This window comes from Euphorbia lathyris, chromosome 7 (assembly GCF_963576675.1).
Source record: "Euphorbia lathyris chromosome 7, ddEupLath1.1, whole genome shotgun sequence".
NCBI lineage: Eukaryota > Viridiplantae > Streptophyta > Magnoliopsida > Malpighiales > Euphorbiaceae > Euphorbia > Euphorbia lathyris.
Window position 1 is genome coordinate 85,524,101 of NC_088916.1, and position 72,089 is coordinate 85,596,189.

Here is a 72,089-nt window from a genome sequence, read left to right on the forward strand (position 1 = left end):
TGAGTCAGAAGATGTCTTTGCGTGGAAAGATGAGATTCTTCCAGGGATTAGTCCAGATGTGATCACTCACAAACTCAACATTGACAAGGACGCGGTCCCGGTGGCACAAAAACGAAGAAACCATGGCCCTGAGAGGCAAAAGGTAATAGAAGAGGAGATCACCAAGCTCAAACGGGCGGACGCCATCGAGGAGGTGCTTTATACACAGTGGCTGGTGAATGTAGTCCTCGTCAAAAAGGCAGGCGGATCATACCACATGTGTATTGACTTCACAGATCTCAACAAATCTTGTCCCAAAGACAACTACCCCCTACCGTGTATTGATATCCTAGTAGATGGAACCGCAGGACATGCCATGTACTCCTTCACTGATGTGAAGTCGAGTTATCACCAGATCCCGATGGAGCCTTCGGATAGAATCAAAACTTCGTTCGTGACACACTAAGCCACCTATTGCTTCAAAGTCATGCCCTTTGGGCTTAAGAACGCGGGTGCAACCTATCAACGGATGATGAACAAAATATTCGAAGGAAGCAAAGGTGATAACTTTTCTGTCTATGTGGACGATATGATCATCAAAAGTACCACTGTAGAGAAGCATGCATATGATATAAAGGAGGTACTGGGCGTACTCCGACATCACAACATTAAATTGAATCTGGAGAAATGTACCTTTGGAGCGACATATGGAAAATTCTTAGGATTCATGATCAGCCAGAAGGGAGTGAGCCCAAACCCCGACAAGATCAATGCAGTCTTGGAAATGAAAGCGCTGCAGAATATTAGGGAAGTGCAACGTCTTAACGGGCGTATCGTAGCCTTGGGTAGGTTTATCTCATGTTCAGCTCGACGATGCCAACCCTTTTATGAAGTGATCAAAAAACATAAGGTGTTTGAATGGAACGAGGATTGCGAGAAAGCCTTCCAGGGGATCAAACAGTTTCTCACGGAACCACCCCTAATGAGTCGACCCTTGAAAGGTGAGAATCTCTACATGTATGTCTCAGTTACAGATAAAGCCGTTTGCACGGTCATGATAAGGGAAGAAGATGGCCAGCAATATCCTATCTATTACGTGAGCAAAGTATTAAAGGATGCTGAAACCCGATATTCCAAGCTGGATAAAATGGCACTGGCCGTCGTCACCACCTCCATACGCCTCAGGCCTTACTTTAAAGCTCATACTATCATAGTTCGTACAAGCATACCAATGAGGAAAGTGTTGCAAAAGCCAGAAACTTCGGGAAGATTGATGGAATGGGAAATCCACCTAGGAGAGTTCGATGTTCGTTATGAAAGCCGATCAGCCCTGAAAAGTCAAGTCTTGGCAGACTTTGTGAACGAATTCACTGAAGAGGGAATGAATCTCCCCAAATCTAAAGTTGAGGAATGGACGATGTACACAGATGGGGATTCTTCGGCAGAAGGTGCAGGTATTGGCATCGTGATCAAAGGTCCCCAATATATAAAGCTACACTACGCAGCAAAATTGGATTTCCTCGCAACCAACAATGCAGCGGAGTATGAGGCCTTAATATTGGGACTACGCCTGCTAAAGGAAATCACTCCCGAGCGGATCGTAATCTACAGCGATTCCAAATTAATGGTCAACCAGGTGATCAAAAATTTCGAGGTAAAAGATGACATTCTTGCCAAATATGTTGACGAGGTTAAGAAACTGCTAAATCACCTCGAAGCCAAAGACACCAAGTGGGAATTGATCCATGTGCCTCGAGGATCCAACATAGAGGCTGATCACCTAGCCAAAATGGCTTCAAGCAAGGAGCATTGGGTGGATCTGCAATGCCCGTTTGAGGTCAAGACAGCGCCGGCATTCGCCTCGGAGATGGTATCCTTACTCATGTCTGTGGAGAGTGACTGGAGATCACCAATCCGCCAGTATCTGATAGATGGAACATTGCCTTTAGACAAGGAAGAAGCTCGACGGATCGTAAGAAAGGCGGCTTATTTCTCCGTGATGAATGATTGCCTATACAAAAAGTCTTTTAGCCACCACTGGCTCAAATGCATCGTGCTGGAAGAGGGACAACAGATCCTCAAAGAGTTGCATGAAGGCACATGTGGAGCCCATGAGGCATCTGCCTCCATTTTGAAGAAATCTAGGTTAGCAGGATTTTATTGGCCAACAGCGGAACTTGATGCTCAAAAGTTAGTAGAGTCTTGCCATAATTGTCAGATTCATGCAAATGAATCACACACAGCTAAACACCTTCAAAGGCCCATCACCGAAGGTCGACCCTTTGCAGTCTGGGGAATTGACATCGTTGGACCATTTCCTCCTACCTGAAGACAGAGGAAGTATGTGGTAGTGGCTGTGGATCATTTCACCAAATGGGTAGAGGCTGAGGCTGTCTCCTCTATCAATGCTGAACGAATGGTGGAGTTCGTCAAGGATAACATAGTAGGAAGGTATGGAGTTCCCCACACGATTATCACTGACAATGGAACGCAATTCAACTATGAAGAGTTCAAAACTTTCTGTGAAAAATTGGGCATTCAGAACAGATTCGCCTCAGTTTATTATCCTCAATCTAATGGTATGACCGAAGTTACAAATCGGACGATCGTTAAAGGAATAAAGAAAAGATTGGGGAACATGACAAGAAGTGGGCGGATCAGTTAATGAGCGTCCTATGGGCGTATCGCACTACTCCCAGAACAGCCAAGGGCGAGACGCCATTCGCCCTTTCTCACGGTGTGGAAGCTGTAATCCCAGTTGAAATACAGGTCCCAAGTGACAGAGTTGCATTCTATTGCAAGGATGAAAACAGCCAAAGATTGAAAGAAAGTCTTGATCAAGTGGAGGAAAAGCGAGAAAAGGCATATGTACGCATGGCAGCTTACAAGCAGCGGATCGTAGCTTATCATGATAAAAATGCCAAGCTTGTAAACTTGAATGTGGGAGACCTCGTGCTCCGCAAAGCGGACAAAATCCAATCTAAGGAAGGGAAAGGAAACCTGGGATTCACCCGGACATGTCCGTACAAAATAATCAACAAGATTGGATTCGCCACATTTAAAATTCAAGACATGGAGGGAAATACGCTGCCGCATACATGGAATCTCCAAAACCTCCTCAAATATTTCGCCAGAAAATAGAATGTAATCAAGGACTTCAGTACTCTTTTTCCTTTAGTAGGCTTTTTTCCCATGAGGTTTTTCTTATTAAAGGTTTTAATGAGGCTCACATATAAGACCCGCTTGCTGTAATAAAGCGTATCGCCATTCAATAAAAGGCAATTGTTCTCTTGTCAATATTCTTTTTTAAGTATTTTCTTGTAGCAATATAAATATTCCAGCCTAAAAAAGAAAGGGGGGCACCCAACGCTTCCCCACACAAGAAAGTAATGCTATCACGACATAGCTACTTTTTCTCCTCGAAGATAGGAGAACAATCTCATGGGCGGATCAACCCTTAAATGATCACCATTAGAGATAGAGTTAAAACATTTCTCAAACGCGAGATCTTTACACTCTCTTACATCCTTCCCAAAGAAGGGTTCATAAGTCCTAAGGGCGGATCGATTCACCTCAAAGATAGGAAGCAAATCGATCCCCTAAGGCAGCTTAACTTCCTCTAAAGGAATAAACAGCTTCAAACCTTCACAAAGGTTCACACCATGGGGTATGGCTGGCCACCTACTTCAAATCAATCCTAAAGCCTATAAATTTACTTGCACAAAGCATAAAGTAAACATAAATAGTTATAGCAAGGATTAAAAATTGTACTTAGTTTTACAAAACTAAACATTTACAGGAGCATCCTCCTTAGCATCTTTTACATTAGATGCGCCCTCCAATAGGGCTTCCTTCTCTACAGAAATAATTTCTCCTTGAGGAATAGTACCATCGGTTATCAGCTCCGCATTCTGGTCACCCGCCTTCGGAGGCACTTTATCGAGGTCCTCTGGCTCAAGATCGGCAAGGGGTTTGCTTTCTTCGGCGGATCCATTCATCACCTTGCGAATGTGATCACGGATGTAGTCCTTGACTTCCGGGATTTTGCGATACTTAAGGACCACATCCACGTCAGGAACCACGAACTCCGGATCTGTAAAATCAATCTCGGGATGCGCCAGTTGAACATACACCATGATCCATTCGCCGTAGTAGTAAGCTCGCTCCCCTGCCAAGATCTCTGTGTCCTCTAAAGCAGCTTCATGTTCTTTAGCGTCCGCATCCATTTGTTTCTTCAATTTAAGGATCTCAGCATCCTTTAGGGCAATAGCGGACGCAGCGTTCGCATTAGCAACGGCGATCTCCTTCTCCATTCTTTCTATGGTTGCCTTATCCGCCACCCCTTGAAGGAGATCCTCTTCTATGGCACGCATACGGGTGTATACCATTAAGGGCAAAGGCCGATTCAAGCGAAAGAACAACAACAAAACTCTCCCCAAAGGAGATCACTCTTTCATCCAAAAATGCAAAAGGATAGAAGGAACTTACCGTGAGAAGCTCTGTTTTTCCCATCTGAACATGGGCTGATCCCGGGATCTGGTTTTGACTCTTCCGCACCTCACCTAATTGACCAAGAACTTCGTCCAGGTCATTGATGAAGGATTCATTCCTCAAAGATCCCTCGTCACCATATTTGGCGGACCAGTAACCGCCTAGATCAGGCTTCACCATCTGCACAAGGATTGGAAGGTCAAAACTTAGATTCACAATATAGAGAAAAGAAACATTAAAGCAGCTTACCTGTTCTTTCTCCACAGTGGGCATCGCGGCTCTCATGGCATCCACCATAAACTTTCGTCCGCCGGAAGTTGTAGGCTTCTTCTTCTTCTACAGAGGAAGATCAGCCATTGTATCAGCGGGACGCTTTTCTGCACCCTTCTGGGGATCCGCTGCCTGTCCCTTTTTTCGAGCCTCATCCTCCTTCAGTTTATTGCGTATCTCTATAAGAGCATGACTGGCCTTAGACAAACCCCTGGCAAAAGAACCATAAAATAATCAAGGTTCAAGGAAAAACAAAGTTACCTTCATCGAGTTCTGTAAACTTCACATAAGTGATTTGGTCCCCTTCCTGGCGGATCAAGGGAATATCATTCGTCATGAAGTCCAAGGCATCGGCGTATGTCCAAGCCTCCGCCTTGACACTTTTCATGATATTCGCCACTTCCTCATCACTGTCTGTCAATATACGCATGTCTCCAGCCATATGCAAGGGTCTAGCACTCCAAACCGACGGAAAGCCTAGAGACTCGTCCTCCCTTATCTTTACATAGAAGAATTTTTCATCCCAAAGATGGACATTGGACATCTTGCCGCTAAACGGCGAATAGGTTCCAAACTTAGCAAAGGTGTAAAAGGACTCAGCTTTTCGTTTCGTCGGTTTGTGAAGAGTTCGAAAGACTCGGGGGTTACAAACTACCCTTAAATTTGAAGCTAAATAACAATCCAGAGCTACATCTAACCAGCCATTTGGATGCAGCTGGCTGACAGTGATGTCAAAGTAAGCTAAGATGTTCGCCATCATCTTAGGAAGAGGAAGCCGAAACCCTCTTTCTACGTGACAACTGTATACAGATAAATACCCCGTTGGCAGACAGGCGGGTCTCTGATGAGCTTCCGCCAATTTAGTCTCGTAATCTTTTATCCAAGGAAAGCGATCCGCCAGATTTGCTAGATCCGCGGTGCTCATACGGGAGGAAGTGGATTCCGCACGAGGCGCCTTTTTCCTAGATGGGGCTGAAGAAGAAGATGCGCTCATACGGGAAAAAGTCGCCTAGAATCTACTGCCGGAGAAAAACAAGTAACGGCGACGGGAAAGTTCTCAATCCTATCTGAACGAGTTCGATTGCTATTACGCGCCGAGTTACGCAACTCAGCTAAGTCGCAACTGACAGTACCTTCGGAAGAATCAAAATTTTCCGAAGAAGAAGAAGTCCAGCTAACTACGGTTTCGGAAGAAGTGGTCAAATTAAAAAGTTCAAATGTAGACTCGGAGGATGAAGAAGAACTCCTAAACATTCAGAAAAATAGAATGAAAAGCTTCACTTACATGGGAGTTAAGGCTTTGAGGATTCTGAGCTCCGAGAGACTGTGGGCAAAAAACTCGAAGGAAAATGGAAGAGGAATGCAAGTGGAGTGCAAAGAGAAAGAGAGGAAGGAAGAAGACGTTTTCTCTTTCCTCGAGCGGCGCGCCTACGACACGTGTCACCCATCGATTGGCATCGAACAGAGTGACCATCAATGAAAGTCATCATGACGGCGCGCGAAGAAGCTCAAAAGCCCTAAAGGACTTTAAAGGAACTTTAGGGGGGCTTCTGATAACATTGGGATATTATCCAAAGGATCAAAGGAAATATTCGCCTAGGACGGCCACGTATTGATCACCTGATACCGGAATGTTATGGCGTATCAAGCAAAGGAGATCCGACAGGCGGATCACCAAGACTTCGCCACAAGAGATCCGTAGTCAAACTTATGTGGCGAACCGCTATAACCTCTCAATCCGCCAGCGGAACAGCTGAGCCGATCCCGCAATAAAGGCCATTAATGAGCTATTAATAAGCTAACGGGCATACTTAAAGGAAACCAGTAACCGCCATTAATGAAGCATTAATGGAGACTTTCTAGTTACTAAAGGTTACAACTTCATTACTATATATAGCTTGCATCTCAAGCTATCAAGGTACACGTTCACACAATCCTAGAAACCCTACTTTGTCAATTCAGTTTGCTCTTTCATACTTTATACTAACTTTGGCATCGGAGCTTCCCCCCGTCGAACCCAACAACGCCCCCACAGCGATGCCCCCACAGGGACGGAAGCTAATCGGAAATTCTCCACAAGTCATCAAAAGGCAAGTGTGATCCTATTTCTTTTTTTTAAGAAAGAGAGTATGATGCGGACATCTTTTCAACAAATTTCAAGTCTAGGTTAGGGAAGTAGCAAGGTAACAAATTTCTTCAGGTATGTGGGGAAAGTGATTCAGAAGAGGAGGAAGACACACTTAAAGTTCCAGTATATCTTTTTCTTTTAAGTGTATCTACCTGGGCGGATCTCCTTTGAAGGATCTCTTCGATGGATGTCTTCGATGGATCTCTTCGGCGGATCTCCTTTGAAGGATCTCTTCGATGGATCTCTTCGACGGATCTCCTTTGAAGGATCTCTTCGATGGATCTCTTCGACGGATCTCCTTTGATGGATCTCTCCGACGGATCTCCTTTGACGGATCTCTTTTGATGGATCTCTTCGGCGGATCTCCTTTGATGGATCTCTTCGGCGGATCTCCTTTGAAGGATCTCTTCGACGGATCTCCTTTGATGGATCTCTTCGGTGGATCTCCTTTGAAGGATCTCTTCGACGAATCTCTACGATGGATCTCTTCGACGGATCTCTTTTGATGGATCTCTCCGATGGATCTCCTTTGATGGATCTCTTCGGCGGATCTTCTTTAAAGGATCTCTTCGATGGATCTCTTCGACGGATCTCTTCGATGTGTCTCCTCGACGGATCTCCTTTGAAGGATCTCTTCGATGGATCTCTCCGATGGATCTCTTCGATGGATCTCCTTTGATGGATCTCTCCGATGGATCTCCTTCGACGGATCTCCTTGACGAATCTATTCGATGGACCTACTTCGATGGATCTACTTCGAGGTATCTCCTTCACGTATCTACTTGGATGGATCTACTTCTGAGTATCTATCCGATGTATCTCCTCATGTGTATCCTTTGGGGTTACTTGCTCACCAAGGAGACTTGGGATTACTTACCCGTTAAGGAGAATTGGAGATTACTTGCTCACCAAGGGGGGACAAGTCTGACACCAGCATGTCCACTATATTTACTGTTTTGCCATTAATAATTGTTGTTTGTCATTAGCTCTTATTTACTAGTTTGCCACTTGTTTTCCATTATCCCACCTTACCCCTTTAAGGTTTATCTATTTAGTTATAAGTGACCACCCTTTATTGTAATTTCATCTTTAGGTCTTGGATGATATAAATTCATCCTTTCCATTGTAAGAAGGACAACTTTTATCAATCAAATTATATCTTCTCTTTGAGAGTGTTTTTAGGGTTCATCCCTCTTAACAATGGGGATTTCTAATTCCTTCATGTTTAGCTTGTAAATCTGGGGGTTTCACGGCTCCTTCAAGTTCAGCTTGAGAATATCTTTGGTAGTTTACGATTGAAAACTATCGCCCGTTACCCGATCTGCATCAATTCAACTATCAACCTTACACATTTCAGCCCACATTTAGTTTATGCTCACAAGTTTTCACACAAGTCCTCGATTCACATCAATTAATTGAAGATAATGTTTCACGATAACTTGTGATATTTATTTGTAGTCTTTTACTTCATTAGTTTTTGTCTTTATTTGTTAGTTGCATAGATACCAATGCAACTAACAATGTATTTATTTTGTTTTTTTATTATTATTTCACTTGCAGGATGGCATACGGGTTATTATGCTTTATTTACTTATTTTCTTTTTTTTCATAATTAATTTATATGAATATAGACTTACACAATAATTTGATCACTCCTCCTTGATGTGTTGTTTATAAACACCAAGTTTGGTTCGTAGAAACTCAAACTTATTTTTCAGTAGTGCTTTCGTGAAAATATCTGCGATTTGATTTTCACTACTACAATGAATGAGATTAATTTCACCTTCGATTTTAGCTTCACAAACAAAATGAAACTTGATTAACATACAGTACTCATCATTTATAATGTGATATTTTTCTTTATGAACATACTAAAGGACAAGATTAGTCCATTGATGTGAAAAGTTCAACTTAAACATTATTTTCTCTAAAAAAAAACTCATTCCACTCTGCTTTTGACATGTCCATCTTTAAACAAGCAATACCAATTTTTCCATTAGTTTTTAACTGCATGTTCATTTTTAAAGAAGCAATGAAAGATAAAATCACCACAACATTATCAAATATTTAAAAAATAAATGGTAGAACCACTTTTAACATGCATTCTCTATGGTTTAGTAAAATACAAAAAAAAAAACAAAAACAAAAAAAACAAAAAAATCAGTTTTGCAATTTGTTTGATTCTGTGTTCATAAGAGCATTTCCACCCCACAACTTGTAACTCCTAAGCGTAACCAAAATGTCTAGTAGTAACTTTGAAAGTTGAAATTTAATTTCAGAGGATGACAATTGAAAAAAGAAACAGATTATATGATATAACAAAAACAATAAAGATGATACTGGTTCTAAATAGAATTAAAATTAGCAAATAAACTTCACCAAATCATTCAAGGCATTATAAGAAGAACCACCATCTCTTATCTCCAATTCTGCTTTGAGTTTGAACTCCATAGCCCTCTGCCTCATTTCCTTCCCTTGTTCATCCACCATCAACCTCTTCACAGCATTCTCTATCTCTCCTCTCTCCATTTCAGTTTCTAATTGCAAACCAACTCTCCAAACTTCACTTACAAATCTTGCAGTCACCTTCTGATCACCAAACCCAGGTCTACACAACAATGGAACCCCTTCACATATACTCTCCAATATAGAATTCCATCCACAATGGCTCCAAAACCCTCCTACTGCTTCATGTCCCAAAACTTCCCTTTGAGGCACCCATTTCACAATACAACCTCTCTCTCCAACACTTTCAACAAACCCTTCAGGCAATGCTTCTATCCATTCTGAACCATGGACGGAACCCGGCCGAATCACCCACAAGAATGGTTGCCTGCTGTTCGCTAAACCCCAAGCCATTTCAGCTATATCCTTCTCTGAATTTGTTACAATGCTTCCTGTGCTTATATAGATTACAGAATTGATGGTTTACTTGTCCAACCATGTTATGCAGCTTTTATCTTCTTCTAGAAAGCAACATGGTGTTGATAGAGAGATAGGGACACGTTTATGGAGAGGGACTATTGCAAAGATCGGAACTTGGCTTTGTTGTTGGAATTGTGTCAATGATGAGTCTTCTAGGCATGTCATTGTGTTGCAGATTATAGCCTTGGAACTTCCTATATTCATTGCAATAGATAATAGCTTGAACAAACTTTGTATGGACCCAAAATTTGAAATTGGAAGATCCTTTAATCTGAGTATAGGATGCTCTGGTGCTGGTTCATGTGACACTGGATCTGTGATATGCAAGTAAATATTAATTGTGTATAACTGGGGATTCTCTAGTTTCTAGCTTCATTAAACTGACTCCACTTAATGCAGCATTAGGGAAAAACTGTAAGAAAATTTGAACAACCATTCTTAGAAAGCATACCTATATATTTATTGGATCTACAATTGCCTCTTCAAATAACAAGTATAGATATAGAAGCTAATTTCATTTAACAAGACAAATTTTGTCCAAAAGTTAGTATGACACCACACCCAAATTTAGATGCCATTTATCAAATTTAGGTGTCACTTATTAGGAGATTTTATAGAGGGGACCTGGTCACGAGGATCCTTAGTTGGCCGACTTATCTTATTATGAGACCTATAAATGATATATTCTCGTTAGTTGTTAATTCTAAGTAAAATGTTATTTGAAACTGTAGTACATAACTTATATAGTATAATTTATCGGTTGGATGACCTGACCAAATCTCGGTTACAAAATCCGCTCAGTATAAGGTTGATGTTTCTTATCACTTAGAATTAAACTCTATCAAACATTATCAGGTCTATTAAATTAAACTCAACTACTTATAAGTTACACCTATAGATCTTTTATTCATCAAATTAACATCTTCGATTAAGTGATAAATCTTCCTATTTCAGTGTGTTTTCTATCTGAAATGCTAATAGTCTATCCACCCATCCACATCTAAACTCCATGTGTATATGCATTTGATCAAAGTAGTGAATTTCACTAGCTTATAATTATCAAATTGTTAAAAAGTATATGTTATTTCATCTAGATTCTTCCTTTAGAGATTATTTGACAAACCTGGTAAGGGGAGACGACCTTCAACCCTGAGTCGAAAAGCAGGACTGCTGCGAACAAGGAACGTGATAGCATTAGTAGTGCCGAATAAGATGCTTGGAATTTTTAGATTATAAGCAGCAGCTTCAGCAAAGTATGAGATTTCATTTCGTAAATTATACAAACAATTTCATCCTGTTGAATTAGCTTGCTTAAGCAATCTTGGAAAGGAGCTTCCCAATTTTCATTGAGAAGCAAAACAATTCCAGTTTTGTCTGGAGAACACATATCTTCATCTGACAACTTATCTTCTATTGGTAGAAAATCAAATTGAGGATGGTCTGAAGAATTTGGGGAATTGAATTTGATACTTTGGGCAATAGTGATTGAAAAGCCCTTTGATTCAAGGGTTGAAGCAAGCTGAATCATTGGGTTTAAATGCCCTTGAAATGGACTGGGAACCATAACAAGGTGACCATATTTCTGTTTTTCTTTTTCATCTTTCATTTCTCCTTGTTTAGGATACCAAAGGATGGAAATTATGACCTAATGGCATCTCTTTGGGTTGGACTACATATGTATAAATTGATAAATTCTACACAACCGCCACTTGTACATATTAGGATGACACGTAAAGAAATAGTTTATTAATTAAGTTTATTAAAAAAAGGTTAATTACATATAGATGCCATGTGATTTCACTAATTTACAGACAGGTACCTCTGATATTCAGAATCCCACCTGAGGCATCTGACGAAGGCACAGGAAGCCGTTTGACTCCAACGGTTATTTCGAAATTCGAAATCACCGATGCCTCAAGTGTCACTATAAATAGGCCTCTCAATTGCTTCATTCGATGCAGATCTTCAATCAAGTCGAAACGCTGACCAAATTCATACTTGAAATTCTGTGAGAAAAGCAAAGCAAACCTTACACCAATTCTAATCTTTGTGTAAAAGTCTAGAGTGATTTCATTCATCTAAAGTGTCTTAGCAATTGTTGTTTAGGACAAACACTTATCATTTCTAGAAGAATAGAAAGGAGAAGCTGAGCACTCGGTTATAGTACTCAGCGGTAGTTATAGGAGTGAGTAAAGGAATAGAGGAAGGTACTCTTGTATACTCAGCTTCTGTTGTGAAGGGTTTCGTGCTCTACCTTTAAATAGCTCAGTAGAGGATTCAAAAATCTCGGAACGAGTTCCGGGGACTGGACGTACGCGGAGAGGCCGAACCAGGATATGTCTGCTGAGTAACATATTTCTAACCTTTAAACTCCTTTATATATTGCTTGCTATAAAACTTACTAAGTAACGAATAGACACTGAGTTGATTGCACTAAGAAGCTGAGTTCAGGAATAGACTTAAGTGCTATCTCCTGACTCAAGGAAAGAAGCAGACTTAGTCACCAGTTGACTAAGCTTGTGTCTTAAATCTACTTAGCGCCGCTGTGTAAACCTTTTCTAAAAGAAAAGAAGTCAGCCTTAACGGACAAAATTTTAAATAGTTCCTATCCCCCCCTTGGAACTAACCTTGTCACGTTATACGGGACCAACACGTGGTATTAGAGCCTAAAAGCTCACTGAGCAAGATATAACTATCTTGAGCTGATCCCCACAATGGCTGAGAACAACACTCGTTTCCTCCCAGGAAATCAGACAACTCAGATTCTTCTTGAGGGACTGTCCATTACTCGGCCTCCTCTGTTCTTCGGGTCTAACTACACCTTTTGGAAGAACAGAATGAAAAATTTCATTCAGGCAACAAATATGAGTGCATGGCTTTCTATAGTCCAAGGCCCATTTGTTCCTGTTGAAACTATTGACGGCCAAACGGTTGTTAAAGCTGAGACTAAGTGGACAGAGGATGACCTCAAGAAGCTACAAAATCATGCTTCAGCTATAAACATGCTTCACTGTGCGTTAGGTGCTACAAAGTACAACAAGATTTCAGGTTGTGAGTCAGCACAGGAGATCTGGAAGAAACTAGAGGTCACCTACGAAGGAACCAACAAAGTTAAGGAGTCCAAGGTGAACCAGCACATGAGGTTGTTGGTCCCTTGTTTAGTTGCAAGTATAGTTCCAAGGGGGGGGTTAGGAACTATTTAAACTTTTTTGCAATTTAGGCAGACTTCTTTTTCTAAAAAAAAAGGTTTGAACAGCGGCGCTGAGTAAACAGTAAGGTACTGGCTTAGTCAACAGGTGACTAGGTCAGTTTCTTAGCTTGAGTCAGGAGATAGCACTTAGAGTCTATTCCTGAGCTCAGACGTTCAACGCGCACAACTCAACTTGACCTCTTTACTTGGTCAGTTTTGATTATTTAAAGCAAGCAATATAAATAAGGAGTTAAGGTAAGAAATACTTCACTCAGCAGATTTATCCAGGTTCGGCTTCTTCTAAGCCTACGTCCTGTCCCCGGAACACGTTCCGAGATTTCAAATACTCTACTGAGCTCTTTAAAGGTAGAGCCTCAAACCTTTTACAATATCAGCAATTGAGTATGACAAGAGTACCTTCCTCTATACTTCTACTCAATCCTAATCTCTCCGCTGAGTACTTAAAACCGAGTACTCAGCCTCTCCTTTCTATCTCTAGAAATGATAAGTGTTTTGTCTTAATACAAAGATGTGCTAAGACACTTTAGACGATTTACAATCACTCTAGACTTTTACACAGATATGAGAAATGTAGTGTAAGAATTTTTGCTTTGCTTCTTGCTTGCAGAACTTGTAGAGATTTGGTCAGCGTAATGGCTTGATCAAGTTCTGTGTGTTGTGAAGCTTGTGATGGCACTATTTATAGAGATGTCTGGGCGTCGGTCATTTCGAATTTCGAAATAACCGTTGGAGGGAAACGGCTATGTGTCGTTGTCATCCTGACTTGCTCAGAGCTATCGGCCAATCACAATCGTGTATCTTCTATCCTCGGTCAGCTCAGCAGATGGTCTCTCCTTTTATGGTAAAGTCAACTGGACAGTATACTGTGTCGTCTGAACTTTGCCAAAAGAGGAAACACTTTGTCTGGAAGTTTTCCTTTGCCAGCTGCTGTCTTGTACACTTTGTCGAGACGACTCAGCAGCTTCATTGTGAAGTTGTTCCCGAAGGTCTTCTAGATCCTTCCGTTTGCTGAGTTGCGTTTTTGTTCAAAAACGGCAACATCTTGACATACGCGGGCCGAGTGTACTGAGTTGTTTGACTTGGGCTTTGGCTTCCGTATTGGGCTTGGGCCTTTCGATTCTTATGTCTTATAGTATTTTAACTCAACATTGAACAAACACATTAGTAGAATTAAATCAAAGCATTTAAACTTAGTGTGTTTAGAATATGTATATATATTATACTTAACCAATTTTGTCAAATCAAAATTATGTGGAAAGGTGTTTCAACAAACTCCCCCATTTTGATGTTGGCAAAACTATTCAGCAAGGAACTCAGTATGAGCTCCCCCATGATAGTTGACCTAATATACTTTAGCAAACTCCCCCGTAAGGGTTGAGCTACTGACTTAGTTTTACTTAAAACATTTAAGGATTTAAATGAGTAAGTCTAAGGTCAGTTTTTAGGTATAGGTCAGCTATATCACATAGTCTATTTACTCAGTGTTAAGAGGAAGTTTTAGACATATAGAGCGCGCTGAGTAATTTGTTGTTCAATGAGTTCTTATCAGAATGTTTCATAAGTATATAGGTTAATGTCAAACATGCTATCAGCATATTATTTAGTCAATAAATATTATATAAATGAAGATACATAATAACTCAGTACTTAATAGCATATATCATAACTCAGTATTGGAATAAGAAAAATAAGTATGATATATATTGAAAGAAGTCAGCAAGTACATAGTAAAAGAAATAAACTAGACAAATAGATTACACTGATATGGCCTAAGTTATGCTAGCCTATCTATTTCTTCTTCTTGCCCTGTGACTGACTTCGCTTGTACTGACGTCCCTCATGCTGAGCTCTAGCAGCTTGCGCTTTCTCCCCCGTTTTGTCAACTTCAGGGAGCTTGAACGCATCAGTTAAGACAGCACGAGAAAGTTCTTGGGAAAGCTCTTTTATTTTGTCAGCACTTTCATTTACGCCATCAAAGATGGAAACTCCATCAGCTGATACTTCGACTGGTATACGAAGATCAGCAGCACTGAGCATATTTACACTGAAAGCTTGAGCTTTTGCTTGCCAGATGAGAGCTTCAGAGAGGCCAGCAAAGACTTGGTGGAAAGTTTTCAAGAGAGCTGAGTCATAATGATGACGCTGGATATTATTATGACGGATGTGATTGAAGGATTGCTGTGCGAGAGACAGCAACTCATTCTGCTTCAAAGCGTCAGTATCCATCTCTTGCTTGTTGAGGTTAAGTAGCCTGATGGCCTCACCGATTTGCTCGACTGAGCACTGACTATAGGACACCATTTGCTCATTTGTCTTAAGTTGCTCAGTATGAAGCTGAGCAAAAAGCATCTTAAGTTCTGAGGAAGTGGCGTAGTCAGTGTTCACAGCAGACAACTTCTGAACTTGCTGATGGAGAGAGTTCAAATGTTGAATTGTTGACAGCTGTATCTCTGCCAACTTGGCAAGTGAATCCTGCTTAGCTTGCTGGGCTTGGAATGATAAGACGACATTCAGCAGATCCTTGAGTCCTTTGACTTCGTTGAGAAGTAGAGTGACCTGGGAGAGCTGAGTTGTCTCAGGAATTGAAGATCCAGCAGCAGGCGAAGCGGAATGTTGAAGATCGTGGATGAGTACTTGCACTGAGTCAATGAGCTTTTTGCCAGACTCAGTGGCATCCCGATGTACATCAGTATGACCAAAAGAAAGTGGAGTGAAAGGAGTACCCTGGTCAGTGACTGGATGAGTTGGCTCAATCTGCACTTGAGTTGAAGGAATTGTTGATTGATTAGCAAAGAGGTTGTTGATGGAAGACATAACCCAAACACTGTCTGTGCTGACAGCAGAAAGATGGGGAGTCAGCACCATGCTTGAGGAGACAGCATGGACAATGGTTGGTTCAACATGACTTGTTAAAGTGGTTGAAGTGGTATGGTCGGCATGTTCCTGTTGAGAAGAAACAGAGGCTTGTTTTTCCAACGGCGTTGTAGTAGAGGAAGTTGATGGTCGTTTGAAAAACTTTAGTTGAACAGTAGAAGGGTCCTTTGTTGTCTTAGAGAGGACAAGTTCAGGAATAGATGGTGATTGCATAGGAAGTTCACTGACCATCACTTCACTGGACTTAACCAGCTTTCGCCTTCTACGTGGTGGAGTGGTATGATGAGCAGGTTCTTCTGAGTGAGTAGGAGTAGGTTCCTTTTCCTCAGTATGGGTCTGGTCAGCTTGATCAACTTGCTCAACTTGCTCAACTCCAGCAGCTAACTCAGTGTCAGTTTGCACATTTCCACCAGCTAACCCAGTGTTAGCATCCTCAGCTTCAATTTCGCTGGCAGTTTCTTCTGAATCCTCAGCGTCATCCTGACCGCTGGTTTCTTCTTCTTCCTCTTCCTCCTCAGAACTATCTCCGTCAAGTTCTTCCTCAACTTGGGAGATGAAGTGGTCATCTAACTGGACCTCAGTTTCCGTAGCATCAGTACCTTGGCATTGAGTGAAATGAGAATCATCCGGTACAATGAAGTCGGTCGGTATAACGTCTAGAGGTGCCAGTGTTGAAGTCTTTTGCTTCTTCTGAGGTAGTTCAGCAGCTTCCTCAGTTCCAGGCTCATCTTGCCTGGTTCTCTTTTCAGCTGACTTTCCAGCTGACCTCTGCCTCTTTGCAGGAGACTCAACATTTGGTGACTCAGTAGATTTTCTCTTGCGAGAAGCTGGAGCCTTAGTTCTTCTCCTTTTCTTAGGCTCATCAACAGTTTCCTCAGTTTGGCCAGCTTGGCCAGCAGCAGCAGCAGCAGCTTTTCCTTTCTTCAAGGGTTGCCCAAATTTTAGTGCCCTCAGCGAGGCAGCTGTGATCTCAGTTCCTTTGAAGGATTCCTCGCCTTCGAGATCATTATGGTCAAGAAGAATTCGAGTTATGAGTGACCCAAGCCTCAGCGTACCCGTGCTGCGTAGGAACCCAGCAAGTAAGAAGACCGGCATGTTGATGGGGGTGTACGTCAGCATGTGCCATATGAAGCACTGTTCAAAGTTTGTTGCTGATGTAGTGCAGTTGATCTTTGGGTAAATAAAATAGCTCAGCAGGTAGTGAGCCATCTTCTGGTGCTGTCCCATTGAAGATGCTGAGATCTCTCCTGAGTGACCTTCAGGTTTGCAGAAGGTATGGACGTAGTTGGTTTTGTCCTAATCTCCTGACTTCCTCAGCCTTACTCCCTCAGTTTTGAGCTAGAGGAGATTTCCTATGTACAGAGGGTTGATGAAGATGGTTTTTCATCTTACTTCAGTGCTTAGGTAGTCGGCGGAGTCACTGGCAAACTTGAGGTTGTGGTAAAACTCCCTTACCAGGTCAAGATATGTCTCATCTCTGACCGAGAACAGCCCAGTCCATTCGTTCTTGGAGATCCATTCGGCAAATGGTTGTTCATGTTGTACGAAATGCTTAGAGACCCATCTGGAGGGCTCAACCTTCCATTCGCGGACATTTTCGAAGACCTTAGAGTAGGTCCTGATCTTAACAGCTTTCCCTTTTCCAGAAGTTTGGCCAGTTTTACCCTTGCTCGGTGTAGAGGGGTTTTGTGAAGGTTCATCGGAGCTGGACTTTTGGTGGCCGGCACCAGAGACGTTGAAAGATAACTTAGTAATTCTTCGAAGATGGAGGAATTAGAGGAATTTGAGAGAAAAGAAGTTCTAAGTGATTTCTTTGCCTTAAGAATTGATTAAGCGTAAAGAGTAAAAGATGGGGAAATACCCATAATTTATAGACGAAATGAACGGTGTGGATCTTAATCGAATCCATGTGTCAGTTTTGCCTTGGGATCATGTACCGACAACGATCCTGGCATTTATGACACATTACGGCGAATACGTCATCCTAGGCTATACGCGTGCTTTGCATTTATGCTAACAGATTAATCACTCAGTATTTAGAATGTCAAGCGTTTGATATTCTGAGTGGTCAGTGCAGTATTTAAGGATGATTTTAAGTTCAAGTTCTAAACTAAGTTTCTCAGCATGCAAGTTTACTCAGTATTGTATATTCAGTCAGTTTCGATGAGTTACTCAGCAAACAATAAATCATTCAGCATGTAATTCACTCAGCATTCATATTCATTTAGCACAGGAATTTACTGAAGAGGATTAAACATACCAATTGCTTCTCTCAGTATGCTGAACTTCTCACGGGCCAGTGGCTTCGTGAAGATATCCGCAAGCTGTTCGTCCGTTGGGACAAAGGTCAGCTTGATCTCACCCTTGAGTACATGGTCTCTAATGAAGTGATGTCTGATGCTGACATGCTTCATTCTGCTGTGTTGAATTGGGTTCTTGGAAAGATCAATTGCACTTTTGTTGTCACATTTGACTTCAATTGTCTTCGTTTGAACACCATAATCTTCAAGTTGTTGCTTGATCCATAGGACTTGAGCAACACAATGACCAGCAGCGATGTACTCAGCTTCAGTGGTGGACAAGGCTGCTGACGCCTGCTTTTTTGCTGAACCAGGATACAAGACAGCTTCCTAAGAAGTGGCATCCTCCAGAGGTGCTTTTTCGTTCCAGCTTATCTCATCCATAGTCAGCGTCAGTGTATCCGATGAGTGTAAAATCATGAGTATTTGGATACCACAAACCTGCGTTCACTGAGCTTTGCAAATATCTAAGGATTCTTTTTACAGCAATGTAATGAGATTCCTTAGGGTTAGATTGATATCTAGCACAGTAGCATACTGAAAACTGAATGTCTGGTCTGCTGGCTGTTAAGTAAAGTAGAGAGCCTATCATACCTCGATATAACTTGCTGTCTACTGACTTACCATTCTCATCAGCGCAGAGGACAGTGTCAGTGCCCATAGGAGTGGATATTGGCTTGCAATTTTCCAAGTCATATTTCTTTAAGATCTCCTTGGCATATTTGGGTTGACTGATGAAGATGCCATTCTTTCCTTGTTTAATTTGAAGACCAAGGAAGAAGTTGAGTTCTCCCATCATAGACATTTCAAACTCAGTCTGCATTTGTTTGCTAAACTCCTTGCACATTGATTCGTTAGTTGCACCAAATATTATATCATCAACATAAATTTGGGCCAGCAGGGTATCTTTACCCTTTTTCTTAATGAATAAGGTTGTATCAGCTTTACCCCTGACGTAATTTCTAGTCAGCAGAAAACTGGTCAGCCTCTCATACCAAGCACGTGGTGCTTGCTTGAGGCCGTACAGAGCCTTTTTGAGTTTGTAAACATGGTTTGGGAACTTAGGGTCCTCAAAACCTGGAGGTTGATTTACATAAACCTCCTCGTTTATAACTCCATTAAGAAATGCACTTTTGACATCCATTTGGAATAATTTAAAATTCATGTAAGATGCATATGCACATAATATTCTAATTGCCTCTAGCCTTGCCACTGGGGCAAAGGTCTCACCGTAGTCTATACCTTCTTGCTGACTGTAGCCCTGAGCTACAAGCCTTGCTTTGTTCCTGACTACGTTTCCTTATTCGTCCATCTTGTTCCTGAAGACCCATCTTGCTCCGATGGTCTTTTGACTCTTTAGATGAGGCACTAACTCCCATACATCATTTCTTTGAAATTGATCGAGCTTCTTTTGCATTGCGTTCATCCAGAATTCATCGTACTCAGCTTCAGCGAAATTCTTCGGTTCTTGTACTGAGATGAAAGCAACATTGCTGAGGTACTTCCTGAGTTGATTCCTCGTTATCAGGGTATTCCTAGCAGAATCAAGGATTGCACTTTCGGAGTGCCCTCTTGGAATCCTTATTTCTTTGGGTAGATTTATGTCTTGTGTTGTTCCTGTTTCAACAATCTCTGCAGAAGTAGATGGGTCAGTAAAAGTAATCTTAGGTTCACTTTTACTCTTGGTCAGCCTTTTCGTGAATGACTCAGTAGCTGGTTCTGGGTCAGCGATGGTTACTGAGTTTGGATCATCTTCGGTCAGCGGCTGGTATCTACCTGCAGGGTCAGTTTCATCGAACTCTACATGTATTGACTCTTCTAACACTTGAGTTCGCTTATTAAAAACTCTGTATGCTTTGCTGTTTGTTGAGTAGCCCAGAAAGATAGCCTCATCAGCTTTTGAATCAAACTTTGCTAAGTTATCTTTGGTATTTAAAATAAAACATCTACAGCCAAAGGCACGAAAGTATCCAATATTGGGCTTTCGTCCTTTCCAAAGTTCATAGGGGGTTTTCTTGAGTATAGGTCTAACTAGAGCCCTATTAAGAATGTAGCATGCTGTGTTAACAGCCTCTCCCCAAAAATACTTTGGAAGCCTATGCTCATCCAGCATTGTCCTGGCTATTTCAACTAGAGTTCTGTTCTTCCTTTCCACAACCCCATTTTGCTGAGGTGTTCTAGGAGCAGAAAAATTATGGTCAATGCCACTGGCCTCACAGAATTCAACAAACTTTTGGTTTTTGAACTCTCCACCGTTATCACTACGGATATGAGCTAATTTTAGGTCTTTTTCATTTTCAATTTTTCTAACCAAATTTGAAAATGTCTCAAAAGTCTCATCCTTGCTGGTCAGCAAGATGACCCACGTATACCGAGAGAAGTCATCTACAATGACCAAGGAAAATCTTCTTCCACCCAGACTTAGCGGCTGGACTGGACCAAAGAGATCCAAGTGTAGCAACTCTAATGGACGTTTAGTTGAGACAATGTTTTTACTGTGAAAAGATTGTTTGGTTTGTTTTCCAGCTTGGCAAGCGTGGCATAATTGATCTTTTTGAAATTGAAGTTCGGGCAGTCCCTCAACCAATTGCTTTCTTGCTAGTTTGGCCAGGAGGTCCATGCTTACATGACCAAGTCTCCTGTGCCATAGCCAGGAATTTTCTTCCTTTGTTACTAAGCACACAGTTTTTGAAAACTTTTTCTCTAAGTCTAGCATAAAGACATTATCTATCCGAGGGGCAGTTAAAATTAACTCATTTGTTTTACCCTCGTATATTTTACATCCAGTAGCATCAAATATAACTTTTCTCCCATTGTCACATAGCTGAGCTACGCTGAGTAAGTTATATTTGAGTCCGCTGACTAGGGAGACAGATTCAATAGTAGGATTACCTCCGATGGTTCCTGAGCCTACTATCTTACCCTTCTTGTTGTCTCCAAAACTTACGCTCCCTCCTCGTTTACGTTCAAACGTGATGAACTGAGTTTCATCACCCGTCATATGCCCTGAGCATGCGCTGTCAATATACCACATCTTTGACTTCTCGGCACATCTCAGGCTTACCTGCATTGTAACTAGTTACTTTTAGGTACCCAATTCTTTTTGGGTCCTGACTTGTTAGGTGCAACATGTATAGCATCATACTTTATTTTATGGCGGCATACATGGACAGTATGGCCATTCTTTCCACAGAAGTCACAACTGACCTTCTGTTTAGGATTTTTTACTGACTTGTCAGCACCCCAGTGCTAAGCGTGCCAGCACACCTTAGTGGTGTGTCCTAACTTCCCACAAAAGTCACACTGGACTTTTCGCTGGGGATTCCATCTCTGCCGAGTACCTTGGTACTGAGTTCTCAGAGGAATGATATTTTTATTTGGAACCTTTAGTTGGTTCTGGATGGTTGTGACGTCCTTCCTCAGTTTCTTTGAAACTGTCTGGACTTCAGAGACATACTCATGCATGATCTTCATGTTATCATGCAGAGTCGAATTGTCCTGAAGAAGGTATCTGAGGTCACTCAGTTTGATCTCTTCCACTTCGTCACAGCGCCTGCTGAGTGCTCTAACTTTCTTATTACACTTATTGACAAGTGTATAGAGATCACTCAGGGCATTAACCATATCGTTTCTGAGCTGGGGAAGAGAAATTACCTCATTTGATTGTTCCTCATCATCTGATGCGATGGATGGGTCAGCATGCTCAGAGACGCATGGCTCAGCAAGTTCGTCAGCCATGAAGCATATCTTCGCTGACTCGGTGGCCTCAGTTTCTATGGATGAAGACTCATCGCTGTCGCTCCAAGTAGCCACCATTGCTTTCTTCCCACTTTTCTTGTCTTTCCTCAGCGTGGGGCAGTTTGACTTAATGTGGCCAGTTTGATGGCACTCAAAGCATGTAATGGGCTTTGAGCTGTCCTTTCTGTATTTGCTGTCACTTGAGTCAGCCTTATACTTATCAAACTTTCTGTAAGGCTTTTTAGAGTATTTGTCACTCTTCTTGAATAGCTTTTTCATCTTCCTTGTGAACATAGCCATCTCCTCATCATCAGTTGAACTCCCGTCAGTGGAGTCAGCTTTCATGACAAGTGACTTCTGCTTCTTGTCTTCAGATTTTTCCTTCACCTCAAAGTTTTTCATGGATATCTCATGGGTCAGCAATGAAGCGATGAGTTCGTCATATTTGTAGGTGGTTAAATCCTGAGCTTCCTCAACTGCTGTCTTCTTTGCTTGCCAGTCCTTCGGAAGACTCCTGAGTATCTTTTTGACTTGTTCTTCCTTAGTGAAGATTTTCCCAAGTCTCTTGAGCTCATTTATGATGTTGGTGAACCTTGCATTCATGTCTGAAATGCCCTCATCATTGTTCATCTCGAACAGCTCGTACAGTCTCATCTGCTGATTCACCTTGGATTCTTTCACTTTATTTGTTCCCTCGTAGGTGACTTCCAGCTTTTTCCAGATCTCTTGTGCCGACTCGCAACCTGAGATTTTGTTATATTCTGCAGCATCGAGTGCACAGTGAAGCATATTGATAGCCGAAGCATGGTTTTGAAGCTTCTTAAGATCATCCTCTGTCCATTTGGCCTCAGATTTTATAACTATTTGGCCAGCCACAACCTCGACAGGTACAAACGGGCCTTGGACTATAGATAGCCAGGCACTCATGTTTGTAGCCTGAATGAAGTTCTTCATCCTATTCTTCCAGAAGGTATAGTTTGACCCGAAGAATAGGGGAGGCCTAGTAATGGACAGCCCCTCAGGCAGTATTTGAGTTGTTTGGTTTCCAGGGAGAAACCGAGTGCTGTTTTCGCCCATGGTAGGGATCAACTCAAGGTTGTTAGACCTTTTAAAGTGAGCTTTTAAGCTCTGATACCACTTGTTGGTCCCTTGTTTAGTTGCAAGTATAGTTCCAAGGGGGGGTTAGGAACTATTTAAACTTTTTTGCAATTTAGGCACACTTCTTTTTCTAAAAAAAAAGGTTTGAACAGCGGCGCTGAGTAAACAGTAAGGTACTGGCTTAGTCAACAGGTGACTAGGTCAGTTTCTTAGCTTGAGTCAGGAGATAGCACTTAGAGTCTATTCCTGAGCTCAGACGTTCAACGCGCACAACTCAACTTGACCTCTTTACTTGGTCAGTTTTGATTATTTAAAGCAAGCAATATATATAAGGAGTTAAGGTAAGAAATACTTCACTCAGCAGATTTATCCAGGTTCGGCTTCTTCTAAGCCTACGTCTTGTCCCCGGAACACGTTCCGAGATTTCAAATACTCTACTGAGCTCTTTAAAGGTAGAGCCTCAAACCTTTTACAATATCAGCAATTGAGTATGACAAGAGTACCTTCCTCTATACTTCTACTCAATCCTAATCTCTCCGCTGAGTACTTAAAACCGAGTACTCATCCTCTCCTTTCTATCTCTAGAAATGATAAGTGTTTTGTCCTAATACAAAGATGTGCTAAGACACTTTAGACGATTTACAATCACTCTAGACTTTTACACAAATATGAGAAATGTAGTGTAAGAATTTTTGCTTTGCTTCTTGCTTGCAGAACTTGTAGAGATTTGGTCAGCGTAATGGCTTGATCAAGTTCTGTGTGTTGTGAAGCTTGTGATGGCACTATTTATAGAGATGTCTGGGCGTCGGTCATTTCGAATTTCGAAATAACCGTTGGAGGGAAACGGCTATGTGTCGTTGTCATCCTGACTTGCTCAGAGCTATCGGCCAATCACAATCGTGTATCTTCTGTTCTCGGTCAGCTCAGCAGATGGTCTCTCCTTTTATGGTAAAGTCAACTGGACAGTATACTGTGTCGTCTGAACTTTGCCAAAAGAGGAAACACTTTGTCTAGAAGTTTTCCTTTGCCTGCTGCTGTCTTGTACGCTTTGTCGAGACGACTCAGCAGCTTCATTGTGAAGTTGTTCCCGAAGGTCTTCTAGATCCTTCCGTTTGCTGAGTTACGTTTTTGTTCAAAAACGGCAACGTCTTGACATACGCGGGCCGAGTGTACTGAGTTGTTTGACTTGGGCCTTGGCTTCCGTATTGGGCTTGGGCCTTTCGATTCTTATGTCTTATAGTATTTTAACTCAACATTGAACAAACACATTAGTAGAATTAAATCAAAGCATTTAAACTTAGTGTGTTTAGAATATGTATATATATTATACTTAACCAATTTTGTCAAATCAAAATTATGTGGAAAGGTGTTTCAACAGAGGTTGTACGAGCTGTTTGAAATGAATGATGATGAAGGAATCTCTGAAATGAACTCAAGATTCACAAACATAATCAATGAGCTCAAAAGACTTGGCAAGATCTTTACTGAGGAAGAGCAAGTCAAGAAGATACTGAGGAGCCTTCCTAAAAGCCGGCAAGCCAAGAAAACTGCTGTTGAGGAAGCTCAAGACTTGACCACCTACAAGTATGATGAACTCATTGGATCTCTGCTGACCCATGAGATCTCAATGAAGAATTTTGAGGTGAAGGAGAAGTTTGAGGACAAGAAGCAAAAGTCTCTTATCATGAAAGCTGACTCCACTGACGGGAGCTCAATAGACGATGAAGAGATGGCCATGTTCACTAGAAAAATGAAAAGGCTGTTCAGAAAGAATGATAAGTATTCAAAGAAGCCTTACAAGAAGTTTGACAAGTACAAAGCTGAGTCCAGCGACAACAAGTACAAGAAGGACAGCTCAAAGCCAATCACATGCTTTGAATGTCATCAAACTGGCCATATCAAATCAAGCTGTCTTACCTTGAGGAAGGAAAGGAAGAACAGCAAGAAGGCAATGGTGGCAACCTGGAGTGATAGTGATGAGTCATCATCATCAGGAGCTGATGCCACTGAGTCAGTAAAGATCTGCTTCATGGCAGATGAGCTTGTCGAGCCTTGTGTTTCTGAGCATGTTGACCCCTCCGTTGGATCTGACGATGAGGCACACTCAACTGAGGTAATATCACTACCCCTACTCAGAAATGAAATGATAAATCCCTGAGTGACCTCCACACACTTATCAAAAAGTGTAATAAGAAGGTTAGAGCACTCAACAGGCGATGTGACGAGATTGACGAGGTCAAACTGAGTGACCTTCGATATCTTCTCCAAGACAACTCAACTTTGCATAGCAACGTAGAAACTATGCACAAGTTTGTCTCTGAGGCCCAATCAGATTCTAAGAAACTGAGAAAGGATGTCACATCTATTCAGAATCAACTCAAGGTTCTGAATAAAAGAAATATTCCTCTGAACACTCAGTACTGAAGTACTAGTCAGCAGAGATGGAATCCTCAGCAGAATATCCAGTGTGACTTCTGTGGGAAGAAGGGACACACCACAAAGGTGTGCTAGCATGCTCAGCACTGGGGTGCTGACCAGTCAGTGAGATATCCCAAACGGAAGGTCAGTTGTGACTTCTGTGGGAACAATGGACACACTGTCCAAGTGTGTCATCATAAGATTAAATATGATGCTTTACCTGCTGAGCCTACCAAACAAGGACCTAAAAAGACTTGGGTACCTAAAGATAACTAGTTATATTGCAGGTAAGCCTGAGGTGTGCTAAGAAGTAAAAAATGTGGTACATTGACAGCGCATGCTCGAGGCATATGACGGGTGATGAAACTCAGTTCATCACACTTGTGCATAAACGAGGTGGAAGCGTAAGTTTTGGAGACAACAAAAAGGGTAAGATAGTAGGGTCAGGAACCATTGGTGGTAATCCTACTATTGAGTCAGTCTCCCTAGTCAATGGACTTAAATATAACTTACTCAGCGTAGCTCAGCTATGTGATAACGGGAGAAAAGTTATATTTGATAACACTGGATGTAAAATACTCGAGGGAAAAACAAATGAATTGATTTTAACTGCCCCTCGTATTGATAATGTCTTTATGCTGAATTTGGAAAAGAAATTTTCAAAAAATGTATGCTTAGTGTCAAAGGAAGAAAATTCCTGGCTATGGCACAGGAGACTTGGTCATGTAAGCATGGACCTCCTGGCCAAATTAGCAAGAAAGCAATTAGTTGAGGGACTGCCAGAACTTAAGTTCGAAAAGGATCAATTATGCTATGTTTGTCAGGCTGGAAAACAAACCAAAACATCTTTTCATAGTAAAAACATTGTCTCAACCAAACGTCCACTTGAGTTGCTACACTTGGATCTCTTCGGACCAGTCCAGCCGCTGAGCTTGGGTGGTAGGAGATTTTCCTTGGTCATTGTAGATGACTTTTCTCGGTACACTTGGGTCATCTTGCTGAGTAGCAAGGATGAAACCTTTGAGACATTTTCAACATTAGTAAGAAAACTTGAAAATGATAAAGACCTAAAGTTAGCTCACGTCCGAAGTGATAATGGTGGAGAATTAAAAAACCAACAGTTTGTTGAATTCTGTGAAGCCAGCGACATTGACCATAATTTCTCTGCTCCTAGAATGCCTCAACAGAATGGGGTTGTTGAAAGGAAAAATAGAACTTTTGTTGAAATAGCCAGGACAATGCTGAGTGAGCATAGGCTTCCAAAGTACTTTTGGGGAGAAGCTGTCAACACAGCTTGCTACATACTTAATAGGGCTCTAGTCAGACCCATATTAAAGAAGACTCCCTACGAACTTTGGGAAGGACGAAAGCCAAAATGAGGATCAACCTCGACCTGTCCACTAGTTTGCGGATGGTAGGGCGTGGAGACTCGGTGTGCAACCCCGTATTTATGTAAGAGTTGGTCGAATTGGCGATTGCAAAAATGGGAACCTCCGTCGCTAATGATGGCGATTGCAAAAAGGCAGTAACTTCGTAGCAGGTAAGGGCATCGGCAGCTTGATTTCCTTCTCTGAAAATATGTGAAGTACTGATTTTCATTTCTAAGCATTGGTATAAACACTTCAGCCATTTTTGGCAAATTTCCCAGGGGACTGCATCAGATCTATGTCGAATTGAGTTCACTACATGAGTTGAGTCAGATTCAATCCATAATTTGAGCCAACCTCTTTCTCACGCTAGATCCATTGCAAAAATAACTGCGAGAATTTGAGCTATGTAAGCAGGAGCCGAGGCAATTGGGAAAGCGAAGCAACCACAAGCAAACCCACTCGTGCTTCAAAAAATTCCTCCGGCACCAGTAGCTCCTGATGGGCTCAAGGAAGAACTGTTAGTGTTCACTTTTACCCAATCGAGCGGAGGCGGGATCGAGCGGACGCAGATGATTTTTGGAGCTCGAGATGTAATCAGTTGCACAGTTAGACGTTGAAGAGTCTGGTAGTCATATGTTAAAAGAAAATTTGGTTAAAAGGGTTGGGCAAGGTCAGGCCTAACAGGGCTTGACATATAATTATGAGGAACTTATATCCTAGTCGAGTTTAGTCCGCCCTTATGTTCATATCAGACTGGGCCAAAGTAAGACAACTAAATTCCAAGCCCAACCCACCTAACTAGTATATTTATATATAAGAAATATTATTTTTTATAATTTTTATTGGAAAAAAATAAAAAAAAATTAAAGTATAGTTATAATTAGGGAAAAGTACAAAAATAAAACTTGTGGTTATACCTATTTACAAAATAGTACCTTGAGGTTCATTCCCGTTAGCAAACACATACCAAATTGACTAATGGTGTTAAAAGTCAAAAGAAAAAATGTTCATTTGGTCCTTATATTTATTTATTTTATAAATTAACCCTCCTTATTATCTAATTATCACAAACAAACCCCAAAATAAAAAATAAATGACCGGAGTAAAGGTAGGAGAGGTACAAAATACATGAAGATACAAAATCATATGCAAAAACAGAAAATGATGCTCCTTTGTTCTCATCCCCTTCTATAAATAAATAACATCTTCCATCTCCTCCTTTATCTCAACAAGTTTAAACGCAGAAAAGAAAATGAGTATCAAAATGATCTCAACTTTTCCTCAATGGGATTTTCAAATTCAAAATCCTCTGTTCAATCATCATCTTCTCACTTCAACTTCAATAATACCAATTTCTTCAAAGAAAATTTAATTCCTCCAATCATAAGGCAATCCAAATCCTCTCGAATTAAAGCTTCAACAGCAGCCCTGGAAGCAGAACCAGTATATGTAAATACAAGAGCACTTTGTACGAGTTATTTGGAATTTCAGAGAGCGGAACAATTTCTGAAATTCAAAACGCATGCAAGCAACTAGCAAGGAAATACCATTCGGATGTATGATAGGGACATTTTATCCCTCTCTTTTGGAATAATTTACGGTTTATTTTTGAGCTAAATTATTAGGTTTTGTGTTAGTTTTATGCATATTTCAATAAATCAATAAGAAATAAATAAATTATATACCTCTAGTTAATTTTAGTTGATTTTCGTCATTTAGAAAATCATTTTGTTATAAATAAAGTAAATAAATAAATCAAGTAATCTCAGTGTTCATAGTTGTGCTTTGCAAGATCAATGCACGAGACGGAAAAGAAGATGAAAACAGGTCTAATTTCCGACGTCCACGCGGAGCGTGATATGTTCGTCGCGGAGCATGGAACTTTGAGAAATTATTGATGAACTTCACCAGCTTCATCTTTAGCGACGACCAAATTCGTTTCTGCGACGAAATATTGATTTTCAGCGACAGAATAATGATCTTTAGCGACGATAAATCAGCTTTTTAGACCAAAGAAAAAAAGACACCCAATTCAAAGAAAAATGCAAGAAAAAGGAGACAAGGTGTGCAATGGAGAAAATAGGCAAATAATGAAGCATCATATGCTTCATTATTTCGTGTGGGGTCCATCTTCTGCATCAAATTCAAAGTCTTCTTTCACATTCAAAGTCTTCTTACTTAATGTAACTACAATTATGACCCAAGCTTGATTTGTGTATAAATAGGAGTGATTGGCACTCATTTAGATGGAGATTTTTGTGTAAGAAAACTCTATAAAATTCAGATTTTATATAAAAAAACTCTACCACCTTGAGAGCTTGTACATTTATTCCGCCACTCCGTCGAAGTTCCGTCCATCCTCTTCCACCAAACTCGAGAGTTCCACCTCCAAGACCTACGAGACGACCTTGAGTCTGGTATAACACCCGCGAGTGCTTTTAGCATCTTGCTTTTCACTTGAAATTACAACTTTAAATGTGGTTGCTTTGTGATTAATCAATTCGAAGACGCAAACGTCACCAACTTTCAAATGATTATCTTTGACAAATTTCCTCCAACCATGACATAGCCTAGCTACTTTAATTCCACTTATTTTTATCTCCACATATGCAACCGACCACGTTTTGTCGTCCATAGACTTCAAAGTTATATTTGCACACTCTTTGTTGATATATTTCTTGGCAAAGCTCTAAAAGAATCTGAATGGCTAAAAGAATCTGTAGACAATATTAGATAATAGACCCAAACTCAGATAGGTCAATTTGATTGAATTCACACCATGTGTAACAATTTTGGCATCAGTTTCGAAATCAACATGTTGTTCATTACGTGCGGGCATACAAACTCAACTATCCCGAAGAGCTAGTCCCTCAACAAGTCGTGGTTCTTACTGGTCCCAAAACTCGATTATAGATTACAAATTCAAGCATTACATCAAAAATTATATTATTCTGACTATTAATGCGAAAAAGGAATGATCTGGAGCAACGAAAAAACTGACTTTGTAAATTAGCTTATATATAAAAGGTCTTACTTTATAAAACTCAAAACATTAGAGAAAAAGAAGGAAATGATTGAAAGGTATGTATGAACACTGATGATAACATCCGGAAAAATCTCTAAGGCGTAAACTGTAAAAATCCATTGAGGAAGGGATCAAATAAGGAGATTCTGCTGAAAGAAGTCCGCCAGCAAAGCTAAGACATACGGCCCAATAGCAGGGATCTGCCTCAATAAAGAGATCAGTATGGGTCAAATGAACATAAAGAGGATATTCTAGGGGTGGATCCACCCAAAAGTCTCCAGGTCATTATCAATGAGAAACCTCCAACATTGATAATGCTGAACAGCTCCATTAAATGCTGAAACCATCAAAGTATAACACTACAAGAAAAATGAGTTTTAATGAGTAAAATTTAGTGAGTGTAAGAAAATCACTCATTAAAAGAATATCCATAATAGATTTAATGATGGTAAATTAGAATAGTCTACTTTTAACGAGCAAAGTGATTTTTTTTTGCCAAATTTTACTCATAATCCGATCATTAATTGTTCCCACTTACAAATCCAGGGGTAAAACTCTTACTTTTAGCGGGATTCTTTCCCCCCAAAAAAATTTCCCCAAATTTCAAGTTACCAAAATCAGACCACCTTCTCCCCTTCTCTCTTATTTCCCTAACATCGTTCTCGACTACACATTCCTCATCAAGTCTCAATAAGCTGCACCTCATCTCCATCAGCGCTAACTTCCCCTAATCTAGCCAAACATTGGTAAAATCTTAATTTCTTCTAATTTCCCTTGGGCTCTGTTCCGTTTCTTCCATTTCGAAATCTTGAATTCTATCAATTAAATCGATTATTTCCTTGTAAATCTGATATGTCTTCACTTCGTTATCTGCTTGTTGGTTTTCAGTTCCAAAACAAAAAGAAAAAAATTGAATTGGGGTTCTAGGGTTTCGTATCAAAAATTTCAGATATGAAAGCTTCTTTGAAGTTCCGTGAATATCAAAAGCTGGTGATTAGAGCTGAAGTGCCGTTGAGCATAAAGGGTTTGCCCTTCTAGTTAGGGATTGTGGCCGACGAGCACTGAGTTGCCTATCAGGAGTCACTTAAGCTCACTGAGAAACTTTTAAACAACGTTGAAGACCAGCCACAGATTTGGAGCAATTTATACCGCCAAGGATGCATCCTGTCCTTGGTGACTATGTTAGAAGTTTTCCAGATACAAGAGAATTAAAAAATTCTCTCACTTTTAGAAATAATTATTAACAAGTATGTTGTCTTGTCTATATATCTATTGTTATGTTTTCCTCTTCTATTGTGCACTTGTACTGATAATAGGATGACAGGGTAATTCATGATATAGAATCAATTTGAGTACTTTTGCTATGTGTTAGTGTTGCTATATTTTATGCTTGTTTACCTATTTTTCTGAAGTATCTGGGTGAAGTTCATAGCATATATTGCTAGGTAAGATATGGAATGTTTGAACTAAATATTTGATCCCATGTTTTTGTTACCTTGTGGATTTAGGAATTATATGGGGTTTTGTTTGTGTATTTTTACTATGACTTCAAGACCTTCTAGTCTCACTTAATGGACTCAACAAGAATAAAATGCATTTCAACCAATTTGTTTTGCAGGTTAATTGGATCCTAAAGGCTCATCATGGTGTTATATATATCTGCATGATTGGTGTAGTAACTTGAAACTAGAAGTGATATCGGCTTTATGCAGTATAATGGTGGGTTGTTGCCTATTAAATTGTTAATTGTGTTATTATATATCTCAATTCGGTCTTTGGTGGGAGAATGTATGTTGATACCTTTTTCCTTTGTTGATTGCGTAAAGAGCTTAAACTTTATTTTGAGTACAATTTTGATTGATGCATGACTTTATTTTTGGCTGACTTTATTTTTCTTTATATATAGTAACTATTAACTATATATATCTTTAAGCCCACTTTACTTTAAGTGCTGATTTGAATCAATCAACCTACATTGCTTGATTTTTTTTTTTTTTGTTATTTTTATTGATGTATTAATGACCTCATATAGTAACATGAATGAACCCTCTGTCACTTATGTTATCTGGGTATCTTAATATTTCAGGCACATGAGCAGCTCAGGGCCGTTCTTTTGACTTTGTTAGAAGAACTTTCATCTGATTTGCCTATATTGTTGCTTGGAACTTCAGGGCCGTTCTTTTGACTTTGTTAGAAGAACTTTCATCTGATTTGCCTATATTGTTGCTTGGAACTTCTTCGCATCCACCTGATGAGAATGAAGATCAGCCATTTCTAGTATTTCCTCAACGCTCAGTGTATGTCCTCTATTTTGGAAGCAACTTTTCATTTTGATATATAGCAGTTCTATTTAATGTGTCTATTTTAGTTGATGCTAATCCCGTTTCTAATTGCACTCAAACACCTAGCATCTTTAATTGAATTATAGTCTTGTGCATTAAAACTCATGGAACTATATATACATTTTTTCTTCTGTTATTGTGCTTGTTTGGGGAGTCTTTGGCAAGAGTCATTAACTATTATCCTTGTTATCTACTCCAAATAAAATGGCCATTGCACCTACCTGGGTTTTCTAAGCTGACTGTGTTCCAAAAATCTTGAACTGGAGATGTGAACCAGCTGAGACTTCAATTCTCGAGGCTTTTGGATAAGAACCTAGGATACAAAATTCTAGTGAAATTAATTTTCTATTGGAAACTTAATATCTTGTACATGTTGATAGCTTAGTGAATTTTCATAAATTGAACATTATAGTCGCAGAATGTCTTTCCATTTTCAGCTATCAAGTGAGCTTACCATCAACTGAAGACAAATCTTTGTGTTTTGAACGTTTAATTGAAGCTGCCTTATCAGTCTTCTTGGAGGGAATGAGCAACAAATCTCAAGAATCGACCCTTCCCGAACTTCCGAAGGTGCCTAAAGTGGCAAGTGGCCCAAAGGCCTCAGAGTTAAAACCTAGGATAGAAGCAGAGCAGCATGCCCTTTGTCGAATGAGGATGTGCCTCAGAGATGTTTGCAATAGGTAAGGACCTTTCAATAATTCTGTTCTCTGCTATAACTATTAATTTAGTCTTTTCTAGACCTATGTTGCCAGAGTGGTTTGTCATGAAATTGTCTCTTCTTTCCTGGCATGCTAAATGGCGTGTTGCCTTTATTTGCGTCAATGAAGTTTTAAGAATCATAATACTCAATTCTAGCAGAAATAAATAAATCAGGATATGTTGGTTTTCAATATTTCTTTTATTTCCTTTTCTTTTCCTGAGATTAACTGAAAGATAATGTTATGTGGAGCAATTGAAGTGTCTATCTATTTTATTTTACTTTCTCTGCAGTTTCCATGCATTGCTTTGATTATCAGTGAAAACGACAACTTTTTAGTTATCTAGCTTTTCCTGTATTAGCGATTGATATACTTTTTTGCTCAAGTCTCGTGTAGGAACCTTTTAATGCTGAACCACTCTGTTTAGACTTGGTTACCTCTTATGTGACGCCAGTTGATGTTTTCTACAAGAGAATCCATAGGTCTATTCCTATAGTGACATAGAGACGTTTTATCTTCACTCTACATCTACTTTTCTATTTCATATTGACAATTTTCATTCTAATTGATTCTGCTGCTGCCTGTCTAAGCAGATATTTGGCCACTGTTGGTGGCCTGATAGAGCACTCTGGAGAGCTGTTTTTGAGAGATATCTTGTGAGTTGTGGGTACATTGTGCAGCAAGCTTTATTGTTTTTGTACTTAGAATTTTTATTATGATCTTTCATTAACAGGAAGCTTCCAAAATATAATGTTACTGCCACCTTGCAGGTATATTTTTCTATACAAATTAAGTTCATATATTTTTCTTTTGATCAGATAGAATTTTTTGCTCCTATATTGTTGTCGTACAGTGATGGTTGCTTCTAACTTTAGTAGTATTAACTCATTACGTTTGGCCTATAAACTTTACAGTGTGCTGGTTACAGACTGCCATGAGCAATGTTCAAAAAGTTAGAGAAGTTGGGTGGGATGCTTGTGGCATAGGAAATGGTTTGTCCTTCTTCATCTTGGATTTGAGATCAATTTTTTGAATTATTATGGTAGTCTGAGTGCATGATGATAGAATGCATTAATTGGTTAGCTTCTTAGCTACATTGCTACTGATGCTTTTGGTGCCTCCATAGATACATTCCTGCTGATGCTTAAATTATGATATAAAAGATAATTCACTTGCATCAATTAGGCTCTGTATTTAAGCTATTCACTTCTCATCAATGATTATTTCCCTTGCTATAACCTCTCACGCAACATTTCTGTTATATTATATTGTTTCCCCTGCTACAACTGATGTTGCTTATTTTGTAATTTTAGAACAAACTATCCCTGAAAGGGAGTGAAGGTAAATGTAGCCATGTGCATATTCTTGTATTTACAAGATCTATATTCTTTTAATACTTGTATAATTGTTTTTGATCGATTGCATATCAAATCCTTTTATATTCTCCTTTTCTCATTTCTTATGCAGATTTTGAAATGTCTGATGCCCAATAAGAGTATGCTTTATTCATTGAACAACTTGCTCCTAGATTAGCTACTTTTAGGATTGAACTTTGTCATTGGTATCTGACTGACAATTATTGACAATTATTTTTGGAGAGTTTACTTCGTTTTTTTTTTTTCATTCTAGACTTAGCAAACATGATGCGGAAATTCTTTCAACACCCTAATATTTTTCTTCTTTTAATGCTTCTAGTATTGCATTGTTGTCTTGTGGTATATTTCTTTATTTTGTAACTTATTACTTCTTTTTAACTTTGTTTTTTTAATTATTTATGATATTTTAATTTATTTGAGAGTTGAATATACCTAATATAGAGGCGCTCCCTTCAATCCAAATCATTCTAAATATTTTAAATTAGAGATTTTTAATCATTATAAATAACTTTTAATGATAGGCTTTTTAATCATTGTAAGTATTTTAATGAGTGGATTTTTAATCATTGTAAACATTTCTAATGAGCGTATATTCAATCATTGTAAATATTTTTTAACGAGTGTATTTTTTTATCATTATAAATACTTTTAATAAGGGTAAACGTGTACTCATTGATAGTTTATAATGAGCGGAATTATTCCGCTCATTAATACTTTTAGTAAGAAGGGCTTCCTCAAAGGGAATATTCCGCTCATTAAAAACTTTTAATGAGTGGAATCAGACTTTTAATGATGTGTTTACCTGTCATTAAATCCCCTTTTTCTTGTAGTGTAACTAATGTAACATCAGAACTACATTTAAAGACAATAAAAGGGATGAATTACAGTTAAAGACAATAAAGGGGATTAATTCGATTGTTATAGAATTTCATATAAATACCGCTGTAAGGTGTGTCTCATATACACACATGATTCTAATCCTACTTTGTGATTATTATTTATTCTTTCACGTTTTATTGTTTTTGGCATTTGTTTATTTTTTCGTATTTTTTCTTGTTATTCGTGTTTTATTGATACTGAAATTTAATATTAATATTAATAAACTAAATTGATCATACTTTATAACTTCAACGACTAAACCAATGCTTAATTCCACTAGTAACACATTCTCATCCACTTTTCTGGTATTAGGCTTAATCAATAAAAAGTAAATTGATCGGGATTCAAATATATATACTTATTTCAATATGTAAAGTACTATATTGTTTCGTTTTTTTAAGTGTATTTTTTGGATATTAACTGGATTGGAAAACCCCAAAAGTGAGTTTTTATTAAATTTTAACCATTCATTGGCGCCGTTGAAATTTATTAGGTCAAAAAGGAAAAAAAAGAAGAAAATTTCATTAGAAAATGCATGAAAATCACTAAATAGTATTTTTGAGGTACTAAAACCGTCTGAATTAACCATAACAACTAAAAGAGAGCTAACATAAACTCTTGTCCTATCTCTTTCATAGAATTAAAAGAGAATATAAAAGAGAGTTAGAGAAGTAATTAATGATGGTGGTGACGAACATTGTTGCAGACGAATGGTCCTCCTATGGAAATCGCCGTACTCCAATCCTCAGTGAAAACAAGTTTAAAATCTTCACATAACACAACAACATCTTGCACCTTCTCCGACTGCTTCACAAACCATAGCTCTCCCCAACTTCTAGGTTTCATTGTTCCTAAATAACTCAATTTGAACGACAAACTGAGAGTTCTGTTACTAATTCTCTCAGCTTCCACTATAGGACCAGATGAAAGCAGACTGACTTGAAACTTGTTATGATAATCCTCCCCCTCCTCCGAGAAGAATCTCATTTCAAAAGATGAATCCGTAGAAGCAACAATTGCATTATTTGACAAAACAGAAGCTTTGATATCTTGACATATGAATGTCCTTTGAGTATTGAGTGTGATTGAGAAGTTTCAGTGGGAATTGGAGATGTTGAATGGGTATATTATGGCTGAAATTATTTGGAGTTCTGGGTTGGGGAACCTGGGTCGAGATAAGTAGAAGTAGAACACCAATGTAATTATTAGAATAACATAGGCGACATCGAAGAACATAGCAGTTGGCGAACATAAACGGGGAAGGGGGTCTTGCGTCGGAATAGGAGTCGGAGTAGGAGCTGGAGTTGGAGCTGGAACCGGAGCCGGAATCGGAGAAGATGGAATGTCAATTGGAATTCCGGTTAGGTATGTATCATTATGTGCCATTGTGTTGGGCTCTCAGGTCAGAATTAGCTACTAATGAATTTCAAAGGATTAGTATTTATATAGGAACTTAAGGGTCTGCATGGTTGAGGGTTAACCGGGTTAATTAAAGGAAGTTTATTTTTATAACCTTGCTTAGAAAGAAGGTTTAATAAGTGAGATTTTGTAATTATTAAAAAAAAAGTGAGATTTTGTAAGGTTAAAGGAAGGTTAAATGGAGGTTTAAAAACATTAAAAAAAACTTCCAAATTCAATCCCACGGATTTGGTGGGATCTCAAGGTTAATTAAAATCATATACCAAAATTATCCCTATCTAATTTTCTTAATCTCTAAAATATCCTCATCTAATCATATCATACCGTTTTTGTATAATTTAACCTAGTGCAATTATAGAATGTATTCTTTTGCGGGGGACTTCATCTGCTGCTTCTACCTTGGTGCTTCTGCTAATTCCATAATTCAATTGTTGGTGCTTCTCTCTTCATATCTTGCTAATTCTTCCTTAAATATAATATCATTATTTTATTCTATTAAATGATGTATAATATATAAAATGCTAAAGATTAATAATGATGTTTAATAAATAATCCTATCTTAACATGTTTTTGTACCTTTTTGATTTATATTGAATGATGTGTAGTATATATTGATACTAATATATCTTACCTCGTTGATCTCGAAACTTGATTGGTCCCTTAAACTTATAAAATATCTTATTTAACGCCCTCAATTTGTTTAAAGTAATATATTGACTACAAATTTGTTTAGAATGACTTATTAACCTTCCGAACTTGCTTATAGAATATAAAGATTCTATTAAAGTAATTTTCTCTTATCAATGTATTCAATGTTGATTGATAATTGGTGTTTTATTAAACATGACAATTTGAAATAAACAAGACTTAAGATATTTTGACATTGAAAGTTGATACAAATATTTGAAAATTGTGTCTAGAGGCTTGAATTCATTAGGTTTTAGGACTTTCATATATAACCTCATCATTAGACCCTGAAATTTCTTGCAGAATTTTTGATGTTTGTTGCAGTAATTGTCTGTGATAATAATTTTTTTTGGTAGAAACAGGAAAGAAAACAAACCAACACCGAGACAAAAGCTAACTTGGGATCAGCCTAGGAAAGCTAACCCCAACTCTGTCCTCTAAAAGGAGAGAAGAAAGATAGATAGGAGGATCAGAAATGGTGGAAACACCTAGCATCCCCTCGTGCCCAACCGCCGCCAAGCAATCCGCAATTCGATTTTGTTCTCTGTAGATGTGGCTGAACTTTGTGATAATAATAATATAATAGGACTATGCTAAATGGATAGAAAAAAATAGGGATAGAATGGATAGAATCTGATTTTTGTGACTTGAAATATCATTATTACCCTTAATAAATGTAAATTTTTCTTTCTTTATTTTTATTCATGGAAACTTGTAATTATTTAAGATAGTATTTATTAAGTGCTAAATTTCATTGAATTTAGTGTTAAATTATTGGCATACTAATTTTAATATATATTTTTGGTTAAAAAACCATCCAAAAATTGAATAAATTCCATGAATACTCTATACATATAATTAAAATAATTATGTGAATCATATCATCCGATTTCATCCATGAAATTAAAAAAAAAATTTGTTTTTAATTATTTTTTAATTCTTGGCATTATACAAATATTTCCAATTTGATAATTTACACTAATAAAAAGATTAAAAAGCGTCGTTATACAAATGAATAAAATAATGATTAAATTAAAAAATTGGAGATAAAAATTACATAAAATTATAAATGTAAACTATTAAAAAGATTTGAATTATTGTTATTTTAAATTTTATTTGATCTAATTTGACAAATCACACTAATAGAATGACAAAAAATAATATTGTCATAAAATGGATGAAATAATGATCAAATTATACAATTTGAAGATAAAATTATAAATGTAAACTAGCAGAAGCATTAAAGAATTAAAGAAAATAAATTGAAAGAACTATACAATTATTTTTAAGAATATATAGATGGACTAGTGCAATATGTAAAAATATAAAAATTGATACCAACTAAGCTAAAGATCTCCAGTTTAAGTTTTAGTATATATTGAAAATTTTAATTGAGGGAGGATATTATCTCAATTTATTTACACTTTTTTTTGTTTTTGTTTTTTTCATTATATTTATATTTATCTTTAACGTCATAATAACAGTACAAAAATTATCTCTAACATTAGAATTTTTAAGCTCTATTCGAGCTCGAGATACGTTCGACTCGAGCTCGAAGCTTGACGAACCTATAATATTAGGCTTGGTTTAAGCTCGAGAAAAGCTCGTGAACCACTGGATTTTAATTTATTCAATTCTATTTGATTTAACATTCATATTATAAAGTAGCATTTAAGTATTTAAAATTAGGGTTTCAAGCACTATGATGTAATTAGGATTGTCAACAAGGCAGAGATTTCATATCGTCGCTTTCTCTAGACGATTCATCTCAATGGAGATGGATAATATATACTATTTTGAAATACATTTGAGCATTCGAGTCGAGCTGAGCTCTAAATTAATTAAGGCTATAAATGAATTGTAAACTAAATTATGGTTGTAAATGAGTCGAGCTGTAAATAAATTATGGCTATAAATGAGCTGTAAACTAAATTATGGTTGTAAATGAGTCGAGCCTATAAAAGTTCGATTGTGTTTGGCTCGATTTATAAACGATCTGAGCTTGAGCGCGACGAAGCTCGACTCGAAAGCTTGCGAGCATGTTCGATTATAAGAACAAGCTCATGAGAAAACTCGATTATAACATTAACACGCTCGTGAGCAAGCTTGACTGGATTATTTTTTTATGAATAATATTTATATAAAGAGTTATGTTTAAACTTTATTTTTGTGGATTTTGATAGGTAAAAAGCATAATTAAGCGCGTGAATTTTACCTATTTTAAGGATCAAGCGCCTTATCAATTATTTTTCCACATTGAGTCATTTATCATTAATTTCGTTATAGATTCGACCCTTATTTCACTTTTCCGTCAAGTTTAAACGACACACGCCATTAAGGGATTCGACCATCTGACATAGATATTTTCACTTCTATGTACATAAATAAAAAATAAGTTTATTGACTAGGGGGGAGAATAAAAAGTAAAAACAAATTATAGAACTTGGTTTCAAGTATGTTCTTCCAAGCTGGAAGTCAATTTTGGTCTAAAAAGTAAAGAGTAAAGAGTAATAGTGTTATTTTAAATTTTATTTGGTCTAATTTGATAATTCACATTAAAAGAAGGATTCAAGAGTAAAATTATTATAAAAATGAATAAAAAATTGATGAGATTATAAGATTAGGAGATAAAATTTATATAAAATTATAAATGTAAATTAATTGAAATACAAAAAAGTAATAGTGTTATTTTAAATTTTATTTGGTCCAATTTGACCATTCACATTAATAGAAGGACTCAATATTAAAATTATTATAAAAGTAAATGAAAAATTGATGAGATTATAAGATTAGGAGATAAAATTTATATAAAATCATAAATATAAACTAATAGAAGGATTAAGGTTTATTTTGTTATTTTAAATTTTATTTGTTTTAATTTGACAATTCACACTGATAGAAGGACTGAAGATTAAAATTATTATAAAGATGCATAAAAAATTGACGAGCTGATAAGATTAGGATATAAAATTTAGGGAAAAGTACAAAAAAAATGTATGTGATTTGCCCAATTTGCAAATAGAAATAATAAAAAACTTCCTAAAACGAAACAATAAATAATATGATGGAATTTTACGTTTGTTTATTAATTTGACAGTTTATGAACTAAATTGACATTTAAGTTCATTTTACAGAGTTGTAATTTAATTTTGGGATTTGTGTCCTGTCAATATATAAATGTAATTGAAAAAAATTAAAAAAATGCTCTTAATTGTCATCAATTACTTAAAAGTTTAATTTTAAATAGTTTGTTTTGTAAAAATAATATACCACATACCTCTATTTGTAAACTTTTTAACCACAAACCTCTATTTGCAAATAAAGCAAACCACAAGTATTTTTTTTCAATCTTTACTCTAAAATTTACATAAAATTATAAATGTAAACTAATAAAATGACTAAAGAGTAATAATGTTTTTTAAAATTTTATTTGGTTCAATTATAAGTGTTAAGGTGAAAAAATCCCCTAATATTTTGCTTCAGGAGCAATTTTACCATCAAACGTCTAACATGGTGCAATTTTATCCCTAACGTTGGAAGCCAAGAGAAATTTTACTCCTAGCGTTGATAAATTGGGTCAATTTAAAAAATAATTCATCAAACCGTCTTCTCGATCATGAATCTTGTCATCTACATTTTACACATGTGTCATTTTATCATTAACAAATCACAAATATATGTTGGGATTTGAAAAATATAAAATAAAAATATACTGTCTTTTATACAAATTGGACAAAAAAAAATTCAAAAATTCACCAAATTTTTAAATATTAATCTCCAATTCTATTATTAAATTATAAAAAACATCAAATCATTTTTTTAGAACGAATTGATATGCAATTGGTGCAGAATAATGAACAAAAATATTTGTGTTTTATAATAGAGGTAAAATTGACTCAAATTATTAACGTTAGGGGTAAAATTGCTTTTGGCTACCAATGTAGAGGTAAAATTGCACCATTTTAGACATTAGGGATAAAATTGTGATGTGTGTCGTCTAGTGGTATAAATATGAAATGTATATTACGATAAGTGCGTTATGACTATGGATGTGATCTTTCTAAGTGCTCTATCTTTACTAGACGTCACTACTTAGGGGCAAGTGTACCCCGTCGTATCAAGTAATAATCCGGTTAAGACCGGGTATCGGATCTACGGGATTTATAACTACAAGTATTAAACGACTCGGTTCTATATGTTATCTAAGCGGTGAATACTTTAGGTTGGTTTGAGGGATAACTACAAACTACTCCTAAACTATAGGTGAGACAGATTTATGTAATGGAGAACTCCACGGAATGATATGGGTGACGATATAATAAGCAATAGCTCCGAATATATTCGATTGACGATTTACTCTTGCAAAGACGACTACGTGTAGTTCGACCGATCCGTGAAGTACTTAGACTACGTGATTCCTAGTCAAGGCGTGTCTAATGCTGGGGATCAGAAACTAGGGCCCGTAAGTTCTGTGGCTTGTCAATTCCTACGGTTTCCGGAGCGTCACTTCCGGTAAGGCAACACCTATATGAATCCCTAAAGATAGCCCGAATGGCGTCGGAAATCGCGTTCCCCTACACAATAATCAATTATGAATAACAAAGCAAGCAATAAACATCAACACGGATATAGAAACGGAAATTGAAAATCATATATTATAAATATGGAAAGCGTAAATGCGGAATACAACCAAGCCTAGTACATAGGAAGAGTGCAAGCTAGTTAGCAAGTAAAGAGGGAAGAATCAGCCCTCGGAACTAGCTCACCGGACTCAAGGCCGTCTCTTAGGTCTTGGAGGTGGAACTCTCGAGCTTGGTGGATGAGGATGGAACGGAACTTCGACGGAATGACGGATTACACGAACAAGCTCTCGAGGAGGTAGAGTTTTATTACATAAGAAAAACTGAATCTAAAACTATATCAAAATCTCTATATATCTATTTATGTAAAATGTAATGTCCCAAAACTTAAGGTTAAGCCCCTATTTATACACATCAAGCTAGGGCAAAGTTGTAATTTCATAAGATACAAGCATGAAGGAACATCATTTTCTTCAAAATTCCCATGTTACGTCCCGCGTATGGTGGAGTACGCCCTGCGTATTGGCCCATTCCTTCAATAATTCCCTGCATGTGGACCTAAATCGGATCTTGTTGTCTCAACCACGCCCCACATATAGTGATATACGCCACGCGTGTTTGAGCTCCTGGCGTTTTATTGCTCGAATTACACCATGTACGCCCTGCGCATTCCAAAACACGCCTCGTGTACCGATAGTTGACTTAGGAGACAGTGCAGTCTGACTTTCAGGATTAGGCTAATCATTTCTGACATATGTCGTACGCCTCGCGTATGGTGGTATACGCCTCGCGTATTGCTGAGTAGATCCCACGTGGTGCCTGTGGATAAGTCAATTATTTCTGATCCAGTGTTTCACGCCCCGCGTAAGGGATGATGCGCCCCGCGTATCTTGGTATATTTTCACTCTTTTCTCGTACCTGAAATACAATTCTCGGGAGCCGAGTTAGCTTGACATTTTATTTACTAATATTAATCAAAAATACGGAAAATTAACCGAAAGTACGGAATTTATTTTTATTTCGTTATTTTATTAAAACACTTTATTTTTGTAATTAAACTTATTTATTTCTTCTAAAATTAACCCGTAAATCACGCTAAAAGATAGGGGTAAAATACCCCTCCTCGGACTTTAAAGTTTTACTTGTCCTCAAGTAAAAGAAATCGAAAGACACGGGATTGAGATTATTAAGAAACAAACCGTCGGTTGGTTTTTACCAAGTGCGTGATTTAAAAATTAAAGTTTTATGTAATGTTTTCGGTAAACACCTACGCAAACAATCGAGTGACCAAAACTTATTTGAAACCTCCATGATCAAAATTAATCGGCAATAATAACGGGGGTTGATTGTCTTTTGAGAACCCGATAGTACCTCACCTAGGGATTTCACTCTTACGCTCAAACCTTGGTGGGTCGGTGTTTTAGCACTCTTCTTTGCACTTACTCGAGATCACTTTGAGTTTGCATTTTTATCCGGGTTTTTCCTCATATGTTATGGCTAAGGCAACATTAAAAATGAACCCGGAAGGGGGTTGTAATGTGGGTGGCTTTTTAGTGGTTAATTTTTGAAAACTCGAGTTTAAATACCATTTTGATGATTACACCGTATTTTATTTTGGCCTTGGTAAGTTCATAAGATATAACTCGAAATTGCTCGTGTGGAGCTTGAGAATGCCGTTTTGCTCTTTATTGTCTTTTTCTTTTTCTTTTAGTTTTGAGAGCGGCACAAAAACGATTTCGAAAGTTTAAGGTGCTTATTTATCAAGGCATTGGCTTATTTCGGGTGCGAATTGATTTTGTTGGTATTTAAACAAGAGGAAAAAGAGGGTTAATTGTTAAAAGGGTATTAACAAGAAAAGTTGGTTAGTAGGCTCAAGGGGTTTTTCTAGAGGTTGATAAAAACGAGAAAAAATAAATTAAGAAAAGAATTAGACTAAGTGGACTTGTTTTATCATCTATTGCCATTTTAACCAAAATAGGTGTACTTAACCCGGTATTAGGTGCAAACTCTATAAGTCGAGTGAAGTGAAAGCTCTCGAAAAATTGTGAAAGAATTAGAGTTCTCGTACGAACTCTTTTAGGCTCAAAATTACCTTACAAAATTTCGGGTTTAAATTAAGACTAAAATTTCTCTCTAAAACCGATCCTTTGTGTTCCGTCTTTTTATTTTAAGGACAAATAACGGAACTTTTAATTCATTTCCGAGGAAGGTAATGTGTCGGAAAAAATTTCAGAATCGATAAATTAGTTCAATTATTTTGTTGTTTATTTGATTTTTATTCATTTTTGTTTTTGTTAGTGCAAAACAAACTGAAAGTGCGGGGTTGCACGGCCCTCCGCGTTATTAAAAGGACGTCTATTCCAAGGACGTCGCAAAAGAAGAGAAAAACAAAAACAAAAATAGACATGAAATTTAAAATTAGACCCATTTAAGGTTTGGTCTTACGCGAGGCGTGCCCAGGGGGGCGCCCCGCGTAGGAGGTGCGTTTTGAGCTCTTTTTAGGCAGAGACTCAAATACGCGGGGCGCACTAATAGGGGCGCCCCGCGTGTTTGAGTTTCGAGGCTTTTTATACAAGAAAAATGAAGAGCACGCGGGACGTACAAGGGGGTACGTCCGGCGTGAATGTTATTAATGGTTTCGAACAGCGAAAAATAAACACAAAAAGAGAACGAAACATAAACGGAAATTAAAAATATATTGAAACGGAAAAGAAAGTACAATAAAAACAAACAAAAAATAACAACGGAAACATCGAAAACAAAATAAAAACGAAAAAGCAAAGATAATACAAAACAAAGGAAAACATAAAGGAAATGGAAACTATGGTTGAGGAGGAGGAGGATTGCCGTGGATGTTGAAGTAGGAGGCGAAGGAATTGGTGAGGGCGTCAAAGCGAGCATCGAGGTGAGCCCGATCCTCACGTTGTTGCGCCTCGATGGAGTTGAAGAGGGTGATGAAGGTGGAGTGGTCCATGAGCCGATTAGCCTCAAGGGTGTCAAAACGGGTGTTGAGGGTGGCGAATTGGGAGTCGTAATGGGCGCAATCGGCACGTTGGTGGCCCTCTAGAGCGTCCAACCTAGCATATATGGAATTGAAGTCGTGGTTGGACGGAGGACTGAAATTTAGGCCCATATCCGAATCTGAACTCTCCTCCTCGTGTGAGTGGGCCGCCCCCGAGGTTTCACCCGGGTCCGAGGTGGAGCGCCTAAGAGATTTGAAGGCATTTTTCTCCAAGGGCCGAGGCTCAAGACCTGGGAGGCGAACAAGGGCAGCCTCGCCAAGAGTGGAGGTGGCGAAGAGAGTGATGAGATGTCCCAACCCGATCTTGCCACGCTTTCGAGTGGAAATGTGGTGGAGTTGCACTAGTAGAGAAATGACCTACGACCACGGTCATTTACTGTCATTAGCCACGGTTGTACGACCGTGACCAAAGGAGGCGTGGCAAATGCTTACCGTCTTTAGCCACGGTTGGTTGACCGTGGCTAAAAGGGCATTAGAGTCGGATATTTACGTATAACCAACTCTAATGCCCTATGTTTTGGCCACGGTTGTTAGAAACAACCGTGGCTAATGCTCTGATAATTAGAGTCGGTTGTAGAACAACTGTGGCTAATGATAAGATCATTGAAGTCGGTTACTCTACAACTGTGGCTAATGTCAATTAGGATAATTAATTAACCTGCTATATAAATACAAGCTTTGATTCAATATTCATAGTATTTTCAAGTATTTAACGGTCCATATATTACTGAAATTAAGTGCGAACACAAAAAAAAAAACTGACTTATACTCATTACTACTCTATCATACTCTTTACAACAAGATTTACATAACTGCAGTGTTGAAATCCTACCATCTTCTCCTGCTGTCTCGACCTTCGACATATTCTGAAATGATATTCATTATCACTACTGTCATTTCCCTGAAAATAGACTAATTACAGTTAAAAGCATGCTAGCATTAATTAATAGCAGTTTCACTACAGCAAATACCAAAACATGAGTTAAACAATGCCTAAGATTCAAATCCAATTTTGTTTTAATGATAAATATAAACTTGATGCCAGTTGAATTTTTTGAACGTAGCAACTTTGGTTAAGAATAATCACTGATACACAATAGATTATACAGTTGCAATGGAGAATTTATTAAGGACCATAATTAATTAAATTGAGACCTACAAGAGCAGCTTCATATCAACATTACATTACAGGTTAGCCTCATATTTATTTTACACTATCAAATTAAAAACAAAGCAAGTGGAGAAATATGCACATAATAATTTATGTTGATTTTAAGAATAATTCAATTAATAAAATTACACAAAGAAAATGTTAATGTAATGACAAAAAATCAAAATCTTACATACCTCCTTTAAAGCTTTGATCCTGGATGCTTAGCGCCCTCATCTTAGACATTGCCTTTTCTTGGGATTTCAACTAGCTGCATACTTTGATCTGCCATCAGTGTGGTTCTTCATATTATTAATTATGATTATTATTTCCATGCAGAGGACTACGAGTCAGATGCAAATTGATTGCTTACTGAGACAGCTTGCTGACAAATAATTATAAATCTGCTAAATGTATCAGTTGTTCGACCAACCATGGCTATAGAAATTCTGATCAAGTGGACAAAACTGTAAGTTTGAGGGATTCCGAGGCAATTCATGTGATCAAACAACTTCAAGAAAAGATAACTCATTTTAACACACTAATTTCGATATCAAACCCTTACCAATTGTTTACTGCTAAACAATCCATACAATGTGTTATTGTCACTACCAAGGGCAAAAGCAGTGCAAGGCAAACCGGACCAAAATGAAGAAACCAAAAGCAGAACAGCATGAAGAAGAGAGACCAGACCAAAAGATTAGTGTAAGACAACCTAACTCAAGATATTCAGTTGTATAATATATTAATGATTGTGTAATCAAAATAGGTAATGAGTATAAGGATGTATTGCATGATTATGATGTGCAAATGTCTAAATCAGTTAACCAGTTTGAACAGAGAAACAAGAGAATGATTTGATATATATTGAAAAGAAATTACATTTGCATGCATACAACTCTAAGGGATAACTTCTGCAGTGGGCCAAATAGCTTGCAACTCTTGGTGATATGCATTTGCCCAAACCCATTGATGGAAGCAGATAAGAAGAGGAAACATGAACTGTATAAGAGGGAGTGGCATTTGGGGACTCGAGGAAATGGAAACAAGGGGTCACATGAATGTGGAAGGAGAAGAGAAGACAAAAACGACTCGAAAAAAGGTAACTGGAAATATTAAAAGTGGCAGTTTTAGAAATCTACATCTTAGGAGTTTTTTAAACAAGTGTAAAGGAAAAGACAAAAGTGGGCAATTGAATTTGAAAATGAAAATGGGGACATTCAAAAGGAAGTTGCAATATGAATGAGATGACAACAACCTTTAATTAGAGGGTAATGAACCCACAACCTCCATTTTACATTTTATTAGATTTTGGGGAAATAATTCATTACTAGCTATGTTTTAACTTATTAAACTATCCAATCCCTGTTTTTTGAAATAATTATTTAACCTCCCATTTACTTTATACAGGTAACTATTTGTAGCTTTCTCAACATAGAGCGCAAGTCAATACGAAATACAACAAAAAATAGCATGGCTCTACTCAAGCACGAAAATAAGTACCTCAATTAGCAATACTGACCAAAAAGCCTTAAGCACCTAATAAGCTTACCTCAGTGCAAGAGATCAATTATGGGTGTGGCCTCCCCTTTCAATTGATAGAGCAATATCAGGAACCTTGAAATCTGAGAAAATATTGTAGTGAAATATCAACCTAAAAAAAGTAATTAAACAACAACAAAGAAAATTAAAATAGATTTAATTGCAAAATAAGCTGGTCACAATCAAGCATAATAATCAATAAAACACAACCAAATATTGACCAAATTGTTCCATTATGTTAAAACAAAACAGTATTCACTGTGCCAATCTCCATTACCAAAATCAAATTCACCAACATCCCATAATACACTTTAGAAGCATAATATGTCTAATCTATCTACTAGAGCTTTAGCATTCAAATGAAAACTAAGTAGAATCTGGAAATATGGACATAAAAACTTAAGCAGAGCAATTATATTTTCAGGAAAGAAATTAACCAAGCAACCTACCCTTTTTCCATCAGGGAAACAACACCAAAAGACCACTTATAGAGGAGATATGTGGATACCAACTGCATGGTATGCTATTTTATACATACATACATGCTCTAAAGTTCAGAAGTTTCTATTTATGTCTTCTCCAATAATTAACAACTTTAGCCTTAACATAATATCAGTAGTTAAAAAAACACAAACCACAAAAAACAATAGAGATTAATAGGCAGGACCATAAAAAAACACAAGACTATACTTGATTCTTTCATTCAACAAGCTATTCGCAACCAAAAATGTTATCAAAACTATTCAACAAGCTATTCCCATTCTCAAATCTCAACCGGTCAACCATTACATTCAAAATTGCATAGAAAATGAGTGAGCAGCCAAGAGAAAACAGAATCCTTAACACAAAATCCCTAAAATTAGAATGAAAAACACAACATTTTTTTTTAACTAACCTCAATTAGATCTATGATTTGTCAGCGCACCTACTATCAAGTTCCAATGGAGAGAGAGAGAGAGAGGGTGAGATCATAGAGAGATGGGTTGTTGTCTGTCTTCTTCTAGATGATGAGTTGGCCTGTGAGTGAGAGTTGAGATACTGCAAAAAAAGATGACAAGAAGAAGATGGCCAAATAGTTTGGTTCCTGAACTTTAATAGTCTGAGAGAAGGAGCCAAGGCCATCACTTATGAGGAACACCCATACCTAGGTCGAACAGTAAGATCAATGGCAGGTCGAACATGAAGTGATAAATGAGGGTGAGAAACCCAGACCTTAAAATATAACAAAAGAAAGGAGAGAATAATGAAAAATGAAACACTAATAGCAACTAAAGCAAGTGGAAGCCCTAACAAGAACCCTAATGGTCTACAAACCCCATGAGCATATCAATAATCTCAGCACAATCGATCCGATAACTATCCAGTCAGTTTACACAAAAATCGAACAAGCGCATATCATACACGAAACCATATATAACATAAACCATTGAAACCATATCATAAACCCATATGATTTGAAGACAGAACACGAATGAAACCCATATAAAAGAAGAAAGGAGATAATAATGAAAAATGAAACACGAACGAAGCTTACCTATTTTCTATGTAGAAACACGAGCGAAACAGCCACTCAGTAGGGACGAAACTTCAAACTCAACTCATGTAAATGTGGTTTTCACGCAAATGAGAAAGGAAAAATTTGCTCTGTAACACGAACGGAACCCATATAACAAATGAAACCCATATAACAGAAGAAAGGAGAGGATGAAAAACGAATGAAACTTACCATTTTTCTATGTTGAAACACGAACAAAACTTCATACTCAAAGCATGGAATGTGGTTTTCGCGCAAAGGAGGGAGGACAATTTTGCTCTGTGGTTCGCGAAGGAGAAGAAAAGAAAACATGCCCTCTCTAATATCTGGTAAATAACCTAAAGCATATATGGCTTCGGTTCGGAACAAAATCGACGCCAATGCCCATAATTGGAGTCGGTTACATTGTAACCGAACCTAATATTTAGGGTCATTAGCGTCAGTTCTTCCAAAACCGACCCTAATGACTCTAAAATAACCCGTGCCTTCATAATTCAGGGGTTTTAGAGTCGGTTATTTCTAATAACCGACTCTAATTCCCTTTAGCTTTGGTTATTGGAACAACCGTAGCTAATGAGGCGTGGCTATAAGCCATTTCTGTACTAGTGTTGGATGGCCACGAGATAGGAAAGGTCGTAGGCGCGGTTGTTGGCACAACAATAGAGCGCCAAAAGTTCGTCTTTGTTGACTTTGGTGGACTACGATTTCCCCGAAAAGTAGAAGGAGATGAAGCGGTGGAGAAGTTGGAGGATTGGATCACGGATGAGAGATGGGCGGAGGTTGGAGACATTGTAATCCTCGGACCCGGTGATGGAGGTCCAAAAATCACAAGCGGAAACACCCTCGGGCCAATGGGAGATGCCACCCTCCGCTTGTTTGGTGAAGTGATTGCGGAGCCATTGGGTGTCAATGGTGAAGGGATGGCTGTGAAGGCGGAAGTTGAAGAGGGCGGCACAGGGGACGTTGTTAGAGGTGAGGGTGGTGTAGAACTCCAAAACCAAGGAGGGGTAAACGTGTGGCCGTGCATGAAAGTGATCGAGCCAAGAGAGGGCACGGAGGTGCTCCACGAAAGCTCCGCCAAGGTTGAACCGGTCAAGAGTGCTCCGCTCAATGTATGGGAGCTCCATAAAGTGGGCGGCGGAAAGTGTTTGGTAGTTTTGGGCTTCCTCTTCGGTGAGGAGATGGAAAGGAGCCCGATATTGTCGGGTGAGTGGTGGTGTCTCCTCCCGTTCGGGTGGTGGTTGTTGTTGATTTTGGGTATGGGCGGAACCGGAGGAACGGGCCCGAGTGGACCGTGGGGGACGCATGTCGGCGGTATGTTTTCGCCTAACCATGGTGTGAGTGAAGAATTGAGAGAATGTGTAGGAAGATTGGGGGGTGGGAGTTAGGATGAGTTGTGAGGAAGAAAAATGAGAAAGGGAAGGATTTATATAGGGGAGTGAAAGGGAGCACCCCTCGCGTATTTCACCTCTTCCCATTTTTTGATGGAAAAAAGGGACGGACGCGGGGCGTACATGGGGATACGCCCCGCGTAAAAGGAGGAAGTTAAAGAATTTTTTTTTCGGTTTTTTAGCAGTTTTTGAATTTTTATGGGTTTCAATTAATGTGTTTATGTTTTGTTAATTCTTTTTAATGTTTTTATGTTATAATTAAGAGGGTAATTAAGACTAAATTTATTATGGAGGGGAGGTTAAAGAGATTTTAAATTTTGAAAAGGTGGGATGTGATTGGAGAGAGAAGAGGTGGAGTGGAGAAGTGGGAAAGATTTTTGGGGAAGAGGAGAAGGTGATGGGAAGGGTGGGAGAGGGAAAAGTGGGAAAGCTGCCATGGAGAGTTGTAATTCACAACTCCCCGAGGATACGCGAGCGTGCCCTAGGGCACGTCCCGCGTGTCCTACCACGTGGCTTTTATTTAGGAGGGGGCTAAATGCCAAAGGTTACGCGGGGCGTGGCAGGAGGGGATAGTCGGTGAGCTTGACTTAGCATTTCCTCCTAGGTGTATGCTTCCATTCGCTTGAGAAATTCAAATTCTTGAATAAACAACCCGTACCTGCAAAACGGGTTATTAATCTCAACAAAAATTGATAAAAACCAAAAACTACATTTAAAGAAATTAATGAAGAGTTTAGTTTGCTCCCTTTTTGACTCCTTTGGTAGTTCAAAAAGAGTGAAATATTCTGAGGTAGAAGGAACCTCAAACTCTTGTAGTTCAGGATTCATTTCCATGGGTCCGCACACAACCGGCTCATCGATGTCCATTTTCTTGCAACTGAGACAACCTTTATTATTTGGAGAATCTTCTTGAGAAAACTCAATTAACTCGAGCTTTCCATTTTGACCAACCCTAAAAACCTTAAAATAATGTAAGTGCACTGCGCACAATTTTTTTTTTAAAAAAATGTTTAAATTTTTTTAAATATTTAAATATATTTGTAATAATATATTGATATATTTCAATACAAATAAATGTTTATTTTAGAATTAAAACTCTTTTTTATGGAAAATATAAGAAAATTTATGGATAATTAATGCTTATATACAACCCTTATGGTTGTATATATCATTTGCCTTTAATTAATCATTCTTGAAAAAGACAATTTGTATTAAATGCTATGATTAACGTTTTTTATGACAATTAAAATTAAAAAAAGAAAAAAAAAATCTATATAAAATTAGTTAAGGTTAGAATAGTCTATTTAACTAATAAAAAAAATTTATAGCCATTGTATTCACTCATTTTCTATCCACCTATCTTTATTGAATATAATATTACATAAAAATACCAATCCCAATTCACCCTTTTATGGAACTTTCCCCTCTCTTTTTATGTGCCCACTTCTGTCCAAAGTTATGACTAAAATACACATCATCCAACTAACCAATCATTGATTTCATATTTTAATTTCTGTGACTAGTATTTTAATTTCATAGGAAAAAAATGTTAAAACCTCAATATTCAGATATTGGAGCAACAAAATCAAGCACCGTTAGATCGTTTCAATTATGAACAGAAACTATCTTCTGGTTGGGTCTTACACTAGTGGAAAAATGTTCATTTGCATCGCCTCATTTGTATCGGCCCCTTATAACTCGCGATGCAAAAAAGACATTTGCATCGGCCCTTTAAAAGGGACCGACGCAATTGTCATGAAATACAGTATTTACGTCGGCCCTTTATTAAGGACTGATGCAAATGCGTTTGTTATTTGCATCGGACCTTTGTTACGGGCCAAAGCAAAAATCAATTTAGGCATTTGCATCGGCCTGCTTGAAAGGACCGATGCAAATACTATTATCATTTGCATCGGCCCTTTGTTATGGACCGATGCAAAAGTCAATTTCGTCATTTGCATCGGCCTGCTTGAAAGGACCGATGCAAATACTTGCATCGACCTTAGTTAGGGGGCGATGCAAATAAACATCACATTTTTTCTTAGTTTCCTCGATAGGGAAAAAAAGCTGAGAAGTCTAGGTCAAATTTTCTTCTAGCGAATTTCGAAAGGCAACCCGCCACTGGAAGACTGGCGCCCTCGGTCGAAGCAAAAGGAAATAAACGAGTTGAATATCGGCTTCTTTCCACTCCTAGATGAAACTTGGAATTGAAAGTCTCTAGTTTGAAGACTCAAATCGATTGGTTTCCTTGATCCATATGTGTCTCTCTTCATTTTTGAACTGCCCATTCCATCTACATATTGAATTTTTGGCGATCTGCAGTACAGACGATCCCAATTGATGGGTGTTAATACAAGGGGATCAAAGGAAACCTAGTCTGGCCTGAACGTCCGCTTTCTCAAAACTAGTAGTACTGCAATAGAGAAGGCTTATTCCTCATTCTGGAAATCGGATTCTCTACTATCTCATTCTCTAGTGGCTTGTTCCTCAGCATTCCCGATTTCCACTTTGGTCCTTATGATATTTTTGGTAATTTCCCTTCAATCTTGTTTATCCACTTGTCTTCTACTTTCAAATTATGCTGGTTAGGTATTTTGATTTGAATAATTTCACAAGCTTGGATTGAAATACCTGTACGGTTTGATATGGGTCTTATTTTTGTTTTAATTTAGGTATTTTGGAAGTTCATATACTTTTGTTTTTGTTTTAATTTAGTTATTTATCTTTTATTGAAGTTCATTACCTCTGTAATTTATCAGTTGGCTTGATAGCTACCTTCAATATTGCCGAGTCCTCAATCTCTGAGTGATCTGCATCTTCTTATATTCCCTTCAATATTGGCGAGTCCTCAAGCTTCCTGTGAGTGATCTACATCTTGTATCCGTTTTTTTTTTCAATCTGTTTTTTTATTAGGGCATTGTGTTTCCACTCTAGTTAAGCCTGCATATCTCTTTTCCAGAAAAGCTCCTGAACTGGAAGCTTGTAGAAGGGAATAAGAATAAATTTGTATTATATTAACAAATTAAAAAGAGTAAATTTGTTAGTAAATTATTAACATAGCAACAAAAAGAGCGCATATATTGGTTGAGATAGTAAACTTGCTAAGCTTGAGATAGTACGGACCTAAGGGTTTGAAGAGGCAAGCCTCAGGAATATTTTTGCAACTAACCTATATATATTGGTGTTGGTCGTGGACTTGGAGCCAAACCTCATGATGATGATGTTGGACAAACGATTACGTCTGTCTTAAAAATGTTAGATGTGATTTTCCAAAAACAAAACAAACACAGAAAAATATATAAACAGTAAAACTAGAAATTAAAAGAGCAGGAGTTAGACAAATCTGAGGCCTGTATTAGCAGTTTTCTTAAGACAGATGTCGTCGCTATTGACGATTGTCTCCCAGGATATTACGCAAGCGAACTCAAACCGTGTGTAGCCTAGTTATCACCGGAGTATGAAAATAAGAACAATGTGAACAGACGGAGAGTGTTTTGAAAAAATTCAACAACTTTTTAGCCGCTTGTGAATTTTGACAATCCATTCTATATAAATAGAACTCGAAAGGATATGTCATTTCACGAACAAACACGACTGTACACGGACAGACACGACTGTTTACGTACAAACACGACTGTTCACGAAGGACACGACTATTCATGTAAGGAGGTGTTTGTTGGTATTAAAATTAAGGGTAAATTCCAAAAAAAAACCCTGTGGTTTCACCAATTTCCAAATAAATCCCTGTGGTTTGTTTTTACCAAAAAAAAGGAGCCTGGTTTACGTCGTTAACAGTGTTAAAAATGCTGACGTTGCAAAGGGTAAAGTTGGAAAAACGATTTTTTTTATTTTTTTTATTTTTCTTTCTTCTTCTTCTTCTTCTTCTTCCTCCTCCTCCTCCTCCTCCTCTTCTTCTTCTTCTTCTTCTTTTTCTTCTTCTTCTTCCTCCTCTTCTTCTTCTTCTTCCCCTCTCTCTCACTCTTCTCTTTTTCTTCCTCTCTCTCTTCCCTTCTTCTTTTTTGTTTTTTTTTTGTTTCGATTTCAGATTTCCAAAATCTGAAAATTCCAGATTTCTGGAAATTTCCAGAAATCTGCAAATTCCCAGATTTCCGATTCTGGAAATCTGGAAAAGATTTCTGGGTTCTGGAAATTTTCAGATTTCCGATTCTGGAAATCTGGAATTCCAGAAATCTGGAAATTTCAGATTTCCGAAATCGGAAATCTCCGATTAAAAAAAAGAAGAAAAAGAGGAAGGAGAAGAGAGAGAGGAAGAAGAAGAAGAAGAACAAGAAGAAGAAGAACAAGAAGAAGAAGGAAGGAAGGAAGGAAGGAGAAGAAAAGAAAGAAAGAAGAAGGAAAGAAAAAACACTGTTAACCCATTTTCTGTTTTTCGGGTAACGGCGTAAACCACGCTTTTTTTTTTTGTAAAAACAAACCACAAGGGTTTATTTGGAAATCGGTGAAACCACATGGGTTTTTTTTTGGAATTTACCCTAAAATTAACAAAAAAATTTATTCAAATTTTTCCAACAGATGAATGTTAGTATGGTAATCGACATGTTTCCGAATGGTGTGCCTTCTAGCCTGACTAGATGGTAGAAACTAGAAACACATAGAATGCATCCATGACCACATACCTTTGTAAAAATTGATATGTAGAGACATCTCCTATGAGATCTGAAATCGAAATTGATAATAGAAACCTATAAGATTTTGCATAAGCCTTTTATGATAATCTAAAGTGATTTACAAGCTAATGCGGTAGCTAGATCATGAGCTTATAGATTGACAGCTGGGCTTATATATGGAGAAAATTTGAGGGACCTTCACTTTTCACAGATGGAAATAGAAAGTATTCTTTTAAAAATCTTAGTTTATGATAACATCTATGTACTTTTCCCATATTACAAGCTTTTGAATTGATGTAGTTATTGTGGTGTTAGGTTTAACGGTGAGTTTGGCAGTGTTGAAGAGTATGTTACGACAGTTGGGTAAAATGGAAATAGAATGTGGAACCAATTCAAACGTTTTATTTTTAAAAACAACTTTGACTTCATTGCTGCTTGAATTATCGCTATTCACAAGGAATGCAACGCATTCTTTTCCTGCTGCTTCAAACACATATGCGACTTGATTTGTACCCAAAGATATATTACTCTGCATTCCCTCAAGTATTGTTGAATGCAACTCCTTTAGATGCCCCCATTTCGGTTCTCTTACCAGACCTTTTTTATTTTATGCCCCCTCTGTCTGAATTCAGTTTAGACCACCTAGCTCTTAGTTTTAACCAACAAAACAAAAACTGCAGTCAGTACCTCGAATGGAAGTATCCCATGTCTTGAAGTCAGCAACTTTAGCAAGAATAGAGCTGATAACCTTTATTTTTGGACTTTAGCTTGCACCCCAGAATGCCCCTCAACCAATGTGCCATGCATCAACTAAAGTAATTTAGTTCCTAGCTCAATACTGTCTCCAACTACAAGTCTGCCTTTCCTTTTTAGCAATGAACCCTGCCAATTCAAGGGCTGTCTTGATTTGTGCTTCTTGCAACCCCCTTGTTGATCGCCTTTAATTGCTGATCCCAGACCAAATCGCTTGCTTTAATATCTGACAGAACCCTTTCTACACGCATGTACACGGTCGGTCCAATAAATTCAACTATAAGAACCCTTCAAAGTGCATGGAATGCTACATTTTCCTTCCTATCCCATGTTTATAAGAAATCTCATACTCATAACCAGATATATTGGCTTTGTATTATTTTTTTGGTGAGTAGTTATAATACTCTTTTCCAATAGAAATTATAAGCTTATGCGACCAGTTTTGATTAAAGACTTCATGTGTCCCCACATAGTGATCCCGTCTTTATCTAGACATTTGTCTATAAATGGTAGGTAGAATATTTGAGTAATGCTACCCCTTGAATAGTTATGTCCAAAATTAGCTAATAAAAGTTGGGTCTCTGTCATTAACTATTGAGATAGGCTCTTTTCCAAAATTAGCTCATGAAGCCTGGTAAAGAGGAATATAAAATAAATAATAATGATAAAATTGTTAAATGTTTTAGCTCATATAATGCTCTTTTCCATTAGCTAATATAATGGCTCTTGCTAAGCCTTTGGTTGTATCAGCAACTCCTCGTTTGCCAGCCCATCTTTTACCATACTTAATTAACTTAGTGAAACTGCTCTAAAATTGCATTGGTGGGACTCTGCTCTTTATCTACACAACTCTTTTATCTATGATGATCATTGTTTTATTGAGAAATTTCATTTTGTTTAGTTTGTTTTTTTTTCCGTTGTATGAACCTTTCTCAGGTTCTTTTAATTATATTTGGGCCCAGCTGTAGCGGTTGTGATATGTTGTATTTAGGTTCCCACCATTTATTAAAAAAATCTAAAAATATTACCTTTTTTTATTAAACTGTGCGCTTGTTAACAAGCTGATTTTGATTATCCTTGATTTAGGAGTCAATTAGCAAACCAAAATCCAAATTCCTAAGATTATTAAAACACACTTATTTGTAGTGCCAAAGCACCTGCAGGTAGAGGACTAATAAAACTATTCATTTATGAAGTTGTAGTGCCATCATCTATCTGCTCTGATTAAGTTACCATTACGCATACACAAGACAAAACAGGATCATAAAGCAGGCTCATAGGGAAGATTCATAACCATGCATTTGGATGCCGCTAACTGAGATGCTAGTAGTGTTAACTTTAAATTGAGAACTACGAACTTACTCTGGGGGCTTTCCATATTCTGTTATCAGCTCCCCAAACCGATAATAGCATAGCTTGTACCTGTTCACCAAAATTAACAGAGTTTTACTTGTACACCAGAAGTTGCACCAGATGGTCTTAAAATGACATGACAATGTAAAAAAAACTGGGTTGTTACTTCAGATTGGTGCCAAGATGAAGCTAATTGTACTTATATTTGTTTTAATGACATGATGCACACATGGTTATAACATGTTTGTTACTTCAGTAAAATTGTCAAGGTTTTAATGACATGATGCACATGGTCTTGGGAAAGGAATCACTGAGGCCTTCACTCCTACAAGAGTTGAGGCACTTTCTGGAGAAAAGATAGTTCAGGTAAACACTAGAATGTGTTTACATGCTTCAAATCTGATGTACATGTAGCAGGCTTAAAGTATTCTCAACTTGAAACAGGTATCATTTGGTTGGGGGCATGCTCTTGCCCTAACCCGGGAAAATAAATTATATGGCTGGGGCTATTTAGCTGATGGTAGGTTGGGAAAGATGACAGCAGGAGCTATAGAGCAATCATTTCTCGATTCAAGTGTTGATTTGATTAAAGCAAATCAAAAACTTCTAACACCGGTTCAGAAACTGCTGAAAGTCTGGTTTTAGAAGGAATGCGGAAGGAAGACGACATGCCAATAAGTGGAAGAATTGGAAGAATTCCATGGCACTAAAGTTGAAAATATTGCTTGCGGGCTTGATCATTCCTTGGTTCATTGCGGTAAGTAATGCTATATATTATTTTGTCCAATAAGTGGAAGTCATTTAAAACTACTAATGTTTTGAATCACTGGAATGCTATTAATTTTGTTTGTTCTGTTGGCTTATTACAGTTAATGGCCAATTGGGCAGAGCAAATCATGAGGTGGGATTCTTCCCAGTTGATATAAGCTTTGTTCCACTTAATATATCAGCAGGTCTTGGGCATTCGCTGGCAAGTGTCGTTTCAGCAGGCCTACGCGATACGAGCTACTTTTCATGGGGATGGAACCAGAGCTCACAACTGGGGAGGACGGGGCCATAAAACATTCCATGTTGGCTCTTGCTAGACATGAACTACACTTTTCCATACTCAGGGAGGTAATGAAGTTCATAGTATTCTACTCATTTTTTTCTTGCAAATTAGTCCGGTATCTTCTGCTCATCAGCTTTAGCCAATGTTCATATCAGTGTCATTTGTAATGAGCTGAAGATAGATCTTTTTCTGGCTATGTAATCAATTAGGTGTTCTGATATAACATTTTATACTTCAAGATTTGGTAACCATCTTTATGAAACTTAGTAATGTTTTCTTGTATTAGTTAGTCACTGATTAACTTCTATCATTTGGTAAAGATGTTACAAAATACCAAGGAGCTGAAAGAGAAGCTGAAAGCTCGTCTTCCGCAGAAATCTGATCTTTTACAAAATGGAGGCTTAGGGACAAACAAGGTATGAACTTATCTATTTTTGAGTGTCCACTTTTTGGAGTGTTTTCGTTGTTTTCTCACCGAGTTCTTGAACAGGTAAAACTGGGGACGGCTGATTGGAGAAAAAGATACTAGAAGGAAAAGTTCTCTGTAGAAAATGCTAGTGATATTGAAAGCACCAGAGAAGATATCGTATGACTTTCGAAACTGAATTTCGAAAAAAAGCTGCATACTTTTGTTCTTTTGTTCTTTGTTATTATGAACGAACTAAATTCTCGTCGATTTTGAAGATAGAAAGTACACATAAGGTTTGCATTGGGTCCTTGTTTATTATTTCTCAGAGGTGCCATCATGGACATGGTATGAACTTTGTAATATAGTGCAAGAATGTAATTGTGCAGAAAAAACATTGATAGTGGAATCTCATGTTAGGTTTCATCCGTACCATTGCGCTCCATTTGCTTCGCATATGAAAGGTCTAGCCCGGGTCAATGTGAAGTTTCATAAGGATTCACCTTTTAAACCCTTTGATCAGCTCATGGCAGTGTTACCTCCAAGGAGGTAAGTTGGCCTTGTATTAATTGGTAGCTTAGATGAATGAATAAGGATGTCTTGTATTAGATGAATGAATAAGGATGAATAAGGATGTCTTGTATTAGTTGGCCTTATAATTTTCTTTTGAGGAAATTACACACAAACTCATATTTAGAGTTTTTTTTACAATTAACTATCAAGACATCCTTATTCCTTCATCTAAGCTACCAATTAATACAAGGCCAACTTACCTCCTTGGAGGTAACACTGCCATGAGCTTATCAAAGGGTTTAAAAAGTGAACCCTTATGAAACTTCACATTAATCCAAAAACCAATCAATACAAAGTGGTAAGAATATGTACCTCAACTAGCCTACGGATGGTGTCATAGTCTGGATATTGCTCAAAAAATTCTTACCACTTTGTATTTATTGGTCTTTGGATTGGATTAAAACCAAAAACACAATCAATATAATCCTCATAACCATCAACCTTTTTTTTTACCCTTAATGACTTCCGGAAGATTAAAAAACTCGCCAGTAACTGGATTGCACACAACAAGAGGCTCATTATCAAATGGTTTACACCGGTAAAGAAATCCATTACACGAATTCACTACCTTACAACCTTGATCTTTTGCCTTTAATGTGATCTCTTCATTGCCATCGATGCTATCCCTTAAAACCATCGAGAAGTTGCACATTGAAATCATTAAATTTGAGTAGAATTTCATGCAAATTTCAGTATAGTTGTGACATTGCTGACTTGAAAATATGTCCATAGACCTTCCATCCAGGTCTAGCTCAAGAGGATAAAATATTTTTGACACGTGTGTATCATGGTTCAAAATTGTAGCATACAAAGATTTGCATATGCATTTGCAAGCAATTATCTCCTTAATGGGCAGTCTAAAAGGAATAGTTGCAAGAACGTGACTAGATAAATTTATAATTGAACCTCCTGAATTATCGATGTTTACTTGACCAACCTCAGTTTCTTCATTGCTACTGTTTGTGCCACAAGCTTTTGAAATCTTTGTCCTTTTCATCACTACTCTGTCAAAAATTTATGAATAACTGATAACATAAAATACTAAGATGATTTGATTTCAAGGTTGCGAACTGATTTACACAAAACAAACCGCTTGACACGATGCCTTAAACTAATCATGTGGAACAAATAGACACCGAAATACCGATCGATTTTAATAAAATTGGAATATCTCCAATGGATTATACATTTTGTCAAGGAATTTCGTTGGTATTAACAAAGAAAAAAACCCTAGTTTGCCATGATCATAAAAGCTCCAAACAGAATTCCCTATCCTAATTCTCGATTGAACAAGCAACAATTAGCACTAAAAGCAAGTAAAAGTAGTGAACAACGAAAGGGAGATAAGAAATACCTGTTACGATGACAGAACAAGGTAGACCAAACAGGTTTTCAAAATGTCTGTTTCATAACAGTGGGATTCTAGCATTGAAGGGGTTCTTCCGGAGTGTCTTTAGGGATTCTGTGTTTGATGAAATAAGTTGGAAGAAAAGGGGGTAAAACCATTAAGTGTTTCAACTTCTATGTTTGGCAAAACAAAAAAACATCATTATATCGGTAATTTATCATTTTTTATTCATCAAATTATTGATTTTTTTATTGGGATACATTAAGATTCTTTTTTTTTTGTCTCATTAATCCCTTGATAATTAAAAAAAGTAATTTTAAATATAAAACTCGGTTAACACGGTATTATTCATTGCATTTGCATTCAAAATTTGTATTTTTTCTTGAAACCAGTTTTGGACAAGTAATATAGCTATAAGAAAAGTGTAAAAACCTCTAATTTAAATTGTAATAATTCGAAATACAGATTAAGTGAGTAACATGTTTTTACCAATGTTCACAACTTACTAATTTGGTCATAAGAGACTTAATAATACCAAAAATAAATGATGATAGACTTAATGTATCCAAATAAAACATTAAGAACTTATTGACCCAAAAAATGTAAGATCAGGAGCCTAATGATACTTTTTTGCCTTTATGTTTTTAAGAATTCAACCTTTAGTCAATATATATTTTCATAGCTTCTAATAGTTAAACTGTTAGTAAAAAGCAATTCATATGAAAATTAAAACTGAGTAGTCCATGTTTTAGAGCCTGTTTGGTTTATCTGTTGTTTGATGTTGGTGTTTACTGTTACGATTTGATGTTTGTTGTTTGAAAAACCTGCTTTTCCAAAAAGCATGGATTCGCTGCTTTTATAAAAAGATATTTTTCAGTTAGAAAAAGGCAACAATAGATGTCTAATCGAATACCTCAAACTCTCATCTTTAAAATTAGGAATACTAAGTCATTTTTGTAGATATCTTATTTTTCATTTCAATTCTCTTTAATCGTTTGCGATTTCTGTATTCAAAATTAAAAAAAAACAGAAAAAAAATAAAGAGTAATATGAATTTGTGATGCAGCGGAATAAACAGACTTTCGTCCAAAACGACTGTTCACGCACGAACAATGCTTAAAACCATCAACGATCGTTGAATCGCGCACGACTAACGAAAATTGGAAGAAAGAGAATAAACTCTGAAATTTTATTAATGGAAAACTGATTACATAATGGGGGCGTCGAGCCTTTATATAGGCTGACAAATAAAACCTAATTCGAAACCTAAAAGGAAAAGTAATAAAAAACACGGAAATAATTGAAAGTGCGACAAAAACACAAAACTGCCGTTTTGAGGCCCAAAACGACCTCAGATGGCTAAAAAACACGTTCAATGGGCCGAATCCAATAAAATTAGGGTCCGAAATCGCTAAATTCCAACAACCCCGTTTTAACTTCAAAATCTCAATTTTGCCACTGGATCAGCTTTCTCCAAATAGTTCAAGGCTTGCTCCACTTCATCAATTTGTTGTGTAGCATGTATTAGTGCGTAACCAATCTTTATACATGTATAAAAGCTTAACTCTTAAAACCTCTCCTCAAATATTCATGTCATCAAAAGATAATATATTATGATAAAGATTCATGACATCAAAAGATAAATTGTTATGCTAAAAAATTCAGAGTTTTTTTTTCCTACTCAATTTAAATTTTGTATAGCTCTTTTGTGGAAAATGCGAGCATCCTAGAGAATTGTAAGGAATAAAGAGACTCTAAAACTATGGAATAAAAATGTGTTTACTAACTTCTAAATAACAAACAATTGTAAGGAATAAAGAGACTCTAAAACTCCTAAGGATTCAATTATCAAAACCATATAAAATTTACAGAAATAATTGAAGAACCAATAAAATAAAATTGTATTAAAAACGCACTACACCATAAAACCCCTACTACAACCAAGTGAAATTGTTGGCTTAGACCCATTTTTGAGTTGTAGTAGACCAAAAGTAGACCTAACGCAACAAAAATTCAATTGTTGCGGATGCTCCCGTAGCATTATTTGTTAATGCAACAATTTGTAAACAATAGCAACAATTAACAATTGTTGGATATTTTGTAATTATTTGCGACAAATTTTTGAATCAATGCAACATATTATTATTGTTGCATTATATCAAATGCAACTAATTTATTTCATTTTGCAACAATTTTAATAGTATCTGCAACACGAATGTTGCTTCTAACGCAACATGTATATACTATTTTGCAACAATTTTACTTCAAATTTGCAAATTTTGCAACAATTTTAATTGCCAAATGCAACATATTTATTAGCATTTTCAACAATTTTTAAAGGAATTTGCAACATATTTGGTAGCATTTTGCAATATTTATAATTGAATTTTCAACAGTTGCAACCTGCATCTTTTTTGTTACATTTCTTTTGAATAATTTAGAAAGTGTAATCTGAAATATAATAAATATACTTCTAAACAATGATCCAAATCATACATACACAATCTCTTACAAAATAAGATAGAGTATCATAATATATGTCCAATACATAGTTCTCAAATTCTAAGAAACGACAATCTTTCATTGATATCACTCGTTATCTTCCCATCATCATCATCCTGTACAAGAATTGACGTATAACTCATGTCAATTGCAAATTCTCATTATGAAATTATATTATAATAATGTACAAGTTATATTATATATATTTACCTTAGTGTTTGACTCATTCGATACGTTATTTGAAAGAGATGCAGAATCAGTTAACAAACTGTGATCGTGTCAACATCAATATTTGAGCTTGGGTTGTGTCGTGCCAATTGTTTCATCATCAAAGCCATCTTTGTGTCCATCTTTTTGTTCATTTCCCCCTCCATCTTTTTGTGCATTTCAGCCTCCATCTTTTTCTTCAACTTTTCTTCCACTTCTTGTCTCACTCCATTATTAAATAACTGATTAAAATACAAAAATCATACATTTATTCAGAAAATGATAAACCTCAAGTTGCACTCATCCTATGTTGTTTTACATTTTCAGTTTAAAAAAATGCATGGAAATCAAACAAGATTAAACAATATTAAAATGTAACCAATTAGACCAATTTCACCCAAAATATCACAGCAACAACCTTCAATCACAACCTGAAGCAAATAATAGGCTTAAAGCACTATAACTCAATCATACAAACTGAAGCAACTCATGATTACAAACATATTAATTGTACAATAAATAAAAGACAATGATTTGAAAGATTGTTACCTCAAGGTTTAAAAGCTTTCATCACCCTCTATCACTTGCCCCCTTCCTTTCGTTCTTATTTGCTATTCTGACAACAAACAATAATAATAAACACTAATTCCGAAAATGGTTTTGTTTGGTTAAAAGGGAAAAAAATAGTTATTTAAAAAAAACTCAAATGCCTTGACAACAATCAATAGGTGGAAATATAACCTTTAAGGATATTCAAAACTCAATTAATAGCAAACATAAATTAATACTATGGTTTGTATATGGGAACTTAATTCTTTATTTAGTTATATGCTTCGTGATTTTATAATTACACAAACAGCAAATGGGGGACTAATTGAAAACATTTGAAGTTAAGGGTATGTAAGCATTAATTCTCCATATATTTTTAATAATAAAAAAAGAATCTTAATTTTAAAACATTTTTTTGTATTGGAAATATAATACTATTAGCCTACAATAAAATTATAGTATTGATTTTATAAGAAGAAGGATTGAGGCATGGCTAAAAGAAAGAAAAACAGCATAGTTATGGAACAATCAAAAAGAGCAATCGATGAACTGATTGTTGATCTTACAGGCAAAGAATAGAAAATATGTACTTTTTTTTGTTGTTGCAAATTATTTGTTGCTTAATCTGAATCTGGTACCCATAATTTTGTGATTTACCTGCTGTGGTACTATTCACTAACATTTGACTTCTAAGGTATTCCCATAGGTGACATTTTAACAAATGTTCTTTTTTTCCCTATTACAAAAAGAACATTTGTTAAAATGTATTTCTCTGCGGAGGAATCATGTTGTTTATATATTTTAAAAGGGAAAATTACAAAATTGGGTAAAATGGGAGACTCATTTACATATTTAACCCATTTACTCAACCTACTACATATTTAGATTATTTTTATGTGACTTTTCCATAATACCCCTAACCTTTCCTCTTCCCCCTATCCTTAGTTACGCGAAACGGTTGGCAGCTCCTCCATTAATGATTCCAAGACTTTTGATCTTCATATCTTCCTTTAAATTTCACGAAATCTGCACCATTTCTACAAATCACCATGTATTTCTCTTTTTTTCTCTTCATCTCTTGATTCTTCATCTTCCCAATCCTAGAAAACAAAGTCATGGTTCTTCATCTTCCATTAATTTCCTGCTCGTTTTCTGGTTTCTTTCTTCTTGTGACCATCGAAGAAATGGTGATTCTATGTTATTTTGATGGTTTTCCCAATTTATCATATTGTTTTCGTCGAAAAATGTAAGTATATTCACTTAGCATATGCCGTTTTCGCGAAGACTGTGGGGAGAAATTTATCTACTTAACTTCGCAAAATGATGATTATGCGAAGTTTGCGAGGTAATTCGATAAATTTTTCCCGCAAACTTCGCGTAATCATCGTTTTGCGAAGTCAGAGCATCACATTTCTCCTCGCAGACGTCGCGAAATCATCGTTTTACTAAGTAAAATCATCATGTTCCTTGCACATTTATTTTCGCATACTTAGCGAATCCTCATTTCGCGAAGCCAAATCTTCCTTTTTTATGCCTAACACGATTAATTTTTTCTGAAGGTGGTTGAATACATAATATTCATTCCTAGAAGTCGGCGTGCTGGGTGCCATGAGAGACATCCATCCCAAAAGGCATGGACTTCCAACCATCGGTGGTGAATAGGAGCTTACACCATGGGACAAGTCCATCCCTTAGTGGTGAATAAGAGTCTTTACCGTGAGACACATCCATCCATGGGTGGTGAATAAGAGCCTATGTATTATGAAGTGATTTGTTAGGAGTTTAATGTGGCATCTTGTTCTGTACCATGATCCATCCATTGGTAGTGAATAGGAGCCTATGTATTATGAAGTGATTTGCTATGAGTTTATTGTGGCAATCTTGTTGTAAATTTTGATAATGTTATGATTTTAATGTTAGAATCTGTTGTTGTTTGGCATTTTTTGTTATATACCACCTAGCGAATTTTATTCAAAACACATTCAAACCTCGCATATGCTAATTAAAATCATCAAGTAAAGCAAACATTAGCTTCACACGCTTCACATATTTTGGAATATGCGAAGTCATACGGGAGGGAGATAGCCGCGTCGTAAATATTGAGGGTATTATGGGAAAGTCACACAAAAATAGTCTAGATATGTAGTAGGTTGAGTAAATAGGTTAAATATATAAATGGGTCTCCCATTTTACCCAATTTAAGAGATTTTTATATATTCCCTTCATCAACAATTAGGTTTAATTAGAAAAAATTTAATAAAAATGAAATTTGATCCTAATATTTGTTTTAAAAGTGCAAATTTAACCTTAACGCATGAAATAATTCAACTTTAATCGTAACGTTTCCAAACAACACCAATTTTAGAATTATTATACTAAAAATTGGAAAAATCTAGTTTGGCTATTATTTAATTGTCATATATAACATTTCAAACAAGTTTAATGATAAATTGAAGTTGTTTGGTACATTTCTTGTTGTTTATTTGTAATTATATTAGTAACACATTAAAAGAAAAATTAGAGAGCTAGTAAAAAAAATTGTGATTACATGTTTGTGGGAGACTTAGTTGTTAGCATTTGGCAGACTTAGGTGCAAAAATGCCCCTAACGTTTTGGGTCATGAGCAATTTTACTCCTAACGTCTAAAATAGTGCAATTTTACCCACAACCTTGGTAGCCAAGAGCAAATTTACCGCAACGTTGATAATTTGGATAAATTTCAGACACTATTATAAAACGCATATATTTTTGTTCCTTATTTTGCACCAATTGCATATTAATTCCTTCTAAACAAAAGGATTTCATGTTTTTTATAATTTAATAATAGAATTGGAGATTAGTATTTATAAATTCGGTGAATTTTTTGAATTTTTTTATCCAATTAGTACAAAAGACAGTATGTTTTTTTATATATTTTTATTTTTCACATCCCAACATATGTTTGTGATTTGTTATTGATAAGATGACGCACGTCTGAAGTGTAGATGACAAGATTAATGACCGAGAACAGGGGCGGAACCAAGGGCGGGGGGGGGGGGGGCACGAGCCCCGGCATGCGGCTAGAGAATTGAGATTTTTTTTTATAGTAATGGTGTCTGATAATATTTTGAAGATAATTATATTGACTCTATGTAGTATTATTTCAATGTTTGAAGGTAGATTAGATGGTTAAAGATGCTTACTTCTATTTGAGAGGTCCTATGTTCAACTCTCTTCTATTTATTTTTAGGGTAAATTCCAAAAACAACCCCTGTGGTTTGATGTTGTTCCAAAAAAACCCTTGTGGTTTGTTATTACAAAAAAAAGGACTGTGGTTTGCGCCGTTAACCAAAAAACGGAAAATGACTTAACGGTGTTAAAATGCTGACGTGGCACAGGGGTAAGGTTGGAAATTCGATTTTTTTTATTTTTTTTTTAATTTTTCTTTTTTCTTTTTCTTTTTCTTTTTTCTTTTTCTTTTTCTTTTTCTTTTTCTTCCCTTCTCCCTTCTTCTTCCTTTTCTCCTCCTCCTTCTTCCTTCTCTTCTTCTCCTTCTTCTTCTTCTTCATCTTCTTCTTCTTCTTCTTCTTCTCTTCTTCTTCTTTTTTTTTAAATTTCTGAAATTTTATTTTTTTTATTTTTTCTTTTTATTTTTTCTTTTTCTTTTTCTTTTTCTTTTCCTTTTCCTTCTTCTTCTTCTTCTTCTCCTCCTCCTCCTCCTCCTCCTCCTCTTTCTTCCCTTCTTCTTCTTCTTCTTCTTCTTCTTCTTCTTCCTTCTTCTCCCCTCCTCCATTCTTCTTCTTCTTCATCTCTCTTCTTCTTCCTTTATTTTTTTCTTTTTTTTTAAGTTTCGGAAATTTTCAGATTTCTGGAAATTTCCAGATTTCTTCGGAAATCTGGAAATTTTCCAGATTTCCAAAGAAATCTGGAATTTTCCCGAAATCTGGAAAAATTCCAAATTTCTTCGAGTAAGGGAATTTAAAAAAAATAGAAAAAAAGAAGAAGAAGAAGGAGGAAGAAGAAGAAAAAGGAAGAAGAAAGAAGAAGAAGGAGGAGAGAAGGAAGAAGGAGGAGGAGAGAAGGAAGAAGAAGGGAAAAGAAAAGAAGAAAAAGAAAAAGAAAAATTAAAAAAAATAAAATTTCAGAAATTTAAAAAAAAATAAGAAGAAGAGAAGAAGAAGAAGAAGAAGAAGAAGAAGAAGAAGAAGAAGAAGAAGAAGAAGAAGAAGAAGAAGAAGAAGAAGAAGAAGAAGAGAAGGAAGAAGGAAGAAGGAGGAGGAGAGAAGGAAGAAGAAGGGAGAAGGGAAGAAAAAGAAAAAGAAAAATAAATAAAAAATAAAAAAAATCAGAAATTTCAGCATTTTAACACCGTTAAGTCATTTTCCGTTTTTTGGTTAACGGCGCAAACCACAGTCCTTTTTTTTGTAATAACAAACCACAAGGGTTTTTTTGGAACAACATCAAACCACAGCGGTTGTTTTTGGAATTTACCCTTATTTTTACTGATATGTTTGAGCCCCGGATTATCCGGGGGTCCTGGTTCCGCCACTGACCGAGAAGACAGTTTGATGAACTATTTCTCAAATTGACCAATTTATCAATGTTAGGGGTAAAATTGTTGTTGGCTTCCAATATTAGGTGTAAAATTGCACAATTTTAGATGAATTATGGGTAAAATTGCTCTTGACCCAAAACGTTAGGTTTATTTTTTCACCTTAACCCTTAGCATTTTAACATATTTTTTGTAACTGAATTATTAGCACATTAAATATCTTAGACTTAATTGATGTTTGGAAGGTTCGACGAGACAATGATCATTTATCTTTTAACACATTAAGTGTGTGCGATTCCAACTTTAATTAGCGTAATTTCAATTACAAAAATTTTAAGTTTTAAATTACAATCAATTAAAAAAAATTAAGTTTTCAATTTCAATTAATTTGTTTCAATTAAGGCTTTGTTTATATTTAATTAAGAGATTTTATCAATGGAAATTTTTTAACTTGTTGCTAAACCATATCACATATTTTCAAACCAATAAATAAATTAAAACTAAGTTATATATACATGGATGCTATGTAAAAGGTACATTTGATTTACAACCATGTAAAAAAACTGAAAGATATAAAATTTAAGAAAATCATTCATAATCTGAAATTCATTTAACAAATGTGGAATATGAATGAAATTCATTTATACAAGATTTTGAATATTCTATTAATGGAGTAAAATATGTACATGCACCATATATTATATACAATATAAATGATAATATTTTCTTTCCAGTTTTAGAGAGAATTATGGAAAAGATAAGGATTAGCAAAAAATGGATCAGGTCACTATAAGGGACCTCCTCCGATTCATGAATTGCTTAAAAGGACTGCTCTCATTAAATTCCATACCTGCCAGTTCCATTTTATTGAACACAAAAACATTGCATCCATTTTTTTTTGTATTTCATCGTAGGTGAAGGGAGTTATATCAACTTTTTTTTTACCTATGTTTGTTGTATTATTGTTTATTTTTTCCATGAAGTGAATATATCTTTTTTGTATTTATGAAAAAAAAACAACAAATGTATGAAATGTTAATATATATATATATATATATATATATATATATATATATATATATAAGTAATGTTTTGTTAAGTTCTTATATATCCTCTTCTTATTTTTATTTTGTACACGTAAAAAAATGAATATACAGATGGTATGATCAATATAGAGAAATAGTGAAGAAAAAAGGAAAGATAGAAACAAGTACAGCTTCTAAATAAAATAAGGAGAATATAAATAAGAATCTTTAGATGACATTATAAAAGAAAAGAGAAGAAAAGAAAAGCAAACCTTTAATCTGTGAGAAGAAAAATAGACAAACAACAGCCATGATAATGATGAGGAAAACCTTCTTTTACAGCTTTGTTCCGACAAAGGCAGAAGAGGAAGCAGGGTATGAAGTCGGGAGAAGTCTGGTAGAAATAAGAGACTGGAACCAAAATGGGTTCGACATGACAAATCCAAACCCATGGCAGATAAGGAGGGTTATAACCAGAAACGAAGTGGTTAGTGGTGAGATAACTCTGTCTGAGGAAGAAATGCTTCAATATGTACTTAAGTCATGGAAACTTGACTCTGCAAATCATGTTATTAGAGGTAATAAGTGCCTTGTGGTTTTCGTTGATTACACCGAAGATAGAACCCCTAAAACTTTTCAGAATTGTTATGTTAAGGTTTCAGGGTATACCTATCATGTTGGTTTGATGGATGTTTTTCTTACTAGGTCTGTTAAACCTGGTGATGAGGTTGCCTTGTTTTGGGATATGAGGCCTACTTCTTTTGGCTTTTGTTTTAAATTACTCAGTAACTCCAAATAATACCTCTTTCTTTCTTTCTTTCTTATTATTATTATGTTTCTCAGATTGTTTGTTGTAACCACAATTCTTCATTAATCAAATATATATGCCTTTTCCAATTTTCACATGCTAGTCTTTCGAATTATGTTGATGAATATTCAGATACGAAGCTGGAAAAATTAAATTATGCAATTTACTCAGTTAGTTAATGAGACATTAAACTGTTCTAACCTTTATGAATTAATTTTCTTTGCAAGTTTCAAACATTTCATAATTTATTTAACTTAGAAGAAGTTGAGATGTAAAATGATACGGGCAGAAGCAAAAGTAGCTATATCCGAGCATGATTCGTATTCCCTGCATGTTAGAGAGCATTTCTTCTCGTTCTTAGTTAAACGCTTGTAATTGGCTTTACTTATAAGTTATAAGCCATACGAAAATCTCTCAAACAAGATGTGAGTTATAATCTCAACAAAACATTCTAAAATGTTCAATTTCAGCATTAATTTCTCATTCATTGTTTATCCATTTAATACATCACTGGAAAGATCTCATAGAGAGTACAATACATTGACATATATACTAGTTATTCAGAACTACATCTATCCATTAAATGTTTAAACATCAAGTTGAGAAAATTTGTTGAGATTATAACTCCCATCTAGTTTGAGAGATTTTCTTATGACTTATAAGTAAAGCCATTTACAAGCCTACATGGAAAATAACTCCATCTAGGAAAGGGTCTTCTCTTTTGGAATGTTTTGGTTTATCTCTTTCCATTGATTTCAATGTCCAAAAATTAACATTTTTGGCCCAATCCACTGGTTGAGTTCCGGGCCTTTCATTTTTCAACATTTGATGTTAGAGCCAAGAACTGACGGATCCACGGGTGTTTACAGAGGTTTGAGATTATAATCATTATCACTGAGTTGTCTAGATCCAATTTTTACGTAGCAGTGTAAAACTTCTCAAAATTAAGCTAGGTTTGGACTATAAAAGTAAGATTGAGTCGTTTTGAACAAACTTAGAGAAATTTATCAGGCATCATATATTAATCAAGTTGGATTTTATAATTAAATAAAAACTCAATTTGTCAAAAACATGGTGCTGAAAACATCTATAGTAGGGGTAGTTCTAACACTCAGGGTTGAAACCATTCATGGTAAGGACACGAACTTGGCAGATCCGCCGTTCTTTTATTGCATCATTTGCAGAGATGATTTCAACCATGTGATAATTCAATGATGGAATGGATGCAGGTTGTTAGATGCTTCAACTTGGATTGATGAGTTGGCACAATTTGTGTATAACGGCTAATTAGGCAATATGTAATTTTAACGTTGCAGTAGGTTTGTGATGCTATGTGTTCACATCTTGGGTTGTTATATTCATGACCCCGTCAAACTTGGCATGTAGGGATTAAAGAAGACAAGTTGGTCAGTTTAGTGTAAAAAAAAATACAATGAGTTTGATTTTTTTTTGTATGGAGCCCCCTCAAATGGGAAGCATTTGATTATATGAGTCATTTTAGTAGTTTGTTCAATAGTTATGGCAGTAAGAACATCATAAAATTATCGATGTATAGTTAAAAAATATCAAAGACAAAATTTAATGGATGAGTCGTGGATGAGGTCGCTCTCTTTGAGAAGTTCGGATCACTATCTCGAGAATCTGCAAGAAGACTAGCAGCCAATCGCCTTCCGGATAAAACACCAAAGTTAAGTAACTATTATAATTTGGGATTGAACTATACATAATTGTTCAACTTCTACCCTCAAATAGAAGGAAAAGAAATCTGCTGATTTTTTTGAAATTCAGTAAGAAACTTTAGATAATTATCCACGAATTAAAAAACACATAAATAAAAATTAATTTAAAAATATTTAATTTAAGTTCAAAAGATACGCAATCCAGCCCAGCCAGCCGGACGACAGCGTG

At 36.8% G+C, this 72,089-nt stretch overlaps 2 long non-coding RNA genes and 1 pseudogene across 8 annotated transcripts; 1 reads left to right on the forward strand and 2 right to left on the reverse strand.

The window, feature by feature from the left end:
- Nucleotides 1-9,216: 9,216 nt before the first annotated feature.
- LOC136201078 (UDP-glycosyltransferase 76E2-like) lies at nucleotides 9,217-11,408 on the reverse strand (annotated as a pseudogene).
- A 19,077-nt stretch (nucleotides 11,409-30,485) lies between these two features.
- Nucleotides 30,486-33,678, forward strand: LOC136201481 (uncharacterized). Its single transcript, XR_010673854.1, has 6 exons — nucleotides 30,486-30,573; nucleotides 30,716-31,074; nucleotides 31,446-31,546; nucleotides 31,914-32,124; nucleotides 32,607-32,849; nucleotides 33,461-33,678. It is a non-coding gene; the product is annotated as an uncharacterized lncRNA (long non-coding RNA).
- An 11,829-nt stretch (nucleotides 33,679-45,507) lies between these two features.
- Nucleotides 45,508-49,364, reverse strand: LOC136200608 (uncharacterized). 7 transcript variants are annotated; one of them, XR_010673405.1, is made up of 7 exons: nucleotides 49,249-49,364; nucleotides 49,057-49,166; nucleotides 48,418-48,539; nucleotides 47,533-47,605; nucleotides 46,354-46,429; nucleotides 46,178-46,265; nucleotides 45,508-45,731 (listed from the first exon to the last, which is right to left on the reverse strand). It is a non-coding gene; the product is annotated as an uncharacterized lncRNA (long non-coding RNA). The 7 variants fall into 7 exon arrangements; XR_010673410.1 differs by having other exon boundaries at nucleotides 45,508-45,696; nucleotides 48,418-48,560; XR_010673404.1 differs by having other exon boundaries at nucleotides 48,418-48,560.
- Nucleotides 49,365-72,089: the final 22,725 nt, after the last annotated feature.